This window comes from Nicotiana sylvestris, chromosome 1 (assembly GCF_000393655.2).
Source record: "Nicotiana sylvestris chromosome 1, ASM39365v2, whole genome shotgun sequence".
NCBI classification, from domain to species: Eukaryota; Viridiplantae; Streptophyta; class Magnoliopsida; order Solanales; family Solanaceae; genus Nicotiana; species Nicotiana sylvestris.
In genome coordinates, this window is record NC_091057.1 from 138,008,739 (window position 1) to 138,080,827 (window position 72,089).

At 38.1% G+C, this 72,089-nt stretch overlaps 2 protein-coding genes across 2 annotated transcripts; one reads left to right on the forward strand and one right to left on the reverse strand.

Annotated features, from left to right (window-relative positions):
* Positions 1–17,021: 17,021 nt before the first annotated feature.
* Positions 17,022–17,405, forward strand: LOC104212637 (nuclear transcription factor Y subunit B-4-like). Its single transcript, XM_009761963.2, has one exon. The coding sequence runs from the start codon at positions 17,022–17,024 to the stop codon at positions 17,403–17,405; it is 384 nt and encodes a 127-aa protein (XP_009760265.1).
* Positions 17,406–24,398: 6,993 nt separating this feature from the next.
* Positions 24,399–31,600, reverse strand: LOC104212638 (cyclin-H1-1-like). Its single transcript, XM_070160474.1, has 9 exons — positions 31,498–31,600; positions 31,347–31,419; positions 30,936–31,056; positions 30,782–30,850; positions 30,624–30,668; positions 26,025–26,102; positions 25,727–25,785; positions 25,560–25,644; positions 24,399–24,880 (listed from the first exon to the last, which is right to left on the reverse strand). The coding sequence occupies exons 2-9, from the start codon at positions 31,379–31,381 to the stop codon at positions 24,875–24,877; spliced, it is 498 nt and encodes a 165-aa protein (XP_070016575.1). The 5' UTR covers positions 31,382–31,419; positions 31,498–31,600; the 3' UTR covers positions 24,399–24,874.
* Between the last annotated feature and the right edge of the window lie 40,489 nt (positions 31,601–72,089).

A 72,089-nucleotide genomic window follows, 5' to 3' on the forward strand; every position in this document is an offset into this window, starting at 1 on the left:
ATGAAATGTGTTGGAAATTTGATGTATTGGGCCCATATTCTGGTTCCGGAGCCCGGTATAGGTCTTATATGTGATTTAAGTTGAGTTTGTGAAATTTGGTAAGACATAGACTTAAATGACGTGAATAGGACCTTATTTGAGAAATATTGGAAAATTGATGTTCTTAAGTAGTTTCATGATTTTGATGCTAACTTCATAGTTATAGATGTTATTTTGGTGATTTAAATGCACGAGCAAGTCCGTATAATGTTTTTAGGTTGGTGTACATGTTTGGTTTGGAACCCCGAAGGCTCGTGTGAGTTTTGGATAGGCCACGGAGTGGAATTTTCACTTGGGAACTGCTAGTATGTTGCAGGTCTGCAGGCTTCGCATTTGCAAAGCCTAGCTCACAAATGCGAGAAAATTGCCACAAATACGAAAGGACTTGGTCTGCCTTGGGGTCGCAAATGCAACGTAGTGATCGCAAAAGCGATCTCGCAAATGCGAAAGGCCCGTCGCATTTGCGAAGTGGCCTGGAATCCCCCTTGGTCGCAAATACGACAATCCGGTCGCAATTGCGATACTTTGTCGCAAATGCGACAACAACAGATTTTTGAGGGGTTCGCAATTGCGAACCCTGGTCACAATTGCGATATATGAGACCAGTTAATTCACACTTAGACGCATTTTCAACCATTTTTGATACCTCCTCAAAGCATAAACACTCTAGGGCGATTTTCCAAAGAATATTTCTTCTCCAAATTAATTGTAAGTTGTTTCTAACTAGTTTCCTTCAATCTTTAATATCTTTTCACGTGATTTCAACTCAAAATCAATGATTTTCATGGGGGAAATTGGGTGTTTTGAGTAGAACCTATGTTTTTCAAATTTTGGGGATTTGGACCTCGATTTGAGGTCCAATTTCAAAATAAATTATATATTGTGGTTCGTGTAAGAATGGGTAATCGGGTTTTAGTTCGAACCTCGGGTTTTGACCATGTGGGCCTGGGGGAGATTTTTGACTTTTGGGGAAAAACTTTAGAAAACTTATTTTGCATGCATTAGAATTGATTCATTTAGCATTTATTGATGTAATTAAGTAACTTGTGGCTAGAGACGAGCGAATTGGTGGTGGAATCAAGAGGTAAAGTGATAGTTGAGACTTGAATTGTGTTCGTGGCATCGAGGTAAGTGTTTGGTCTAACCTTAGCTTAAGGGATTAGGAGTCGAGTCCTATTTGCTATGTGATAATTGTTGAGTACGACGTATAGGCATGGTGATGAGTATCTATGCATTGGTGTCAAGCATGCCCATGAGTCTTATATTATGATTATTTTGACTTCGTTTATATTATTCATGCCTTTTGTGATGATTTCTATTGTTGAGTAAAGTTTGTTGAAGTAATAGTGGTATTTGAGTATTGAAGAGCGTTGGCTCAAGTGTATAACGAATTGTGGAAGTATAATTGGCAATTGAACCTTATAAAGCATTGGATCAAATTGTGAAGAGAGTTGTGAAGTAAAAGTGAAAAAGAGAGGAGAAATATTATATTGTCTCCCTTGCCGGGATGTTATTCCTTTTAATGCTATCTCCCTTGCCGGGATATTGATGCTTTTGATATTATTCCCTTGCCGGGATTTGGTTGTTGAACTATTGTTCCCTTGCCGGGATTTTATTGCAATTTTATTTATTTCCTTGCCTTATTGCTTGTGACTGTTGTTTTGGTGAGAGAGTGTTAAAGCACGAAGGGTGATGACGTGTATGATTTTGTGAGGAAGAGTGTAAAGCACGAAGGGTGATACCATGCCGCACGAAGGGTGATACAATGCCGCACGAAGGGTGATGTCATGCGGTTTATACTGTTTCTTATGGTGAGGACGAGAGTAAAAGCACAAAGGATGATGTCGTGCCCTTGTTTGATTTCTGATTCTTGCTGATAATTGAGATACAGTGTTCCTTGTATTTACATATTATCTTTCTATTCTTAATTAATGTTTTCCCGTAGCATGTTTCCCCCTCCCACGTTTAGTTTTACATTACTGTTCTTCTTTTCTGTTGTATATGATTTATCTGCACAGGTTTATTTGGTAGTATGGTCCTAGCCGCGTTACTACTTCGCCGAGGTTAGGCTAGGCACTTACCAGCACATGGGGTCAGTTGTGCTGATACTACACTCTACACTGTGTGCAGATCCCGGAGCAGCAGCTTTTGGACCTTAGCTTAGGTAGCTACCTTCAGTCCATACGGAGATCCAAGGTAGTCCTACAGGCGTCCTCAGGCCCTGGCGTCTCCCTCTATCCCTTCATCCTATTTCATTTACGTATTTTGAAAATAGTGTATTATTTATCCTTCAGACTTTGTTTGTAGTACTCCTAGATCGTCTGTGAAGCTGTGACACCAGTTCTGGGTAGTCTTGCTTGAGAAGTTGTATTGAATGTATTCACATAGTTTTGATGTTTCTTCCGCTTGTTTAAATTCCGTTGTCTATAAGCAATTATTTCATAATTGTTAAAGGATTTAAAATGGGAAAAAGGTAATTTGTTCAAACAGTTGGCTTGCCTAGCTTTCATTAGTTGGCGATATCACGACTCCTGAGAGTGGGAAATCCGGGTCGTGACAAGTTGGTATCAGAGCCTTACACGGTTTATTGTGATGCATCTCATATTGGACTTGGTGGGGTGTTGATGCAGGATGGCAAGGTCATTGCCTATGCTTCGCGGCAATTGAAGATTCATGAGAAAAACTATTCGGTTCATGATTTGGAGTTAGCAGCCATTGTTTACGCATTGAAGATTTGGAGGCATTATCTATATGGCGTGTCATGTGAGGTGTTCACGGATCACAAGAGTCTGCAATATTTGTTCAAGCAGAAGGAGCTAAATTTGAGGCAGAGAAGGTGGTTAGAGCTATTAAAGGACTATGATATCACCATCTTATATCATCCGGGAAAGGCCAATGTGGTGGTCGATGCTTTGAGTAGGAAGTCAGCCAGTATGGGCAGTCTTGCTTATATTCCGGTCGATGAGAGACCACTTGCTTTGGATGTTTAGGCTTTGGCCAATCAGTTCGTGAGGTTGGATGTTTTTGAGCCCAGACGGGTGTTAGCTTGCACAGTCGCTCGTACTTCGTTATTAGAGCGTATCCGAGATCGGCAGTATGATGATCCTCATTTGTGTGTCCTTAGAGACACAGTGCAACACGGAGGTACCAAGCAGGTTACCTTAGGAGATTATGGAGTTTTGAGGCTGCAGGGTCGAGTTTGTGTGCCAAATGTGGATGGGCTCCGGAAGTTAATTTTAGAGGAGGCCCATAGTTTCCAGTACTCTATTCACCCGGGCACCGCGAAGATGTATCAGGATTTGCAGCAGCATTATTGATGGAGGAGAATGAAGAAGGACATTATTGCATATGTGGCTCGGTGTTTGAATTGTCAGTAGGTTAAGTACGAGCATCAAAGGCCTTGTGGTTTGTTCCATAAGATTGAGATTCTTGAGTGGAAGTGGGACCGTATCACTATGGACTTCATTGTTAGAATCCCACGGACTCAGAGGAAGTTCGATGTAGTGTGGGTTATTGTTGATAGGCTGACCAAGTCAGCACATTTCATCCCTGTGGCAGTCTTCTATTCTTCCGAGAGGTTGGCTGAGATCTATATCCGCGAGATTGTTTGTCTTCATGGTGTGCCCGTGTCTATCATTTCGGACTGAGGTATGCAGTTTACCTCATATTTCTGGAGAGCAGTTCAGCGAGAGTTGGGCACACGGGTGGAGTTGAGCATAAAGTTTCATCCTCAGACAGACGGGCAGTCCGATCGGACTATTCAGATTTTGGAGGATACGCTCCGAGCTTGTGTCATTGACTTTGGAGGCTCATGAAATCAGTTTTTGCCTTATCGGAGTTTACCGATAATAACAGCTACCAGTAGAGTATCCAGATGGCTCCTTATGAGGCTTTGTATGGCAGGCGGTGTCGGTCGCCGATTGGATGGTTTGAGCTGGGTGAGGCTTGGTTGTTGGGTACGGATCTAGTATAGGATGCCTAGGACAAGGTCAGGATTCTTCAGGATAGGCTTCGTACAGCTCAGTCCAGGCAAAAGAGTTATGCCGACCGCAAGGCTCGTGACTTGGCATTCATGGTCGGTGAGCGGGTATTGCTTCGGATGTCTCCTTTAAAGGGCATGATGAGATTTGAAAAGAAGGGCAAGCTTAGCCCTAGGTTCATTGGCCCGTTTGAGATTCTTGATCGAGTGGGAGAGGTGGTTTACATACTTGCATTGCCGCCGAGCTTATCAGCCGTGCATCCAGTGTTTCATGTGTCCATGCTTCGGAAGTATCATGGCGATCCATCCCACGTGTTAGATTTCAGCACTATCCAGTTGGACAAGAACTTGTCCTATGAGGAGGAGCCGGTGGCTATTCTAGACCGCCAGGTTCGTCAGTTGAGATCGAAGAGTTTTCCTTCTGTTCGTGTTCAGTAGAGAGGTCAGTCTGCTGAGGCATCGACCTGGGAGTCCGAGTTTGATATGCAGAGCCGGTATTCCCATTTTTTCCCCAACTCACGTACTTCCTTCTTATGTCCGTTCGAGGACAAACGGTCGTTTTAAAGGTGGAGAATGTGATGACCATTTTAAAAACAAATTCTATGTTCCAAGGCCTTAAAAACTCTTTCTGTCTCACCTCTATTTGCGTGCGCAGTCCAAGGGCGTAGCCAGAAAACCATTATGCGAAAATCTGTGAAAAATGATAAAATTTCCCTTTAAATGAGTTTAAGTGACTTCGGTCAATATTTTGGGTAAACGAACCCAGACCCATAATTTGATGGTCTCGGAGGGTCCGTAGAAAACTATGGGACTTGGGCGTATGCCCGGAATCGAATTCCGAGGTCCCAAGCCCGAGAAATAAATTTTTAAAGAAAATTGTTTTCTCGAATATTTATGAGTTTTTGGAAATGAAATGTGTTGGAAATTTGATGGAATCGGGTCCGTATTCTTGTCCCAGAGTCCAGTACATGTCTTATATATGATTTAAGTTGAGTATTTAAAATTTGGTAAGAAACAAACTTGAAATGACGTGAATCGGACCTTATTTAAGAAAAATTGGAAATCGATGTTCTTAAGTGATTTTATGATTTTGATGCTAGATTCATAGTTGTTGATATTATTTTGGTGATTTGAATGTATGAGCAAGTTCGTATGATATTTTTAGGTTGGTGTGCATGTTTGGGTTGGAGCCCCGAGGGCTTGGATGAGTTTTGGATAGGCCACGGAGTGGAATTTTCACTTAGGAACTACTGGTATATTGCAGGTCTGCAGGCATCGCATTTGCGAAGCCTGGCTCGCAAATGCAAAAGGAACGGGTCTGCCTTGGGGTCGCAAATGCGACGTAGTGATCGCAAAAGCGATCTCGCAAATGCGAAAGGCCCATCGCATTTACGAAGTGGCCTGGAATCCCCCTTGGTCGCAAATGCGACAATCCGGTCGCAAAAGCGGCTTCACAATTATGATACTTTGTCGCAAATGCAACAACAACAGATTTCTGAGGGTTTCGCAATTACGAACCTTGATCGCAATTGCGATATTTAAGACCAGTTAATTCACACTTAGACGCATTTTCAGCCATTTTTCATATCTCCTCAAAGCATAAACTCTCTAGGGCGATTTTCCAAAGAAAATATGTTCTCCAAATCAATTGTAAGTCATTTCTAACTAGTTTCCTTCAATCTTTAACATCTTTTCACGTGATTTCAACTCAAAATCAATGATTTTCATTGGGGAAAATTTGGTGTTTTGGGTAGAACCTAGGTTTTTCAAATTTTGGGGAATTGGACCTCGATTTGAGGTCCGATTTCAAAACACATTATATATTGGGGTTCATGGGGGAATGGGTAATCGGGTTTTGGTTCGAACCTCGGGTTTTGACCATGTGGGCCCGGGGACAATTTTTGACTTTTGGGGAAAAACTTTAGAAAACTTATTTGCATGCATTAGAATTGATTCATTTAGAATTTATTGATATAATAAAGTAACTTGTGGCTAGATACGCGAATTGGTGGTGGAATCAAGAGGTAAAGCGATAGTTGAGACTTGAATTGTGTTCGTGGCATCGAGGTAAGTGTTTGGTCTAACCTTAGTTTGAGGGATTATGAGTCGAGTCATATTTGCTATGTGATAATTGTTGAGTACGACGTATAGGCATGGTGACAAGTATCTATGCGTTGGTGTCAAGCATGCCCGTGAGTCTTATATTATAATTATTTTGACTTCGTTTATATTATTCATGCATTTTGTGATGATTTCTATTGTTGAGTATTTGTTGAAGTAATAGTGGTATTTGAGTATTGAAGAGCGTTGGCTCAAGTGTATAACGAATTGTGGAAGTATAATTGGCAATTGAACCTTATAGAGCATTGGCTCAAATTGTGAAGTAAAAGTGAAAAAGATAGGAGAAATATTATATTGTCTCCCTTGCCGGGATGTTGTTGCTTTTAATACTATCTCCCTTGTCGGGATGTTGATGCTTTTGATATTGTTCCCTTGCCGGGATTTTTATTGAACTGTTGTGCCCTTGCCGGGATTTTATTGCAATTTTATTTATTTCCTTGCCTTATTGCTTGTAATTGTTGTTTTGGTTAGAGAGTGTTAAATCACGAAGGGTGATGGCGTGTATGATTTTGTGAGGAAGAGTGTAAAGCACGAAGGGTGATGTCGTGCCGCACGATGTACAATATTGATTCTATGGTGAGGACCAGAGTAAAGCACGAAGGATGATGTCGTGCGATTTATATTGTTTCTTATGGTGAGGACGAGAGTAAAAGAACGAAGGGTGATGTCGTGCACTTGTTTGATTTCTAATTCTTGCTGATAATTGAGATATAGTGTTCCTTGTATTTACCTGTTGTCTTTTTATTCTTAATTTATGTTTTCGTAGGCATGTTTCCCCCTCCCCTGCTTAGTTGTACATTACTGTTCTTCTTTTATGTTGTATATGATTTATCTACACAGGTTTATTTGGTAGTCTGGTCCTAGACTCGTCACTACTTCGCCGAGGTTAGGCTAGGCACTTACCAGCACATGGGGTCGGTTGTGTTGATACTACACTCTGCACTCTGTGCAGATCCCGGAGCAGCAGCTTTTGGACCTTAGCTTGAGGGGCTTCCTTCAGTCCATACGGAGATCCAAGGTAGTCCTGCAGGCGTCCGCAGGCCCTGGCGTCTCCCTATATCCCTTCATCCTGTTTCATTTACGTATTTCGAAAATAGTGTATTATTTGTCTTTCAAACTTTGTTTGTAGTACTCCTAAACCGTTTGTGAAGTTGTGACACCAGTTCTGGGTAGTCGCTGCTTGAGAAGTTGTAATGAATGTATTTACATAGTTTTAATGTTTCTTCTGTTTGTTTAAATTCTGTTGTCTATAAGTTATTGTTTCATAATTGTTAAAGGATTTAAAATGGGAAAAAGGTAATTTGTTCAAACAGTCGGCTTGCCTAAATTTCATTAGCAGGCTTCATCACGACTCCCGAGGGTAAGAATTCCAGGTCGTGACAGATATTGATGGTTGTGACCCGAGTGGCTTTGATCCATGTGGTTGTGACATGGATGGATGAGATCCATACGATGTAGATGGCTGCGATCAAAGTGGTTGTGAGGCATCTGGACTGTATGTCGGACGTATAGTCCTATGGACATGTGATGAAAGAGCTGGTGTCTGTACGAAGATATAGGGATTGTGATGTTGTGGCAGCTAAGTATAGCCCTGGGGTGGAGGATCAGACATAGGCATAGGCATCTCTGAAGAGGGTGGAGCAGATGGAGTATTATTTTCTACCCTCCTCTTTCCCTTCCTAGCTTTTTCTCGACCCCGAGAACCAGTAGGGTCATTGTTACCTTGAACCTTGCCTGCTATCTGCATAATATAATACATATTTAGATTGAAACATATAAGAAACTAGTTATAAAATGAGAGTTATTTAAAAAACCAACCTTTTAAAGCCCATCGACGTATTGTTCCTCGTCCGAGAATTCTTCGTCCTCACTTATTTGAGTTTCATCAGTTGATTCTTCGTCCTCTTTTTCTATAATTCTTACTTCATTTATATCAACTTCTTCCAATATGTATTCAGGATGTTCCAAATCATTTTCTAGCCGATCGTCCACTATTTGGTGAACACTGGAGATATCATTTGGATATGTAACATCTAGCATATTCTCGACTTCCACCCTACCTACATGCTTAGTTTTTATTACAACCCACCAATCGGACTTATTCTGCCGCAATGGATAAGGAGCATAATACACTTGCCTAACATTATGTGCAATTATGAAAGGATCATAGCGAGCATACTCCCTCGTATGATTAACCTCAATTATGTTGTATTGGTTGTGTACTCTTGTACCTCTTGTTGGATTTGGGTCAAACCACTTGCATCTAAAGAGTATTAATTTCTTATATGGCCAACCAGTATATTTTAGTTCTATTATTTCTTTGAGCACACCATAATAATCAATATCTCCAACTTGGTTGACATTACCACATTGAACCCACACCCCGTTGTTGTTGTTATTTTTACTTTTAGACCAATCCTCTGTATGGAACTTATAACCATTCACTACGTACTTAGACATTGTTGTGACCTGAAGCCCAGGTCCCCAATATATATCTATCAAAAATTGATTTACACTATTATTTGGATCATTTACCTACATAGTGTTAAAAAAAATTCATAAGTTAGCATAACTTACAAACATTATTTACCTACATAGTGTTAGAACATTATCAGGATAAACTTACAAATTGTTTGAACCACGTATCAAATCTCGTATATACAGCATCATGGCCAAATTGATCCACGAAGTGACTGTGACACATCAAATATTTTTAGTAGTTGCATCAAGATGTAATCACAGTAAATTTTATATTTTGATAACTAATAAATCAATATTTACTTGAGAAATAGTACAACTTCGGGACAATTTAGCAACACATGAAGTGTAGCTGACTTGTACTCCATATCACTCAAACTTCTCTTTCTAACGTCCTTAGAATATCGGCCTGATTGATTGAATATGGACATTGGCAGATATAATGGATCATTCACACATTTGACCTTGTGCCTATTGGGCCTATTCCTAGAACATGGCACGTTACTTTCAAAATAATAAGAACAAAAATGAGCAGTTTCCTTTGCAAGATAAGCTTCGCATATAGATCTTTCAATCATATTCCTCTGGTTAACAAATTGTTTGCCTTTGCCAATTGTCCTACACAATGTCATGTTAGCCAAGAACATTCAAAAAACAGAAAATTACATCAAACCTATAATATTACCTCTCAAAGGGATACATCCATCTGCATTGAATAGGCCTTCCAAGTCGTGCCTCGTGTACAAGGTTGATTGGAAGGTGTTCCGTCACATCAAAAAACCCACATAGAAATCTTTTCTATCTTACTAGAAGTTACACGAATGTTCTGATCCATCCGGAGTAGGTTTTCTTCCCTTAATATGGTAGAACACAAGCCTTTGAAAAACAAACTAATCTCTGTGATGGGTTTCCAGATTCTTTCAGGCAAACCACAAAATGAAATAGGCACTAAGGTCTCCATGAAAACATGGCAGTCATGACTTTTCAAATGGCTCACTTCCCTACCTCCATATCTACTTTTTTCCAAAATTCGACGCATAACCCTCAGACATCTTCAATTTCGTAACCTAATCACAAATTTGCCGTATTTCCTCTAAAGTGAATGTGTAACTTGCTTTGGGCTTGAACACCTTACCATTGTTTGTTGTTTTCAAGTATAATTTAGGCCGCCTACAATATTCTTGTAAGTCCATTCTAGCCTTAGGGTTATCCTTTGTCTTACCTTTAATATACATCACTGTGTTGAACAACAACAACCCAGTATAATCCCACAAGTGGGGTCTGGGGAGGGTAGTATGTACGCAGACCTTACCCCTACCCCGAGGGGCAGAGAGGTTGTTTCTAGGAGACCCTCAGCTCAAGAAAGCACCAAGTGACGATATATTAGTACCATCGATAGACTCATAATAAAATAACATAAAATACATAACATAACATAAAGGAGCCTAAAATAGCAAAATAACAGCAATATAAGAGAATATAGTAAATACCGGCAAGATAGAAGGTAAACTAATTGTCAAAAATAATTCTTCTCAATATGCATGACATCAAGGTTATGACGGAGAAGATTATCCTTCCAATAATACAACTCCCAAAATATACTCTGTTTCGTCCAATTATGAGTAACACCGTATCGGGGGAATTTATAAGGTGGAGCTTCAGTAACTTTACTGAAGTTTTGGACTCTCTCTCGAATTTCCTCACCTGAAAGTATCGAAGGTGGAGAATCATATTCCATTTTATTCTTTTTGAATGCATTTTTCATCCTTCTAAACTCATGATCATGAGGCAAGAATTGACGATGACAATCAAACCATGATTGCTTTCGGCCATGTTTCAAAGTGAACACTTTACTATTTTCCATGAAGTAAGGACAAGCTAGCTTCCCAGCAGTCATCCACTCAAACAACATTCCATACGCACGAAAATCGTTAATAGTCCACATTAAATTAGCACGCAAATTAAAATTCTGCTTGGTTGATATGTCATATGTTTCAACACCATCACACCACAATTGTTTTAGCTCATCAATCAAAGGTTGCAAATATACATCAATCAAACTTTTTAGATTACGTGGGCCGGGGATAATACAATTTAAGAATATATATGGACTAGTCATGCACAACTCGGGTGGTAGATTATAAGGTGTAAGAAAGACAGGACAACATGAATATGGTATCGCAGATACAGAAAAAGGCGTGAAACCATCCACATATAGACCTAACCGAATGTTCTTTGGTTCACTAGAAAAATATGGATATGTCCTATCAAAGTGCTTCCAAGCTTCTCCATTTGAAGGATGACACATAACACCAAGTGGTCTTCTATTTTCAAAGTGTCATCTCATATGAGGAGCATAACTCATCGACACATATAACCTCTTTAACCTAGGTATAAGAGGTAAATAATGCATCGCCTTGATAGCGACCATATTCCCGCTGGAAAGCCTCTTGAAACGAGGCTTTTCGCAAAATTTACAACTATCTAAAGTTGCATCATCTTTATAATATAGCATGCAACCATTTTCACAACAATCAATTCTCATTGACGAAAGTCCTAACTTAGAAACCAATCTCTTTGCCTTATAGAAATCACCAGATAAGTTGATATTAGGGTCAACTAGTTCACTCATAAGGTCAATAAAAGAGTCCATGGCTGTTTGAGAAATATTCCAATCAGATTTTATACTTAGTAATCTAACTGCAACAGACAGCTCGGAGTGCAGACTTCCTTCACGTAGTGGACGACTAGCTTCCTGTAACTGTTCATAAAAATATTTTGTGTCATCATTAGGTGTTTGTTCAACATTTTCATTGGGCTCACCCCCAAAGTGCATCCCAAAAGCATCTGCAACCATATCCTGAATTCTAGAATTAAGATTTGTATTTTCCTCCGACCTACTACTTTCACCAACAACCATGTTATGAAATATCCCACGGCTACCATCGATCTCTCCATGATTAGTCCACACAAAGTAATTCTCTATAAACCCCTTCCTATAAAGATGAAACTTACCTACCTCCGGTTTTTCAAACTTCATACAATCACACTTGACACAAGGGCACCTAATTACTCCTTCACTTTGGTATGGTGGAAGTGACATTGCATGTCTAATAAAGTCATCAACCCCTTCTACAAAATCCTCCCGCAATGCCCGCCGATTAGGATAATTCCTATTGTACATCCAAGTACGATGTTCCATCTATATAAATAAAACAAGAACATTTATAATTTATTCTACAATTATAAATTAATTAAATCTTTTTTAGTTAATTCAAGATAATTATTTTTTCCTAATTACACCAAAAATTAAATTATATTAAATATAAAGTAAAAGTTCAATTTATATCTTACGAGTTTAAACATAAACTAAAAGTTCAATTTATATCCTAAAAATTCAAATCATACCTAGAAGGTTCAATTTATATCTTAAAAGTTCAATTCACAAGAACAACACCTAAAAACTAAAAGTTCAATTCATATCCTACGAGTTTAAACATAAACTAAAAGTTCAATTTATATCTTACGAGTTTAAACATAAACTAAAATTTAGGATTATATCCTAAAAATTTAACCCATACCCTAAAAGTTCGATTCACAAGAACAAATCCTAAACCCTAGATTCTAACTAAACTATTTAAGACAATACAAAGTTAATAATTCAATTCTAACTAAACTATTCAAGACAATACAAACTCAAACATTCAATTTATACCATATGTAATCAATTCAATTAAAACAAGACCTAAACCCTAGATTTCTATAAAATAAAATATTATTTAATCAATTGAAACTAATTCATAGCTAATAAATAAAATATTAGATTTATACACAAAAGATATAAATTGTAATTCAAACCTAGAATTTTTAGGAGGTGGAGAAGGAGAGACGCAGTAGTGGTAGCAGCAGCGGTGACGGCGCGGCGACAGCTAAGCGTTGGCGACGCGGGGTGGGGAATGAGATTTGTGTGAGGGAAATAGAGAGGGAGAGGGGAAGGTACTGAGTGGGAGTTTAAGGAATTTTGAGAAGAGAGATATGAAAAAATGGGGGAAATCCCGTCTATTTCAGGTTTGTTTTCAGACTTACCGACCAACGTTGGCCGGTATTTTGGTCGGTACATTAAGTGTTGACCGTTTGACCAAATACCGACCAACTTTGGTCGGTTTTTTTTTTAAAAAAAACTAAATTCTTTTTTTTCATTTTTATTTTTTAACATATTATAAGCTATAAAAAATTATTATTAACTATAATATTTATTTTATTTAACTATAATTATTATAAATAATTATAAACTATAAGCATAATCTTTACAAAAAATTACATTAACTAGATAATTACTTTTAATTGATTATAATAGCATCTATGTAAGTAAATGTTTAAGTTATATTTAAGTAAATGAGTAATTTCACACACACACATAAACTATATTGTAATTGATGATCAAACTTATACATTACTACGTATGTACGAATAATTAATCAATTGATAAACTAATATCATATTATTCTATTTTAGGTCGAGACGTCTTGTTTTTATATTAATCGATATAGGTCAAAACATTTTGTTTTTAATATTCATCGATGCATCTAAACAAGATATAAGTCGATGAATCAATTTACAAGCCTATCAATCCCTAAAAGAACTCGACCAAGTGCTCCTAGCGTTTCATGTTCTTATATATATACGACTATCAAAGTGTGTGTGTGTGTATATATATATATATACACACATACACATAGTCACTTCATTGTAATACTTTAACTATATATATAGCTTATTATAGTATATGTTAGTGTGTGTATATATATAACACACACACTTCGTTGTGCTACTTTAACTACTTACATAGCATGTTATGGTATATGTTATTGTATTCATTATATGTAGTATAATAGAGTTAATGGATTGCATTCATTCATCATTAATAATGCATGACATAGATTAATCGATATAGGCCGAGACGTTTTATTTTTACTATTAATAGATATAGGTCAGACGTTTTGTTTTTAATATTAAACGATGCATCTAAGTAAGTTATAAGACAGATATATTTGATGATAAATTATATATACTAATTAGAATCTTCATAAGTCTATCAATCCCAAAAAAAGGGATTGATAGACTTGTGAAGATCCTAATTAATATATATAATTTATCATCAAATATATCTGTTTGGAAATTGATTCATCGACTTATAACTTACTCAGATGCATCGTTGAATATTTAAAACAAAACGTTTGACCTATATCTATATCTATATACCGAAGGGTCGGGTTATTTTAGGGATTGATAGACTTGTGAAGATCCTAATTAGTATATATAATTTATCATCAAATATATCTGTTTGAAAATTGATTCATCGACTTATAACTTACTTAGATGCATCGTTGAATATTAAACACCAAACGTCTATATATATATATATATATATATATATATATATATATATATCATGTTATAGTATATGTTAGTGTATTCATCCCTTACAAAAGTATTAACGGGTTACATTTATATTATTTAGATAGTAAATACAAAAGTGATTTTAAATTTTGACCAATGTTGACCTAATAACCGACCAACTTTGGTCGGTTATTTTCCAGAAATTAAAGTATAGCGACCAAAGTTGGTCGGTAAATGATTCCCCCAGTATTAACTAACCAACTTTGGTCGGTAATTTTAGGTGAGATTTCTTTATATTTTATAAAACATTTTAAATTAATAATATAACTATTAAAATTTTATAACTGTGTCCCACATTACCGACCAAAGTTGGTTGGTAATGTAAAATTTTCTTTGACTAAACAAGTCTAACCAGCTCGGTCAACTTGTTGACCACTTTACCGACCAACTTTGGTCGGTAATTTATTTAAAATAAATATAAAATATTTTTCTCTCAGTTACCGACCAACATCGTTGGTTGCTATTTTGGACCGATCAATTTTGGTCACAAAATATTGATCGTTAATTACTGAATTTCTAGTAGTGACTCCTGATCTTAATATAAAGGTTCCATGAAAATATCTGTCATATAAAACAACCAAAGGGATCAAATTCTAAAGAAGCATGCTGCTTATGGACTATTGAATTATATGACTTGTAGCTTCGAAGAAGATATCATTTCTTCATCGATCTTAATTAGTCCTTAAGATTGTCTTTCTTAAAATTGGAGGACATCCTATTGTTATGACCGAAATAATTAGGTGTCATGCGGAAGCTAGTAAAACAAACCTTGAACGATCATAAATCAGATAACAAAAGAGAAATCTATTAAAAGAGACACAAATATTTAACGTGATTCGGTCAACTGACCTACATCCACAACGGAGATGATTAATCCACTATAATAAAAAAAAGTACAAAATATCGAGAGAACAACCTCATGAAGAGGCAAACACAAGTGATACACTAACACTTGTCCTGTAAAGTTCTCCCCCTAAACACGACTCTCAAACCACATATGCTACATTGTGGATACTAAATGAGAACGACGGATCTTCAATTTATAGAACTCCAAACCTTTTCCTACAAGAAAAAGGACTAGCCAAATATGAGAGATTTGTAATTTGCTTCTACAAGAAGAAAAACACAATTAAGGTAAACATGTTGCCCTTTCCTTCAACAAATAGAAAAACCAAATATGGTAAGAAAATTCTGGCAAACACCTAACACTAATTATGACATTGCAATCTAACCAATTTATCCGAGGGTCAACTAAATGAGTCCCTTTTATTTGCGATAATTACATCATGATTTAATCTCATGGAGATGGTAGATCATTAATCTGTAAGTTCTGCGATTAGCGATCAATTCATATATGTTGAATGCCGAATTAACATTAATCATTCTAAAATGTACACTAGTACCACGAAAAAAAATACTTATTTGGGAATTTATGCTTATAAATTAGCATCTCTACCCATAATTAACTTTAGTGGCCTATAAAGCACGATTCCACAATATTGTTAGGCATCATTAACTGTAAAGTTATTCTTTTCGAAACAAAATAGTTGAACATTTTCATATTCCACCTTCTATCAGTATCCTTCAATAATATCACTACCACAATATAGCTAGGCCTAATCGTGTAACAGTGGTTAAATTAAGCCATAGCTTTGCCAATGGAATTGGCGATCCTCAACAAAGTTAATTTGTTAAACAAGATCAAAGTTAAGTGTTGGGTATCATTAAAATTGTAAAAATCCACAGAATCAATGCCGTTAACTTAAATCATATAAGAGGGTATCATGAGGTGCTAGGGCTTAATAAAAAGGCTTGAAAGCTTAAAAGATTCAAATGCAATAAAGGAAAAAGGGGTATGCCGCCATATAGAGTGACAAAGCTCGACAAAAACCTAAATCTTGTGAAGTAATCAAATACTAGGGTTTCGTATAGGTGATCACTCCCTCTTTTTATGCTCTTTAATTGGATTAATATAGTACATGCAAACGTGCATAATTGTCGTCCATTCATTTCGATCTGTATAGTATTAATTAATAGTTTAAACCAGTTAAAGGAATAATTAAAGATTATTTAGTAAACAGTAAACATATGTAGAGAGGGTTTGGGGGCGGGGACCATTTCTACCCTAATAGAATTAAGCTTTACAGGTTTCAACTTTTAAAAAGTGGATTTTCCCCCAATACAGCTTGTTAATATGCGAATTAGTAGTGGACTCAATTAGATTATATTCTCACTTAATATTTTTAAAACCCTAATCTTGTCACAGGTTTGACTAAGGAGTCAAGATCTGAATTTAATTTGTTTAGTTAAATACTCATGGCATAATCAAAATCTAGATAAATCCAACCTGTGAGAAATAAAATGATTAAATGATCGAAAGTAGTTCTCTCATTTCAATCTGGAGCATTTGTAACAAAAAGAGGACGATATAAACATATTGTTTTAACTCTAAAGTTTATTCTTAGTATGACCATGTCAATTGTGATTGATTCTTAACCCTCCATCCAAATCCTATGTATATATATATTATATGACCTTCATTGTGAGTAATCACTTGAAAGTCGCTAAGGTTAGACCAACATGTATGTTTCTCCCCATGTATATATGTCACGCTTCTCCATGCACATGCATGCTAACATGTACATACATACAATACTATGGGAGAAAACTACCTTATCAAGTCTTTTCTGCTTTCAACTCAAATTATATATACCGTTGAAAATTTACAACACATGCCCAAAAAAATTATACACTCCCTAAATTGACACCCTTTGTCATATAAAAGTAATCCGTATAGTGATTTTTTGCCCTCACTAACTTAAATTATATTCCTAGATCCGCCTATATACACTAGAACATGTAAACAATTTGTAGAAGCTGTTGGCCAGTAATTGGAGAAAATAGAAACGTGTCTGCATTTTAGAAGATCAACTAAATCCATAAGATGGAGGTGGATGAACATGTGAAATTGGTTCCAATAGCTAATGTAGGAAGGATAATGAAACAAATCCTACCACCAACTGCCAAAATCTCCAAAGAAGCTAAAGAGACAATTCAAGAATGTGCATCAGAGTTTATAGGTTTTGTTACTGGGGAAGCATCTGACAAGTGTCACAAGGAGAATCGAAGGACGGTTAATGGAGATGACATCTGTTGGGCTCTCAGTTCATTAGGTTTTGACAACTATGCCGAGGCCATGTTGAGGTACTTGTATAAATTAAGGGAGTTTGAAAGACAAAGGGCAAATCAGACCAAAGGTTCAAATGATGAAGATACAGACCATGAAGCTGCAAGTGAATCTGAGAATCAAGATATTACCACTACTTAAAGTATAATGGAAAGCTCTAACTGAAGGGGATGATCAATTCAGTGTTGTAGTTTCAACTGTTAAAGATTCTGACCCTTTTTTTTGGTTCATGCTAATTTTCTCTGTGTCGTTCCAAATCTGTGAAAATCGGCTATTCGGAGCTTTGTCCGACTAGAGACAATCTTCAAATTATAATCATTATTCACAAGTGTTTCTACTTCTTTATTTTTGGATCGTTCTTTTTTGTTTTCCTTACTTCAGCTGCAGATCCATGTGTATGGATCTAGGTTTGGGATTTTTGAAAAAGAAATATACTATGTTTATCCTTTAGTTCCAATTTTCAACAAGCAGCTAGAGTATATATATCAGGAAAATCGGAGCGTACTGTGTATTAATCTATGATCCAGTATGCTGTCATATTTTTACCACTTTCCATTTTTTTCCTCTTTTTTTGCTCTATCAAGAATTCCTGATTTTTGAGAAACATTCCTATAATATCTAGCTGATTGATGATCAGATGCGTAAAGCTATCATGTTATCTTCCAGAATTATAAGTACTTATTATAATTTGATGACAAAAAAGCAAGCTGATATTAAATATATGATCATTGATCAAAACCAATCCGATGAATATATCACCGGTGATCTATTCATCTAAATTCTCCATTTCTAACCTTATAGTGAAGGTTTTTTCTTACCACATCGATCTGCCCACCATGTAATTCTTTAAAATTTGTATACTTGACGACCATAGTTATTTAACGCATGCATTTTAATTTCCTTCCATTCGATAAAATGTGTACTACCTAAAAGCCACCAGCCCCAAATTCATTCAAAAATATTAGAGCATTATTTACCTCTGCAACTTTCAAATTAAAGGCTAGTTGAATTGAAAATCCTTAATGACTATATATATATAATAGAATGTACCACATAGAACTGATCTTATTAAACCGTATAGAAACAATTAGCTATCTTAGAGATCCTAAGCTGAAGCCTTTATTATCTCAAACTAGACATGCTAATTAACTCACTCAGTCACTCTATCGTGTATGACCGTGTTACTTCCTAATTATCTCTATTCAGGGTTGTGGTGGAACTGAAAATTATTTTTCAAAATGTAATTTTCTGGATATCATTTTTCATAATACCTGAACCAGGCACTAGACATTTTTCAGTAAATAATGAACGTCAAATTAAAGTACAGTAGATGCTATTATATTTGCCTTGGTGATGGATGCACCAATACACCGTATTCAAGGGGATGTGCCATGGTGTATGTTGTTCGCTGATGATATAGTTTTGATTGATGAGATGCGAGGCATCATTAACGAGAGGCTGGAGGTTTGAAGACAGACCCTGAATCTAATGGTTTCAAGTTGAGTAGGACTAAGACAGAATATCTGGAATGTATGTTCAGCGATGTGTCGGGGGAAGCAGACATGGACATGAGGCTTGACTCACAAATTATCCCTAAGAAAGGAAGTTTCAAGTACCTTGGGTCAATTATCCAGGGAGGATGAGGAGATAGACGAGGATGTCATGCATCGTATAGGACTGGGGTGGATGAAATGAAGGTTAGCATCTGGTGTCTTGTGTGACAAGTGCCACTAAAACTTAAAGGCAAGTTCTATACAGCGGTGGTTAGACTGACCATGTTGTATGGGGTTGAATGTTGGGCAGCCAAGAATTCTCATACCCAGAAGATGAAAGTGGCAGAAATGAGGATGTTGAGATGGTTGTGCGGACACACTAGGCTGGATAAGATTAGGAACAAAGATATTGGGGAGAAGGTGGTCGTGCCTCTTATGGGCGACAAGATGCAGGAAGCGACGCTTAGATGGTTCGGGTACGTGCGGAGGAGAAGCCTAGATGACCTAGTTAGGAGGTGTGAGTGGTTAATATTGGCAAGTATGGGGAGAGGTAGAGGGCGGCCTAAGAAGTATTGGGGTGAGGTGACCAGGCAGGACATGGCGCGACTTCAGATCTCCGAGGACATGGCTCATGATAGGAAGGTGTGGAGGTCGAGCATTAGGTTTGTAGGTTAGGAAAGAGCTGAGCGTTTTTCTACTTTGTACGGAGGCGTGGCTAATAATGTTTCGCCTTGGGTTGTTAGTGGTTTATGTAGTTTCCACACTATTTTCTATGGCATTATTACTGGTTATTGTTATTGCTTTTCCATCTATTTTCTGTCTCTTACGATGCTAATATTCTTTTTCTGGATTTTGTTGTTGTCACTAATCTATTGTCTATATTGTTTATTTTTTTCTTATAATTGAGTCGAAGGTCTTTCGGAAACAAGCTCTCTACCCCTTCGGGGTAAGGGTAAGGTCTCAGATCCCACTTGTGGGATTTTACCAGATTGTTGTTGTAAAGTACAGTACATGCTAATATTTTATTAGTCTGATCTCTGTATCGACAACTTGAATTTCACCATGACTTTTCGAGTACTTAGGGTTTAAGAGAGGGAACCTAGGGTTTCTGTAAAGTGATTAGGGGACCACTCCTCCAATATCTTCCTGGAAGAGGAATCCTAGCTAGTGGGGAGCGAAAACCACTGTTCCTCCATCCTCTTTTACCCACTTCTCTAAAAAGCTTATAATATTAATTATTCAATTATAAGAGCTTTGCTTTAGTGAGAAAGAATTAGAAAGCTAACCCTAGTTAGCTGTGATTCTTGAACGAAGCACATTGTAAAATGACATCATGCGTGATGTGTAACCAGTCGCAAAGTAGCTAAGAAATATACAGATAGAAGAACAGGTGATCAAAAGGTCTAAGAGATAAATTAAAAACAAGTTGAAATCCTGATATTTTGGATAAACAACTACATATATATGCAAGTGAAAAAGAGTTTGAGTCGTTAATTATAAGTACCATTAGTAAATCATGGTTGCCTTGTTATTCTATGTATACCCAATGTTAATTTACTATAGTCGCACCTTGTTGAGATATAATACAATTAAGTTAGTAAGATCATGTGTTCTTTTTGGCTAGCAGTTTAAACTTTTAGATAAAGTGGTCATACACTTCAGTACACTCGGAGCATGTAATGATGGAAGAAGGGTGCTTTGGCAGTAGTGAATACATGGTTTATAAACTGATGAAAACTGGAGTTGCACGCATTAATTTAGTGTGTTTATTTGCAAGGACAATAATGAAGAGGAGGTATGCAGATCTGAGCTTTGACAGTAACAGATTCACATTGAACAAGAATAGGTACATCTGTTTTCTGCCCTATTACGCATAAAAAGAAGCTCATCTCCTTATATTAAGCCTTAATTGCTCTCTGGAACACCAATCAACACGTGGATATGTGTTTCTACGTGTACATAGGTGAATATAAAGCGTATTTGTGAATTTAATCGAACCCATTATAATTGTTTTTCAGTCAGGATACATATGCAAATAAAGTTATGTTATATGCATATACTTTGTTAATAAGATCATACTGACTCTAAATTTTGGACTCACGGCATGTGATTTCAATTTCAAATCACCGCCGCCAACCACCAAGCATCAACCAACCGTCGCCAGTCACTATCGCTAGAACCACCGCAACTTTCCACCACCGCCACCCATGACCACCAACCACCAACATCATTGCGCTTGACTTTTGGCTAAGCATTGGCTAGCACTAGACATGGTGCAACGTGGTGCGACTTGGTGCGACGTCGTGCCATGGCCACACCCTGCCATGTCTTGCATCGTGACGTGGCCGCGTCGGATGTCATGTCATGGTCACGCCCTGCCACATCCGACGCCGTACCATAGCCACATTCTGCCTCGTGTCATGGCGGACTGCCACGTACGACATCGTGCCATGGCCAAGTCCAACGTCGTGCCATGGCCACGCCCGACGCCGTGTCATGGCCACGTCCTGCCCCGTTCCATGCATGGTCACGACCTGCCACGTCCAACGTCATGCCATGGCCACGCCCTGCCACGTCCGACGTCGTGCCATGGTCACGTCCTGCCTCGTGCCATGGCGTCCTGCCATGCCCGATGTCGTACCATGGCCATGCCTGCCACGTCCGACGTCGTGCCATGGCCACGTCGACGTCGTGCCATGGCCACGCCCTGGCATGCCCGACGTCATGCCATGGACACATCCTGTCTCGTGCCATGGCCACATCCTGCCTCATGCCATGGCGTCCTCACGTCCTGCCACGCCCGACGTCACAGATTTGGCAAAAGTTGCAAACAAACATATGGGCATATGGCTCCAGTACTGCACAGGGAGACTGAAGACCTCTCTTCAGACCTATAACTATTCAGCGGATATATCCTCCTAAGAGAGGCGAAGGAACAGAGTATCTCATGCAATATATAGTAAAAGAAGATTAATGCACTTTATCCCTTTTCCGCTTTCCTTTTTTTAGTTTCATTTAAATGTTAAAAACACTTTAGAATGGTAAGGATTCTGTAAGAATTAATGAACCGTTATTGCTCAAGATACCACATGCATAAGCTGTGAAAACTTATCATAAAACAATGGACCGAGGAAAAAAACCAATGCAATACATGGAACATTTGCATCTATATCCGTTTTTTGGGTCACGTTTTAACTTGTGTCTGCTTTACAAAAAAAATTGCAAGCGTACCCACTTTTTCGCATAACTTCAGTATACGGGGCTGAAGTAGCAAAGACAATCACGCAAAACTTCAGCATTCTAGTAGAGGCCCTGAAGTAGCAAAAATTGTTGAACCAAGTGTGCTGAAGTTTTTGTTTGTAATTGTTGAACTTAAGCATAGTAGCTGAAGTTTTGTTCTCTATTTGCTGAAGTTTTTGTTTATAATTGCTGAACTTAAACATAGTAGCTGAAGTTTTGTGATGCTGAAGTTATTTAGTTCATTTGTAAAAACTTCAACACTAAATAAGGTGAAGTTTTTTTTGTCCTGAATTCATTAGTTTTGTCATTAAGCTTTTTCAAAAACTTCAGCAGAAGATGCTGAAGTTATTTAGTTCATTTATAAAAACTTCAGCACTAAATAAGCTGAAATTTTTTTGTCATGGATTCATTAGTTTAGTCATAAAGCTTTTTCAAAAACTTCAGCAGAAGATGTTGAAGTTATTTAGTTCATTTGTAAAAACTTCAGCACTATATAAGTTGAAGTTTTTAAAAAAACTTTCTAATATACTAGATAAATAATCACCTTATTCTTTCATAGTGTATTACTACTATAAAATAATCAGATTACCAACAGTATCTAAATCATAAATTTTGGAAACAATAAACGTGAAAAGAATAGAATTATCATGAAAAGAATCACTAAGTGTGACTTTAAACTTCCCGTACATGGAAATATTCACAAACTATTGTCTACATTATTTATAATTTGTTTTTAAATAATCTGATAAATATACTTATGGCAATCATCCCATGAAAAGGAGAAGGAGGAGGAGAAGGAGAAGGGGGGCTGAAGTTGTATAAAAAGTGTGTACAAGTTAAAACTTTTAAAAAAATGGGTATAGGTTAAATGGGGAAGACCAAATTACTTATGACAACTATCCCATGAACTGAAGTTTCATAGCAGCACCAACAGCAACAGAAGAAAGAAGAAGAAGAAGAAGAAGAAGAAGAAGAAGGAGGAGGAGGAGGAGGAGGAGGAGGAGGAGGAGAAGGAGAAGGAGGAGAAAGGGGGCTGAAGTTGTTTAAAAAGTGTGTACAAGTTAAAACTTTTAAAAAAAAATGGGTATAGGTTAAATGGGGGCGACCAAATAGGGTGCCCCGTGCAATTTTTACGCTATACATACGAGTTTTGCCCTTCCCCGAGAAAATACGAAAATAAACACATATTACATCTGAGTATGTATAATTTTAATTGTTAATAAATATATATTCAGATAAAATTAAAGTAGCAATTAATATTACATCAAAAAAATACTAGAGATATCTTAATCTGAACAAAACCTTTTGTTATTATATAGGAGTAAATAGGTTCTCTATAGATGAAAATCGCTTCCAAATGCTATTATAATTAAGACGTTCCAGTGCGGCTACTCTTCGTTTTTTTTTCCAGGTAACTCATTGTTTTCTTCTTTTTGGATGATCTATCGTTGTGTACACTCTTTAATTTTTGTATTCCCCCTTTTTGTGCTAATTGATGGTCTCTTAAGATAAAAGATGAGGAAAGGAAAGGAAGAGTTTAGGCAAGAGGAGAAAGATTGGTCGTGACAGCAGTTGTGGTTGGTGGATGGAGACTTCTACCTGTGTGGTCAAGCTTTTTTTTGGCCAAAAATTGAGGTATTTGGCCAAGCTTTTGGAAGAAAAAAAATAATGCTTTTGAGGAAAAGCAGAAGCAGATTTGAAGAAACAGAAAAAAGTAGCTTCTCTCCAAAAGCACTTTTCTGATAAGCATTTTTGAGAAAAATACACTTAGAAGCAATTTTCAAAAGCTTGGTCAAACACTAATTACTGCTCAAAAGTGTTTTTCTAATTAATCGGCCAAACACAAACTACTTCTCATGAAAAACATTTTTTTTTAAAAATACTTTTGAGAAAAACACTTATCTAAATAAGCTGATTTTAGAAGTTCGGCCAAACGGGCTATTCGTTAAAGATCAAAATGAAACAAATCTATTCAAAACAAAAAGTGATTTTAAAAAAAAATGCTATTTAACGAATTTAGGTGTGAACTATTCAAATTAAGATTCCCTATATAGGAAAACAAACAGGGCCTAGCCCTGTTACCTGTTAAGGTCCTTCTAACCATAAGATTAAAGTATTTTTTTTTTATGCTCGGATAATTGGAAATAAATATGGAAAAGAGATTGGATAAAATGAAAATTAGTACTGGCTCCGATCGAGCACGTTTATTGCACTGAAAATAAAGATAGGATAACGGCTACTTTTCTTTTTTATTCAGTCCTTTGCGCCCTTATTAAGTTGGATGCTCCACGCTACAGTATTCCTAAAAAGAAGATCCTGGTGGTATGGTTTAGCCCCTGTGTGATGTTTCTCAGCAAAAGCAAAGACCAAAAGTAACAAGCTCCAAATATACAGTCAAGTAAATGGAAGAGACCAATCAGATATCAGTTTCAGGTTTATCTTACTAGTCGGGACATTTCAACTGACTATACAATGAAAGATCAATTTAGGAAACCAGTAAAGCTAAATGTGAAACGGTTGAACCATCTCCAATGAGGGCAACCACTTGTCTGTTCGCGCATACACATCTTAAGGATCATTTAGGTCCAGTCAATATCAACTTTTTCCCCATTTGCAGTGGTTAGTCTAACTTCGGGCATGGCAGTTCAAAATTCCCATCTGTAAGGATGGCTTCTGCTCTCGACCTGACGCAAAATGCAGTGGACTTGCAGTCTAACTTGATTTCTACTCTATATTAGGAAACCGATGAGCAACAATGACAAGAATTAATTCCACCAGCCAAATAACATATGCTTGAAGCTACGAACTTGAGTGAGAGCAGTTCAAGACATGTCCATAACCACTTTTGAACTATCCTTGGATCTATGCTTCCTTTTCTTACTCCTGCATTTACAAACCAGCATCATTTTCTGCCTATGTATGGGGAAACCAAAAGCTGATAAAATGACGACCAAATCAGAGTTGATAAATGTACTTGTCAGGTGCTAAGTTGGGTGGACTCTTCGATTTTGGTGCCGTCCCCGTCCCAATACAAGACGGGGACGGGAGCGGGATACGTCACGGATTCGGTCAACTGACTTCGGACACTTTGACCGGAGTCCATCGACAAATTTGGGAGAAAAATTTAGATTTTGATCTCAAAATCAAAAATAAAACAGATTTAGGAGTGAAAAATTGAATTCTACAATATTCATGTAAGTTTTTCACAGATTATCTCTCAAAATTTACAATATTTTTATAGCTCAATTTTTTATTAGCCGAATCAGATACTCGGATCCGTCCCCGTATCGGATACCCGCACCAGAGTCCGAGCAACTTAGGTCATGTGAACCAGGTTCAAGACATGATTTGAGTTTTCGATCAATGTGCTACATTAAAGATGTTCACATCTTTGGAAGTAGGAGTCACAAGTTTACCAATCTGTTCAAATGTCAGGAGTTCAGGTAGGACTACATTAAATCCAGAAGAAGATTTCGGGGAAAGGACAGTAATATTTCCCGAAAGAAGAGGAAAAAAGATAAACAATTCCAGACATACAGTAATAACAGGATTAAGTACTTGCCAAAGAATCAATGGCATTTATAGAAGCAGTAAGTTCTGAAATGGTATGAGCTGGATGATGACGTGATAGGACACTTCTAAGGTACCTGATTGAAGAACCATTATCATGTCAGTCAAAGGATTAAGGAATTATTATGGATTCTGTCCAAATGAGAAAGGGATTGAGACCTCTCAAAATCAAATATGCCATGCTCTGTGTTAGCTCTATGCAGAGCTGCTAATGCCAACTGAAATAGGTAAAAAGAACTTAAAGCAGAAAATTATCGAAGAAGATGTGCATTAAGGATTATCTATAGCACACTTTAATAGAGCAAATCATCACAGAACACAAAGCCAGAGTTTTGTGTTCAAGCATCAAAGGTATACGTATCTGTTAATATAATCCTCTATAAGTAGGGAGAGCTAGCAGTTAGATCTATACAATATAAAATCATTCCAATAGATCATGTAACTGATAAAATAATACCTGCCCGGGCGGGAATAGAAGTGGTCCATTGGTACGCATAATCTTATCTGCTTCCATCCTAGCAGTTTCAAGTGAAGCCTGTACTTCAAAAGAATATACATTAAGCTGGTAAACGATTCCATAGGTCGGAGTAATCTGAGTTGAATTATCTCCCATATATAGTGTAAGTGTAAGAACTCTACAAGGAATTACCAAATTAATCCATTATCTACAGAAGATGAACCACAGTTAGTAATGCATCTATGCATGTCCAAAATGTCACCAACTACTTATGAGGGAGTCGATTCCTTGTTCTTGTTAAGGGTGTATTGTGGACCGGGCCTAGCCTGGGGACCGGCCCGGGACCGCGTGCCAAACAGGCCAAATGGGCCGGTTCAAACGGGCCAACGGTCAGATTTTTAAAATCTAGGCGTTGGCCTTCAATTTTCAGCCGTTTGGAACTTTAAAAAATAGCCATTTGGCTCCCAAACTTTTTATAATTACACTTTTTCCTATTCTCAACTATAAATACCCCTCATTCTTTCATTTTTACTCACAAATTCATCAATCTCTCTCTAATTTTCTTCTATAATTGCTTACTTTATTATTGCAATTTCGTGAAAAATTGTGAAGTTGGTGAATTGAAGTCTTCAACGATATTCAATTTTCAAGAAGTTGTTCGTCAATTCGGTAAACTCGTTCCAACTCTTAAGTTTTAATATTATAGTTTTGTTTGTTTTATTTAGTATAATTATAATTAATATGGACTTTTCTTTGAAAAAAATATTTGGTGGTAAGGGTAAGGGAAAATCTAAAATTGGTGAATCTAGTCGCCAAGCTACTACTCTTCCCCCGGCTCTCCGACCCAGACCTGTTACCCGTCATCCTCCACCTATTATTCTTAATAGTGATAACCCTTGTTTTCAATTTTCTGATAGTCAATTTTGTCATGATGTTGCACCAGGTCAACAATTAAATGAAGAAGTTATGAATGCTCTTTATCCTAATCAAACTATCTTTGAAAATGATGAGGAAAATGATGATTTAGATGAAATGCAACCGGATTTAGATGATACACCTACTAGTCCTGTTAATAACCCAACTGATGCCTCGCCTGACCCTCCTGTAGTAACCCCTACTTTTAATAGAAAACCTTCTAAACGGCCCGAAACATCTCTTGTTTGGCACTTTTTTACTCAACTAAGAAAACAAAATAAGGCTAAGTGTAAAACTTGTGGGTGTTTGATGGCTCATAAATATACTGGAGACCGTAGCGGTACGGGTAGTTTGATTAGACACATATTGAAACACCCTAGAGATAAAGCTAGATATTTACAAATGAAAGATGCCCAAGAGGGGACAAGTGTAGATACTACGGTTAACCCTAGTACAGGTTCAAATCTAGTTCAACCGGGAATTAACACTGTTACCGGTGGCATTTTATACTATGATCCAAATAAAGATCGTGAAGAATTGGCAAAAATGATTACTGTTATGTGCTTACCCTATAGTTTTCCTTCTAGCCCTCATTTTGTGCATTATATTAGAAGAGTTTTTAATCCTACTTATAAATGATGGTCTCGCGCAACCGTAAAGAGTGATATTTATAAATATAAACATGAATATGAACAATATTTGCGCTATTTATTTACTCATATAGATTGTCGCATTGCTATTACTACTGATATTGGTAGAAGTGGTAATGACTGTGATTATCTAACTGTTACAAGTCATTGGATAGATGAGGAGTGGATAATGCAAAAGCGCATTATTGCTTATAGAATAATTAATTCACGCCACACAGGTAAGTTTATTGCTAACACAGTTGCAGATATTTGTAGATATTTTTGCATTAGAGATAAAATTATGTCGGTTTCAATGGATAATGCTTCTAGTAACACTAATACTATAGGTTTACTTACAACTACACTAAATCCTGTATTTAGTAATATTTTTCATGTTAGATGTATTTGTCATATTTACCATTTAATCGTCGGTGATGGTATGAAAGTTTTAAATGTAGAAATTGAAAAGGTTAAAATGGCTCTTAATTGGCTTTTTTATTCAAACCGTAGAAGTAGACTTAGAGATTATTTTAAAAAATGTGATGAATTTGGCCTTAGAGAAAGAAAGGTTCTTAAACTTTGTCCAACTAGATGGAATTACATGTATGAAAGTTTAGTTGTTGCATATGAATATAGAAATCCAATAAGCGCAACATATAATGCTCGTGTAGGTGATGATGATGATGATGATGATGATGAGCACCTTACAAATCAAGATTGGACTAATGTTAAAATGCTTGTAGACTTTTTAGAAGAATTTCATGTTGCTACAAATGAATTATCTGAGCAATATTATCCTACTATTTCTAACTGTTTAGTTTATATTGCAACACTTGCAGATTTATTTACTCAATTTTCAGAGAGTGGGGTAATTTATGAACAAGCTATTAATTCTATGAAAGTTAAGTTTAAAAAATATTTTTTCCCTATCCCCTATTTTTGGTGTTGTTGCAGTGTTAAATCCTACAATGAAATTAGGAGGTCCTCATTTTTGGTACTCAAAAATTTATAACGCTTTATCATTTTCAGTTGAGGAATTTGCTACACTTAGAGATGCAAAAGCCTCAATTAAAATAAATGCTCAAACAATTTATAATGCTTATCAACTTGCCTTAGATCATGCTAGATCAAATGTTCCAACTCCTACTTCGTCTAGTTCGTAATCATCTAAAAGAACTGCGGGCCTAAAAGCCCTTAGTTCTTGGACGGAGTTCCGGGGTTCTCAAGGTGATAATATTGGTGATAGTTCACAACTAAATGAGATTCAAGTTTATTTGTCGCAGGGACTTGAGTCAGAGAATCCCGACGGCTCCTTCAATGTTTTGGAATGGTGGAAGGACAAACCAAAACACTATCCGGTTCTTTCAAGGATGGCTCGAGATATTTTAAGTGTTCAAGCTTCAACAGTGGCATCGGAGAGCGCTTTCAGTCAAGCGAGACTTCAAATCGGTGATCATAGAGCGTCTATGAGGGAGAGCTTGGAAAAATCAGTACTCTTCAGAGATTGGATCAGTTCGGAAAGAAGAAATTTTGGACTTACAGAATTACAACCGGAGATAGACGAAGCTTATGAAGAAATGCTAGCGAAACTTGCGCAGGATGCTGCTTCGCCCGGAAGTGGTGATGAACAAGCTTCTTTTCCACCACCACCAACGGAAATTCCTCCGGGCCTTGAAGGATTTATGAGATTTGTTAGAGATAATACATAGACTAATATGTAACTTGTATTTTGGCACATCTTCCTTACTTTTTTTCCTTTTAATGGTGGTATTAGTACCTTGTTGTGCTCATTCCATTAGGGGGAGGAAGACTAAGAAAGATATTGTCATTTTTTGTTAATGTCGTAATAATAAAAATTATAAGACATTCCCTTGAATATTTCTTTGCAATTTATTTTGTGTTTAAATTTGATATAGTAGATATATTATATATCTAATACATATAAACTATATATACATATATATATATATATAAGGCAATATATATATTTATAAGGCACTATATATATATATATATATATATATATATATATTATAGATATAGATATAGTATATATAATATATATAAGTTATATATTATATAAGGCAATATATAATTATATATACATACTATATATACTATATATATTTATATAGCTATATATAAGCAATTTATATTAGTATATACATATATAGTTTACAAGAAATTGCCTTAGATAAAAAAAATTAAAAAAAATAGCCTGGAACGAAAAAGCCCGTTTAGGCCGCGGGCCCGGCCCATTTAGCCCGGGCCCATGTGGGCTTAGGACCGTAGTGGGCCGGTTCCACTCATTTGGCCCGTTAGGCCCGGGACCGCCTAAGCCCAGGCCCGTTTGGCCCATTTAGGCCCGGGCCCGGACCACAATACAGCCTTAGTTCTTGTCGGGAATTGCATACACAGAAATGTTTTGAACAAAAAAAATTGCAGTTCAAAAGAAGATTAGCTGGTTGGTAGCTCTATGAGCTAGATAGAGAAACTAAAATCTATGATAGGAAATTCTAAGCACTCTAAACTGAACTATCAATGATTGATCAATCTCCAAGATACTACCAACTTTAATGATGTTAAAAAAAAACTGATGATATTCTACCAAGAAGATGCATTAACCTTGATCTTTTGAGGAACCATTAGGAACAACAGCAATGGGAGGAGTGAAATCTGTATTTGTTCCATCAGAAGGAAACTGAAGAGTTTCAATATCGCATATAGAGTTCCCTGGTTAAATTGGTTTAACTGTGAACTACTTATTGAACAACAGTGAACAAAGTTCAATTGTTAGAAGCAAAGATTCTACAAGGAACAGAAATAATCAAAGAACATTTTATTTTATAAAAGGAAAATTATATGGCAACGGAAATAACTATTTTTTATATGTTAACCCACATCTACTCCACAAGCAACCCCTCCCCAGGAGTCAATAGTGGCCCATTTCCTCCACCTGATCCCCTGATAACTCAAACCCTCAACCTCAAAGTTGGAGGTGGAGGGAACTTTCCACTTGAGCTACCTTATATTGTCAAAAGGAGATAACAATTACCTTCAGTGCCACAATCTGGTCATCATCTTTAGCTCCGCAGAACTCCTAAAATTTCAATAGTAATACTCAATAATTAGAATGAAGAAAATCAGCAGTACAGGGTGTGGAAATAACTACCAATTATTTAGGGAAAATGAAACAGATCAACCGAAAAAGACCTCTAAATCACTGATAAATCCATCAAGTGTATGATATGGAGCATAAACAATAAGATCAAATCCTAGACTCTGCAAAAGAAAGGTTAGAAAAGTTGATTAGAGCAAAATATAAAGGAAAATATAGAAGGAAATGACCTTTAAATGAAATCCATGCCTGGAAAACCAGCATCTCATTATTGAGAATTACATGATGATCCTGCCCGATCCCCTTACCAAGCTCCTCAGCTGATACATGGTTTTCCTCTGCCTTGCAAGCTGCATATATGCAGGTTAACCTACAAAAAAAAAAGAAAAGGGGGGGGGGGGGGACCACTAGTAAGTTATGCCTTGCCAAGTATCAACTACTACTGTATGCATCATTATATGTAAGACTCCAGATGACTTGTTTATGTTTTTAAGATGCAGTTCAACTTGAATTTGGCAAAAGTACTTGTTGTCCAAATGACCAATCAAACAATGCAGAAAGATAGGGGGCTTCTGCTTTCTATCTTTCTCACATTCTCACCTTTTTTTGGAGTTAATTTAGGGGAGAGGAAAGCGAACAGAAGACAAATAAGAAGCTTACATAATTTTTTGGGGTGATGTTCCATCACAGACCATTGCAGATAAAACCTCTTAAAGTAAATGAGAGTTGTTGCCTGCAAACAACCATGAGAGCTGTTTAACTTTCTAGTTGATTCATTAATCGTAGCTGATCAATAATAAAAAATTTATACCTGAATTTTACGTGGGAACTTAAAAGCATCCCAGACGTCTTGAATTTTGAACTCGTAAAAAGCCCTTAGAAGTTGTTCTTCTTCAACCTTGAGCGGTTTTGGACGCTTTTCAGCTAACATGCCAACCAACCTTGTGTATATGTGTTCCTTTTCACCTAATTAGGTTTTGTTCGGCTGAAGGCAATATCAATGTGTTTTTCGACATTGTGCTATTGTTGTCAGATTGATTAGTTTTTCCATTTTAACTGCAAATGTGCATGGGTTAAAAACTTACCCCACCCAGTTTTACACTATACTATACTAATTTACCATGATTAAGTCACAAATTAAGATGAGAATGTGTATTAATTAACAATAATTTAGTGATAACAACGTATAAAGAAGATACATGTCATGTATTTATTTGGTTGATGTAAACATAGGGTGCTCGTAAACTTTTATCATGCGTATGGTGTATGAAGTTATATATGCCTGCTGTATGTTTTCTTCAAACAATTATGTTTAACTTTCTCCACGCTTTAACATTCGCCTAAATTTATAAGCAGCATTACCTGAAAGTTTTATGGTCCAGAACAGAGCTCTAATTTATAGTGCTTGTAGGCTTATTGATAATACTGATAGCTAGTTCTATTGTGAAGTATGGAACAACACGAACGGAAGTTGATATTGATGGGTCGTTCTTGTATGCTGAAACCCAAAAAAAAAAAAAAAAATTGCTAGCATACCTCTTCAAGTGCTTGTTTGGCTCTTTGATTAGCAGCATTATACTTATCATTCTGTTTATAAAGTAAACCATCCATAAACACAAAAAAAAAACTCAAATCAAACGAGAAAACGTAAAATAAAAATCCATATTCTCCAATATTTGAACTTTGCTGAATACTTCTACGAATACAAATACAGCAAAGCCACTTTACCCCAAAAAAATATATATAGGGGTGAGGAATTGTAACTCACAATATCTTGGGGAGTAAAAATCCAATTGGTTCTATGGGTGGATGTCATGGAATCAGCCATAAGTAACTCTGCCGATTCTAATTTTGGTTTGGATGTTCTCACTATAATTCAAACCTAGGTCCATTTTATACTGCACATTTTTGTTTTTTAGTTGTTCACACAAATTTGGAACAGTATAATTTGAGCCCGTTTGGACACAAGAAATTTTTTTCTTTTTCTAAAAAATTTTCACCTTTTTTCGAAATCATCGTTTGTTCGTAAAATTTTCAATTTTCACTTGAATATGTATTTTGAAAATTTTCAAAAATTTGAAAAACTCAAAAAAAATTATTTTTCAAAATTTTCACTCACATAACTTCAAAAACAATACAAAATTATATTCATGTCCAAACACGATTCTAAATTTCAAATAGTATTTTTACTTGAAAAAAAATTTCACCCTATTTTGAAATTTTACAATTCTTATGTCCAAACGCCCACTTAAACACTCTTTTGTTTGGTATTCTCGTGTCGTTTTTAATTACATATTATTATGCAAGTAATATGATACTGGTATTAGCACCCGCGTAGATGCGCGGACACTAACCATGTTAAATATTTGAGTTATTTGGATTATAACGTAAAAAATCTTAAAATTTAAACCTTCTCGATAAATATAGATAATCATTGGATATTAATTAAGACATGAAAATGATTAAACATTTCTCAAATCTCCTAGTTATAATTCTATTTTTCTTTTTTAGTACCATTCTCGCATGTGTCATTGGATCAAAAAAATAGCCAGAAAACAAAATAATAACTCATATTTATGGCAAAACAATCAAAGGTTGAGACTATCAAGGACTCTTTGGATACGACTTGATTCTTTTACTATTGCTTGAACTCTTATTTGGTGTGTTGATATATTCTAAAATTATTTCTATTTTAAATTTTCAGTTTCTAAAATTTTATTTTTCAATAATAATTATTTTTATAACAATGTAAGTGAAAATATTATCCTTAATTCAAAACTCATTTCAGTCGGCTATCTAAAATTTAAAAAGTTCTTTAGCCCGTGATTTTCTTTCTAGTATGACTCCATTTTGATATTTGACATTAACCATGTTAAATATGTGAGTTATTTGAATTATATGTAAATAACCTTAAAATTTAAATGTTCTAGGTAATTATAGATAATCGTTAGATATTGTTTATGAAACTCTACACGAAAAAAGGCTAACATTTTCTCAAATCTCGTAGTGATAATTTTATTTTTGCACCATTCTTATTGGTGTCATTAGAACCTAAAAATAGTCACGAAATAATAACTCGTATTTATGAGCTCTGGATAAGCACAAAGGTTGGCACAATATGAACGATTTTTTGGTTACGACGTGACTCTTTTACTACTACTTAAATTCTTATTTGGTATGCTATTATGTTTAAAAAAATATTTCTATTTTAAAATTTCAATTTCTACAACATTATATATATTTCAATAAAATAATTATTATTATAATGATGCAAGTGAAGATATTATCCTTAATTTAAAATTCACTTTAATCGGCTAGCTAAAAATTTAAATGATTCTTTAGTCAGTAAATTTTATTTCAGTATGACTCCATTTTGAGTTTATCGATATCTCTAGCCACAAATTTCAAATTTTTAATACCCTTACATATACAGATTTTTTGTTCTTTGAATCATTAAATGTTAGATTAATTGATTGTTATTATATAACATTGCATATATTGTCTTAAAATTGCTAAGCAATTTTTTCACCATGTTTGGCTTAACCTCAATGCAAACTACTTAAATTATAATTAAATTCAAATTCGAAAATCATATCACTTTGTTAGCAATAGTGATTTTTTTAAAAACGACACACAATGTAAATAAAAAAAAATATTCTAAGATATCCTTATCTTATAATCTATGTATTTGAGTTACAACAACAACAACAACAACAACAACAACAACAACCCAGTATAATCCCACACGTGAGGTCTGGGGAGGGTAATATGTACGCAGACCTTACCCCTACCCCGAAGGGTAGAGAGGCTGTTTCCAGGAGACCCTCGGCTCAAAAAAAACAACAGAAGCCGATATATTAGTACCACAAAAATGCATAATAAAATAACAGCGATACAATAGATATGAAATACAGAATACGAAATACGAAAAAGATGGCTGGTATAGTAAAACTAGCAGGTAAAGCCCTGCATCAATAGACGACCAATGACCTTCTTAGTCTAACTCCTAACTGGCTAGTCTCACTCTATTGTGCTGTAGAAATATTCACAACTCTCCCCTAACCTACAACCTTAATACTCGACCTCCATAATTCCCTGTCAAGGGCCATGTCCTCAGTAATCCTAAGTCGCGCCATGTCCTGTCTGATCACCTCTCCCCAATACTTCTTAGGTCGTCATCTACCTCTCCGCGTGACCACTACAGCCAGTCGCTCACACCTCCTCACCGGTGCATCAGTGCTCCTCCTCTGAATGTGCCCGAACCATCTGAGTCTTGCTTCCCGCATCTTGTCCTCCATGGGGGCCACGCCCACCTTCTCTCGAATATCTTCATTCCTAATCTTATCCATCCTTGTATGCCCGCACATCCACCTCAACATCCTCATCTCTGCTACTTTCATCTTCTGGATGTGTGAGTTCTTTACCGGCCAACATTCAGTTCCATATAACATGGCAGGCCTAACCACTGCTCTATAAAACTTACCTTTTAGTAACGGTGGCACTTTCTTGTCACACAAGACTCCCGACGCTAACCTCCACTTCATCCACCCCACCCCTATACGGTGTGTGACATCCTCGTCAATCTCCCCGATCCCCTGAATAACCGATCCAAGGTACTTGAAACTACCCCTTTTGGGAATGACTTGAGAGTCAAGCCTCACTTCAACTCCCGCTTCCGTCGGCTCAACTCCAAATTTGCACTCGAGGTATTCCGTCTTCGTCCTGCTTAACTTGAAACCTTTAGACTCAAGAGCATGTCTCCAGATCTCTAGCCTCTCGTTGACGCCGCCTCGTGTCTCGTCAATTAGAATAATGTCATCAGCAAATAGCATGCACCATGGCACCTCCCTTGAATATGATGAGTCAGTGCATCCATCACCAGGGCAAATAGGAATGGGCTGAGTGCAGACCCTTGGTGCAACCCCGTAATAACTGGAAAATGTTTAGAGTCTCCTCCTACTGTCCTAACCCGAGTCTTAGCTCCATCATACAAGTACAATGGTCCCGTTGTATAAGAACAAAGGTGATGTCCAGAGCTGTAACAACTATAGGGGCATCAAATTACTAAGTCATACCATGAAAGTTTGGGAGAGAGTGGTAGAAATGAGAGTGCGAAGGACGGTGTCTATTTCAGACAACCAGTTCGGGTTCATGCCGGGACGATCTACCACAGAAGCTATCCACCTTATTAGGAGGATGGTGGAACAGTACAGAGATAAGAAGAAGGATCTCCACATGGTGTTTATTGATCTGGAGAAAGCGTACGATAAGGTTCCTAGGAAGGTCTTATGGAGCTGCTTAGAGGATAAAGGGGTCCCGAGTAACTATATTAGGGTGATTAAAGACATGTATGATGGAGCTAAGACTCGGGTTAGGACAGTAGGAGGCGACTCTGAACACTTTCCAGTTATTACGGGGTTGCACCAAGGGTCTGCGCTCAGCCCATTCCTATTTGCCCTGGTGATGGATGCACTGACTCATCATATTCAAGGGGAGGTGCCATGGTGCATGCTATTTGCTGATGACATTATTCTAATTGACGAGACACGAGGCGGCGTCAACGAGAGGCTAGAGATTTGGAGACATGCTCTTGAGTCTAAAGGTTTCAAGTTGAGCAGGACGAAGACGGAATACCTCGAGTGCAAATTTGGAGTTGAGCCGACGGAAGCGGGAGTTGAAGTGAGGCTTGACTCTCAAGTCATTCCCAAGAGGGGTAGTTTCAAGTACCTTGGATCGGTTATTCAGGGGATCGGGGAGATTGACGAGGATGTCACACACCGTATAGGGGTGGGGTGGATGAAGTGGAGGTTAGCGTCGGGAGTCTTGTGTGACAAAAAAGTGCCACCGTTACTAAAAGGTAAGTTTTATAGAGCAGTGGTTAGGTCTGCAATGTTATATGGAACTGAATGTTGGCCGGTAAAGAACTCACACATCCAGAAGATGAAAGTAGCAGAGATGAGGATGTTGAGGTGGATGTGGGGGCATACAAGGATGGATAAGATTAGGAATGAAGATATTCGAGAGAAGGTGGGTGTGGCCCCATGGAGGACAAGATGCGGGAAGTAAGACTCAGATGGTTCGGGCACATTCAGAGGAGGAGCATTGATGCACCGGTGAGGAGGTGTGAGCGACTGGTTGTAGTGGGCACGCGGAGAGGTAGAGGGCGACCTAAGAAGTATTGGGGAGAGGTGATCAGACAGGACATGGCGCGACTTAGGATTACTGAGGATATAGCCCTTGACAGGGAATTATGGAGGTCGAGCATTAAGGTTGTAGGTTAGGGGAAAGTTGTGAATATTTCTACAGCACAATAGAGTAAGACTAGCCAGTTAGGAGTTGTGAGCACGTGATTTTTGCCCTATATGAGAATTACTCCCAAAAAATTCAAAATAAAACAATTTTCCTTTGTGTGCAATTTTTGAGTTTTCGTGGCATTTATTTGATAATTATTTGTATTTTTGTCTGTGCATTATTTGTTATATTAATAAAAAATATAAAAATATGTTGCATTTGCATTTAATATTTAATTCTACAGTTAGGAGTAATCAAGTTTGTTTTACAAAATGAAAAAATCATAAAAATATGTATTTTTGCATTTTTAGCATTTAACGTCCAAATTGTATGATTTTATCGTTAATTGTTATTTAATTGTGTGTTAATTGTTATTAGGAGCTAATTAATATTTTAGATAATTTTGGGTTTTATAATTTAATCTTAACATTTTAGTTTTATTAATTAGGAAATTGAATAAATAGAAAAGAACAAAAATAGACAAAAATCGGATTGGGCCTATTCTTCAAAATTTTAAACCACAGGCCCAAAGAACCGAACCCATGGGTCAACCCGACCCAGTCCGCCCCATAACCAAACCACCGCCCAACCCCTTTTCTGCATTTTCATTTTCATTCCCCCCTCCCCAAACCCTACACCCAAATACCCACCCCCTCGCTACGTCTTCTTCTTCCTCTACTCACCCCAAACGACCTCCGAACTCCTCAACCATGGCTTCCCTTCCCCCCGCCTCTTCTCATTCAACACACACACACACACGCACAACATGAACACCAGCTCCATCGACGACCAACAACCAGCCTCCATCGTCTTCATCGTTACCACCCTCCAGCTCCACCATCGTCCAACGACAGCCATGAACGACCTCAACAACCACTACCCGCTGCTTTTGCTCCTTCACGTCCAAACAACCCATTGTTTCTGCTCCCTCACGCCCAACGACCACCCAAGCCGCCAGCTTCGTCTTCTTCTCCGTCGTGAACCAGCGGCAACAACATACGCAGCAGCGCTCTTCACCACCAAACTCACCTGAACCAACGTCCCACTCCTCTCCAAGGCGCTGTTGTTCCTGTACAAACGACCCTCACCTCGCCGGAAACCACCCAACCAGACCAGCGACCAACCCTAACTCCATCTAGTTCCTCCATTCATGGACTCACCTTCAAAATAACAACACAACTCCTCCGCCCCTTCTTCCAAAAATCAGTCCAAAACAACACTTGAAAATGGTCTGTCCATTGATAAAATCAGAAAACAGAACAAGGTTTAGGGTCGTCGTTTGCCGTTCTGAGTTCGTCGAGTTTAAAAGAGAAGGTGGGTTGTCGTTGAAGTCGATATCTGTTAGGTCGTTGGCAGTCTTGGTTCGAGTTTGCCATTTCCGTTCGAGTTCGTCGTTGTTCATTTCCGGTTAGTTGGTTTAAGTTTCATTTCTGTCCGTATATTGTTTGATACTCTCAGATTTGAAATCAGTATATCTTTGATTCTTTTATTATTCGTTGTTATCATTTCTTGATTATTTCTTCAGTTTGTTTTATGTTCTTGTTTAGTTTTAATATAGAAGAGTGTTAGTTTAATCGCTTGAATCCGTCATCTTTGTTGCTTAATTTAGATTTAATTCGTGTTCATTTTTTGTTTGAAGTTCGTTTTTAATCCAATGATTTAATGTGAGCTTATGTTTTGGTTTTTAATTTTTTGATTTAGTTTGAATCATTCATCTTGGTTGTAATGTTGTTGGATTTAATTTGAAGATCAATTGATTATTGAGTTTAGTAATTTGAATCTGTTTGTTTGTTCTGTTTAAGTTTAATTTGAATTTGAGCTCAATGATTTGAATATACTTGTTTGTTATTTTTGTTGAATCTGAAAGTAGGTTTGTTGTTAAAAAAATATTGTTCAGTCAAAATAATTCCAGTTGTTTCTTTGTTGTTCATCATTTAGTTTGAATTTGTTGTTTGAATTTGATTAAGAATTGGTTATAGCTGATGTATTTGGTTAGAATTGATTAGGTGAATTGGTTATACCTGATTGGGTAGAATGATAAATTGCAGTATTTTCAGGGGTAAAATGGTAATTTCAGTAATTTTAGAGGTGTATTTTCGGAATTGAAAATCTGAAGAATTATTTATTTTGAGTGTTCTGTCCACTAAGCTAATAATATTAAAAATAATGTACAAAATAATATGTAGTGGAGGACAAGACATAATGGTGGGGAATAATGCATTTATTTAATCAATAATGGGAGACAAGACATAATGGTGGGGAATAATGCATTTGTTTAATCAATCATGGGGAACAAGACATAGTAGGATTACGGGGCTCAAGAAAAGTTGATTTAAAAAATAATAATTGCATTTTTTATGTAGTAGTGGGTTTGGTAAGAGAAAATGGATGGTTTTATTAATTGATTAAGGGGTCTGTTATGAGATATAAATAGAGCAGACTTGGACAGAATTAGAGAGAGGAGAATGAGCTGAAAATAAAGAGAAAAAATTCGAAAAATATTAAAAGATTTTTAGGGATTCGAATTTGAAGAGAGTTTAAAAGAAAGAATTTTCTGAACATTAAGAGAGAATTAAGGGTTAAACATTGACTGGTCTTTCAATAAAAAAAAGAAGTTCACTTTGTTATTGCCCGTTGATTATTATTGGTGTTTCTGGATTTTCATGTGGTTTGTTTCTCGAGTTTAATTGGTTATTTGCTACTACTTCACTGGTTATTACTGGATTTTATTCGGTTTTCAAATCTGTCACTAGGTGTTCCGTTTGTTGTATATTGCTGGTTATTTGTTGTTGTTGCTGTGTTACATACTACTTTGCTGACTTTCTTCTTCTTGTATTGGCAATACCAGGTACACAACTGTAATTTTGGCATTTTGTAAGCTGAAATGTGAAAGTATGAATACATATGAAGAATGGAATTTTAAAGTTTTAATTTAGCTTTTTCTTTGTTTCTTTTACTAATTGTATTTAGGCTATTTCATGTATTATTATTCTGTAAATTTCTGTCGCTCTGCATAACTAGGCATCTGGTAGTGATGTATTAAATAATACTTTGCTTTAACTTGATTATTAGGTAGTATATATTTAAGCATGCTCATTACTGTCAAACTGTTTAATAATTGGAATAAGAGGAAAATAACATAAGTCGGTCTTTACTAAATCGGCTTGGCAAAACTGATTAAGTTCACTAGTTATGAAGGTTTTAATATTGTCAACATTAAGTTAATCGAAAACATGTAGCTAAATTTAGTTAAAGCATGAATTTAAATTAATTTCGCGAATTAGGCATTATGGCATGATTTGAGTTCAAACAAGGCGAGTTAATGTTAAATTTAATAAATTTTAGAAATATGCATTAGTAATTAAGATTGATTCTAATTTTCAGTAGTTGTAAATAATTAATTTCAACAGTTCAAGTCATCTAACAATGCGAGTTTAATCTGGTTATGGGATAATTAGTTTCTTTTAAATATATATTATTTAACAATTCCATATTGTATTTATAATTACAATTTTAGTAATATTCCTTTCCGTTAACATTTGTCTTAACCTAGCATTTAATATGTTATTTTTAAATATGTAATTAATTAGGATTTTTTCTCTTTTATTTTTTAGAGACAAATTTAATAGGAAAAAATGTAGGCACTTTAGGATTATCCTTTTAAAATAAATGAGATGAGTCTCGCCCAATAAAACGCACAAATTGCGGGGCCCTCGATAAATGTTTAATTGAATATTTAGACTTCGGGATGGGCCGTTTAGCAAATTTCACGGCATTCCCCAAAGATAATAACGCGTTAGACTCTTTAGGCGCGACTTAATTAAATTACATTCTTAAATTCGGGTGCGCATTTATGTGACCCAAATTCAAATCTCAACGGAGTCGAAATGTGTTAACAACTACGGGTGCATTGATTGTGACGTGGTTCGAGATGCATTTTCACGACGTTGCAATTCTATAAAATAAATGATAATAATAAAAGCGGTTTAAACTTAATAAAAGCACATAAGTCACAACATGTATTTAAATCAGATATTTAGCCATTATAACAATTTAAGCGACCGTGCTAGAACCACGGGATTCGGGGGTGCCTAACACCTTCCCTCGGGTCAACAGAATTCCTTACTTAGAATTTCTGGTTCGCAGACTTCATTTGGAAAGTCGAATATTTTCCTCGATTCGGGATTCAATCGGTGACTTGGGACACCATAAATCTCCCAAGTGGCGACTCTGAAATAAATAAATAAATCCCGTTTCGATTGTCCTTTAATTGGAAAAACTCCCTTCCGCGCCCCTTTGCGGGTGGCGCGGGTGAAAAAGGAGGTGTGACAGCTCTGGCGACTCTGCTGGGGAACGAACCCAGAATCTATGGTTCAGGGTTCAAAAATTCGAGCTTAGAATAATTGTTATTATTTGGCTTCATTTATTATCTGATTTTATGTTTTGTCCTAATGTGCTAAAATGTTGCTTTTTACCGCTTTGATATTATCTGAACTGTATATATAAACTACTATGAAATCCCTCTCTTCTCTCTCTTGAGGAGTGCATGCTGGTCGTGACTTCTTTCTGTTAGCGTCATATCCCAAAATAGAACGAGGATTCGGAGGAGTTGCAAAATCGGATGATCTTTTGGTTACCGGTACGCAGTTCCCATCCTCGGCTCGAGTTGTCCACTCGGGTAAGCCAGGTCTAGAACAAACACCCAGGATAAACCTAGTATAACAAAACCTCATACCGGATCCCTAGTAGGAATGCTTATTTGCATCATGTTGCATTTGACTTAGGGGACTCAATACAGGGGTTGAGTCCGTCTAGGACAAGCAACCTGAAATGAAAAAGACCATCCTGCTGCATCTTGTTTGTTTTGCACATTTATTTGCTTCAGATCTGCATGCTGACCGGCTTCTAAAATCAGGAATTTTGAAGAAAAAAAAAAGAAAAAAATATAGCAGTGTAGGTAGATAACTACTAATTTTTTTTTTAGAAAAATAAAATCAATGTCCAAGTAGTGTCAAAACCCTGCCGAAATTTTGAAAAAAAAAATTTAGTTTGATTTATTGGAAAAGAAAGGAGTATTGTTTACAAAGTTTAGTTTATATGGCCCGAACTACGCCGGTTTGATTCTCACAGGATGTGAGATACGTAGGCAACCCTCATCGGGTCCAACCTCCCCTTTTGCAAAAATAGCTAAAAAAATGTCAAAATTTTTAGTTTTTCGTCGTAAATAAGTCGGGTGATTCCATTCTTGTAAAAATAACTGAATGTCCCTAAAAAGACGTCGGAAGGCTGTTTTTGCGAGAACAGCCATTGTTGGTCATTTTTAAGGTTTTGTCCGGTTGGTAAAACACAACCTTTAAATCTTTTTCGAAGTGCTGAAGGGCCGTATTGACAAGACCGGAGTTTTAAATGTGTGTCAATTCTTCCTTTGAGTCCAATGAGTCTTAATCACCCCAAACAAACATGCAGAATGAGCATGGGTCCAAGTTTATCGGTAACAGTTAGGAGCAAGATCCCTTTGGAGTTGCGCTTGTGGTGGGAGGATTTGGAAAAGTCATAGCGAGATAAGATCAAATCACATCTGGGAGGCCTCACCAGTTTGTTGAACGTCAGACCCAGATGTGACATCATAAAAGCTTTGGTTACATTTTGGGACCCGGCCCACAACGTATTCCACTTCTCGAATTTTGAACTCACCCCAACCTTAGAAGAGGTAGTAGGATATATGGACATTACTGAGGGGCTAAGGAACAAATATCTGATTACACCAAGAGCCGTCAATTCGCACAAGTTCATGGATCTGCTGAAGATAAGCAATGGAGTCTCGTACTCTGAATTGGATAACGGGTTTTCTACTTTGCAGTTCATATACCAGAGGTATGGTCATATAGGATGGTTCGACGATCTGGAAAGCGGGGTTTGCAGTACAGGGAATCGGACAAAATGGGATGAACATAGGCATTGTGGTGTTTCCTCGGAAAGACAGAAATATTGATTTAAAGGTGGCTGGAGTCGTCAAGGTCCTAATTACCAACAACAAAAGCACGTTGGTCCCTATGATAGTGTCCGAGATATACCGAGCTCTCACAACCTGTAAAGTCGGGGCAGATTTTTTCGAAGGGTGCAACTTGTTATTGCAAATGTGGATGATCGAGCACTTGTGTCATCATCCTCAGTATATTAGTTGTAGATCTACAAACGAAGGTTGCATTGAAGGATATAACACGAGGGTTTCAGGGCTCAAATTGCTAGAAGGGTCTGAAGACTGGGTATCTTGCCTTCGTGTCATCACTGCAGCACAAATAGGGTGGACATTGGGTTGGCTTCCTGTTGAAGAAATTGTGTACATGCCCGCCACGGGTCCTTATTTCCTCTTAATGGGACTCTGAGGCATTCAGCCTTATGCGCTTTACCGGGTGATGAGATAGTTAGGGAGGTGTCAGGTGGTACACCCAGATGAAGATCTCAGTGTTTATGCAATCGAGGTTAGCACCAACGACCAATTTCATGAAGAAGTCGTTCGTTCTATATGGAATGAATGCCAATATTTAATGGTAAACACTCGAGTGCGCGACCTATCCCGAGGTGAAGTCTCACCGGCTTATATCGCCTGGTATAGGAAGAGAGATGTTGTAAGAGATGAGCCAGAACGACTAGCCAAAAAATCCCACATTCAAGAGTTCATTGAGGCGTCGCAAGAATCGTGGGACTGGTTGGCCAAAGAGCAGGGATACCGGGCCGAAATAGGCAAGCTGAAACAACAGATTAAGGATCTGAAATTTGAGAACAAAGTGCAGGTTGTTGTCGACGAAGGAGAAAAGAACAAACTAGCCAGAGAAAGCGAGATCCTCAAAGCTCAGATCCGGAAGATGAAAATGGATGCCGACAACCAACGGAGAAGCCGGTCCGATAAAAGGTTGATAGCAGGGTTAAGGAATCAGGTCATTGAAAGCCGAAAAGACTTGGAAAGATCCGAGGCTAGCATAGCAAGAATACGGGCCAGATGGGCAAAAGGTACAGCAGCGCGGAAAAAGCACATATAGCAAGTGAGAAGGGATTATGAAGGGAGCGTTGCAATATTAAGAGAAATAAATTCCACTCTCAGTGATCGGGTCTTTAAACAAGCCCGAGATGCTAGAACGAATAGGGAGCGCTGCTATGACTCAATAGCCCGAATGGAAGAACAAATGGAGAGGTTCCAAGATCAGCTCGTTGACAACATTTAAGTATTGGGATTAAAGAATCAACGAATAGAACAGCTGTGTATGGAAAGGGATAGAATCAGGGGTAGGATCGATGAGATTGGGCGCTACATCACCACGAAGTGCCTAACATGTGAAGAAATGCCCCGTGATACCCTTTTTGCTTCAGTCATGGGCTATGTCCACCGGATCATGGAGGAATTAAAAAGCTTGCAAAGAGGTCTGGCGCCAAAGCCCTCGGAAAGGCCGAACGATACCTCGCGGGCACCAAAATTCAAGGCTTTAATGTATCCCTAGTTCAAAGTCTGCACTTGTTTGTTTTTTAAGAGTCTGTTGTCTACCCCTCTGTGCTCTTTTCATATCAAACAATGATAATAGTGTGGATTCTGTATTTCGTTTGTTTTTTTTTCAAATGATAGCTTGTAATAACGTTTTTTGGTAATAAAATGCAAAGTTGCGTCTTTATTTTTTGTGGCAGAACTATGCCCGGTCTGATTCATGCGGGGACATGATACGTAGGCAATCTACATAAGATTCGACCACCACTAAAAGAAAAGGCAAAGTGACTAAAGAAAGGACATAAGCCGGAATGACGCATGCAATCGAAGCAAAAACATGTTAGAAATGGTTAAACTGCCTAGGAACATTGCATTCCCCAATGTGAAATTGCAATATGTGTTAAGCCCTAACACTGACAAGTTTGTTGTTTATACCAGAGAAAGAGATTTCAAAACAGTTAGCTCGTTAGAACGGTCTGGCAGATTACCATTACCACACAAGATCAAAAGGGCCCATTCCGGAAAGTATGTCTGGTTCAGACAAAAGTGTCGTGGAGGAAAAGACGAAGATGCAAATGATGAAGGAGGAAGTAGACAGGTTGAGACAAGAGATAGCTGGGATGCACCTAGCCTGGGCTAAGGGACAAACATCACCAAAACTTCCCCCTACTCCTTCCCTTTCACCAGCTCGGACTCCGGAACACCCTTCCACTGGTCCATCAGCGAGCTTCCCCATTGTCAAATACTATTAAGGGGAAACTTCCTATAATCTCCAAGCTTCACCACCCAAACAAAACCCTCCTCCACCAGTTGCTCCTGTTTTCGTGGCACCTCCACCCGCCACATTGCAAAAATCACCTGATGAACCAGTGTTTCAGGTTCAAGACAATCAATACTATCCTCCTGAACTCACCTTTAAAGCACCCGAGCCATACACTTACACCCCTCACCTTCAATTCCCAACAGAAACTGAAAGGCCGGCTAAGAATCCGGAGCAGGATGAAGTGCTCCGTAAAGTGAAAAGCCTGGAGCAATCCTTCAGGAATTTGCATGGATTGGGCAGCCAAGTTAGTGTGGCCTACAAAGATCTGTGTCCCTTCCCCGATGTTCAATTGCCAGCAGGTTTTAGGATGCCAAAGTTTGACTTATATGAGGGACATGGTGATCCCATGGCATATCTACGAGGTTTCTACAGTAAGATGAGAGGGGCAGGTGGAAAGGATGAGTTGTTAATTGCTTATTTCGGTCAAAGTTTAAGCGGGTCCGCATTAGAATGGTACACGAGGCAGGATCCTAGCAGGTGGTATACCTGGGACGATCTAGCACAAGCATTTGCAGGTCATTTCCAGTATAACCTCGAGATCATCCCCGACCATCTCACACTGTTAAAACTTGAGAAAAAGCCTGGAGAGAGCTTCAGGGAATTCGGATTCCGTTGGAGAGAACAAGCGGCAAGAGTCGATCCGCCAATGAGAGAAGGTGAAATGGTGGACTACTTCTTACAAACTTTGGAGCCAACTTACTTTGGTCACCTGGTGACGTCGGTTGGTAAATCTTTTAATGAAGTAGTAAAAATGGGCGGCATGGTTGAAGAGGGACTCAGGTCCAACAAGATAATGAGTTATTCGGCGATCAAGGCAACAACTCAGGCTATCCAAAGTGGCACGGGAGGTACGCTCGGGAAAACGAAGAGAGAGGAGGTCGCAACAGTCGAAGCAGGTACTTGGTCCAGATCAAGAGGTCCAGCCCCTCTCTACCAAACCAGACCCCATTACCCAAATTATCCACACAATCCATACAACCCTCTACAACCATATTATCCACCACAAGAGCCCCATTTCTTCGTCCATCACGCCCAAACTTACACCCAGCCTCCGGCTCGTCCACAATGGCGTGCGCCAGCTCCCCAACATACATATCCACCTCCACAAAACACATATCCCCCTCCACAAAACACATATCCACCACCAAGGGCCTACAGGAATCCTTCAGGGCCAAGCTTCCGCGGAAATCAGGCTTTCAGAAACGAAAGGATGCAGAAGCCGAGAACATTCACTCCATTGGGAGAAACCTATACTACTCTATTTCACAAGTTGAGGCAGATAGGCTTATTAAGTCCTGTTGAACCCAAATTGCCAAATCCCCTTCCCAGAAATCTGGACCATTCAGTAAGCTGTGAATATTGTTCGGGGGCTCCCGGGTATGATACTGAGAAGTGTTGGAAGTTGAAGACTGCCATACAAGATCTTATTGACACAAATAGGCTCGAGGTTCAGGCACCAGAGGCACCCAACATCAATGAAAACCCGTTACCAGTGCACCATGAGGCCCACATGATTGAACTAGTGCACGAAGGAGGGAAACTTAAAACACCCTCACAAACGGTAATGATGATTCGTGCCAGTCCAAATGAAAATTCGACCAGTGGAAAGGCAGTGGTGCAGTTGGAAAAGGTAGATGACAAGCCATTCGTGGTAGTTGGAAAAGGTTCGTCTGTTGCTGTGAAGAAGCCAGAGTCAGCCAAGGCAGTACTGCAGGGAGTATCAAGCACACCAGTGTTGGTGGTAAAGGGGGTCCACGTAGAACCGGTTGTTATCAAACCAGTCATGATGTTGCCGGTAACAAGTGAGAAATCTGTGTCGTGGAGCTACAGTCAAGTGACAGTGATGCCTAAGGGAAAGGAGGTGGTGGAAGAAGTATGCGAAACTCAGGGACTAACTCATTCGGGAAGGTGTTTTGTTCCCGCAGAATTGAGAAGGGTCAATCCTGTAACAATAAAGAAGCCAGTAACGGAGGAAGAAGCAGAGGAGTTTTTAAAGAAGATGAAGGCACAGGACTACTCAATTATAGAGAAGTTGAGGAAGACCCCGGCCCAGATTTCGTTGCTATCTTTATTAATCTATTCAAGCGATCATTGTCAGGCCTTAATGAAGATTCTGAATGAAGCCTATGTCCCGGACAAGCTCTCAGTGAACCATTTGGAGAAAATAGCGCACAAAATCTTCGAAGTAAACCGAGTGACATTCTCTGACGATGAGTTACCGGTAGAGGGTACTGAACACAACAGAGCACTCTACCTGACGGTAAAATGCGAAGAATCGGTGGTCACTCGAGCACTAATTGATAATGGGTCAAGTGTCAATATATGTTCTTTGGCCACTCTGAACAAACTAAAGGTTGTTGATGATAGAATCCACAAGAAAAGCTTCTGCGTCCGAGGTTTTGATGGGGGCGGTACTGACACAGTGGGTGATATCGTACTGGAATTAACCATTGGTCCAGTCGAGTTCACCATGGAATTTCAAGTGATAGATGTGGCGGTGTCATACAATCTTTTGTTGGGACGACCCTGGATCCACGCAGCTAAAGCAGTGCCTTCTACACTGCATCAAATGGTCAAATTTGAATAGGATAGACAAGAGATTATGGTACACGGGGATGACGGCACACATGCCGTCAGTGATGTTATTGTGCCCTTCATAGAAACCGACGATGACAAGGGCCCATGGGTTTATCAGGTTTTCGACACAGTCTCAGTAGACAAAATTCCTGAGGGTGGGGGGCCTTCCACTTCCCATAATCACAGCTGCAACCTTCATGATAGCCTCAGAGATGTTGAACAGCGGGTTTGTACTAGGGAAAGGTCTAGGGATTGATCTGCAGGGAATGATCCAGCCAGTTTCCTTGCCTAAGAACTTGGATACTTTTGGGTTGGGATTCAAACCTACCGCAACGGATGTAAAGCGGGCCCGCAAGTTGAAGAAAAGAGTCTGGGTCCTTCCTAAGCCAATCCCACGCCTGTCTAGATTATTTGTCAAAGCAGGGTGCAGAAAGTTGCCAGTCCTGAAAGTTCTTGGACCCTTGATCGGGCCAGATGGAGATTTGAATGAGGGCTTTGAAAGAATGTTCGCAGATGTCAACATGATAGAAGCTGGATAGGGTTCCAGTAAGGCAGACATACAGTTTGTGGGTCCTAAGGCCAAGGTCAACAATTGGATAGCTACTCTTATTCCTATTCGGAGGGAGTCGTGGTAGTTGGCTCTGATTTTCCTTCTTGTTTTCTGGATTATTCCAGGGTTGTAATCCAGATCCCTTTTTATTGTGTTCAATAAAGTGTGAAACCTTGTTATCCCATAATTCAATAAAATGAAAAAGTTTCTTTATTATTTCTTATTTTATATGTTATATTTAATTTTGTTTCCTTCGTTTCTTTTTCTGAACAGTTCTTTTCATACTGGTTCTAACGACATGGCATGCACAACGGATCTTCAACCTAGTCTAAAAGATCAATCTGATTCCGAACTAACTATACAAGAGGTCGATTATGATAATGAATCGGAATACGATGAGGATGAAGCCTTCGAGGAAATAAACAGGTGTCACACCTCCTTTTTACCTACACCCGCAAGGGCGTAAAGGAGTTTTTCCATTTAAAGGACAATCGGAACGGGATTTAATTATTAATTATTCAGAGTCGCCACTTGGGAGATTAATGGTGTCCCAAGTCACCGATTGAATCCCGAACCGAGGAAATTTATGACTCTGTTATAGTCTGCGAACCAGAAATCCGAGTAAGGAATTCTGTTAACTCGGGAGAAGGTGTTAGGCATTCCCGGGCTCCGTGGTTCTAGCACGGTCGCTTAACTGTTGTATTTGATTTTATCTGATTTTAATACATGCTAGCTTATGTACCTTTTATTCATAAACTGCCTTTTATCATTATTTATTTTAAAAGAATTGCAACGTTGTGAAAACGCGTTTCGAACCACGTCGCAATCAATGCACCCATAGTTGTCAACACATTTCGACTCCGTTGAGATTTGGATTTGGGTCGCATCAATGCGCACCCGAGTTTAGGAATTACGTATCGTAACCATGCCACGGGAAACGTACCCATGGCCACGGTAATTTATTATTAACATCGCGACCCAGGCCTCTCATTAATAATTACTCTACTTCTACCTACATAATTAAATGAACAGATCCAAAGTTAAATTCAATCCTGAGCCTTATCAGCTTCAAACAATTCCAAACATGATCAATTAACTCTTAAAATACAAATGGCCAAATAAACTTACTGTCATGTTTTATATTAAAAAAAATAACAAACCAATACATCAATCTAATAAATATATCAAGCATATGACTTGATTCAAAGCAGCAAAAATTAGCATGAATTCATCTAAAAAAAATCAAGAAGGAAGTACCTATCTTTACAAAACAGACAAATGAACGAAGACGACGAACAAAGATAAAATAACATCGAAGAGCGACAATAGCCAATATCATTCACTATGCTAGCAAAGTCAAATTGAGATAATATAAGTGCAAAGAGTGGACCTTACAGTTGAGAACTTCCTTTTATATTGAAGAACCTTCGGTGAAGCCAAAAATACAAGGAAATCGGCAACTACAATTTTGACCCAAGCAAAATCAAAACAGGGACCTTCCAACGGAACAGAACCAAACGGCCAAAACCTCAATGACGAGCTCGAAACAAAACTCGGGCGCAATCTATACAAGTAATCATTTCGAGTGCAAAAGGGCTCTCGTTTTAGATTGAAAATAGTAGCCGGTGGTCGTTGTTGGTTGTTCGGAATGAGGGGGAGGGGGTTCGCTTTGAGAAGACGATGCGCGAGGGGTGAGGTCATTTGTGTATGGTTGCGCTGCTTCTTTTTCGTTTTTTTTTCTCTTTTTTTTTTCGTTTTTCATGCACAGCTTTGCATGTTCTTAGCCCTCTGCGTTCCCTTCTTGTTGGTTCAACAAAGTCAGGAGGGGTCGTTTTTAGAGATAAGGTCGTTTGGGTCGGGGAGGAAGATGAGAACGTGAGGGGAATTATTTGAAGAAGACAACGTCTGGGGGTGTGGGGGTCTTCTGAAAGGCTTTTTCCTTCAGCCTCTTTTCATGCGCAGCTTTCTGCTTTTCCTTTAACCCCCCCCCCCTATTTGTGCTGATTCCCCCTGCTTGTAAAAGAATAGAATAGGATATATATATAAAGAAAAAGAAAGGTCCTTCCCCCTCTCCAAAACGTTATCCGATGAGAGAGGAAAAGGGGATTCTTGTGTATGTGAGGATGGGTCCCATAACCAAAGTGCATGTGATTTTTGAATTGCCAAAACCAAAATCTGTTATGCCATGTGCTAGTTTGTTAAGTAAGATAGAGAGGAATCTTTGCCAAATGACAATTTTTTATTATTCTTTCTTTCTTTTTCTTTTTTTTTGTAGTATTTTGTTTATAACAAATAAACAAAAATAAAATTTACTCCTACTAAATTAAAAATAGCAAGATAAAATGACTATACACTCAATCTTCATTCATTGAAAGTGTCTAGTTTTTTTTTTTTAAAAAAAGTTGCACTAAACTAATAAAACTAATTTTTGACACTTTTTTTCTTCTTCTTCTTTTTTTTTCAAAACAAAAATAAAACTAATACTCTGGAAATATGTAACTCTTTTTTTTTTGTAATTTCCCATTTTTATGACGAAAATAAAGTAAAGAAGGTAAAAATAGTTGAAATAACTATATTAGGCCTAAATTAAATATTTATATGCAAAAATAAGAAAAATCTTGGGGAGGGTCAAAAATCACATATCTACAGCTGCCCCTCTTTGACTGGAAAGACGTAGTATTTTCAGACAAAGACTGACTAGACAGGTTTTTGACCCGACCCTTATTTGGAGAGACTAAGACTAAGAGAGAAGGGAGTGTGACCGAGCTCTGGCATTTGAGCTGCCTACATATCCTTGGCTATAAAGGAATCAGGCCACGTGTAGTTCAGAAATGAGTGAGGTGATGGAGTATGCCGAGGTAGAGATCCGGTCGAGGTACCGTTCCGTCGAGGTTCCGGTCTGTGATCTCTGTTATTACATCAAAAATCAAAAGATGAAAAAGACTAGCTAAGCCTATCGACTACAAGCTACAAGATTCCTATCTATAAGTCTTCTGAAGCTTGATCTTGAGTCTTGAATGGTTCTTCATACAGACTTTAGATTTGAACCTTGACACTTGTTAGCTGCAGGTGCTAGCTCGTTCTTCTACAGCTTCTGGGTTAGGACCGGACATGTAGTGCTTGTGACCTCGGCCATGTCTTAAGCAGCTCACATCCTTCATCATCTTCTGAATTGCCTTTTGAATTGAATTCCTTTTTTTCCAGGTGGGCGCCTGATTGCTGAACCTAAACTATCCTCCCTTGTTACTTGACACTATTTTCCCTTACACTTTGAACCATTTTCCCTGAAATTCGAACTGTCTTCCTTCGAAACTGTTTTCCCTAGAAACTTGAGTTGTTTTCCCTTGTTCTCCAGGTGGGCGCCTGACTGCTGAACTTGAAATTGAATGTATTCCTCCGTTATCCAGTCGGGCTCCTGACTCTGTTATACAGGTGGGCTCCTGATTTCCGAAACTTGAATTGTATGTCTCTATTTTCCAGGCGGACTCCTGACTTCTGAAATTTGAAATGTATTCCTCTATTATTCAGGCGGGCTCCTGATTTCCGAAACTTGAATTGTATGTCTCTATTCTCCAGGCGGACTCCTGACTTCTGAAATTTGAAATGTATTCCTCTATTATTCAAGCGGGCTCCTGATTTCCGAAACTTGAATTGTATGTCTCTATTCTCCAGGCGGACTCCTGACTTCTGAAATTTGAAATGTATTCCTCTATTATCCAGGCGGGCTCCTGACTGTTGCGCTTGAAAGTATTCCTCTGTTCTTCAGGCGGGCTCCTGACTTCTGAAACTTGAAATGTATGCCTCTGTTCTCCAGGCGGGCTCCTGAGTTCAAAACAGACAAAGAAATTAATGGAAAACTAAAACTTGAATTGTAATACCTCTGTTCTTCAGGCGGGCTCCTGACTGCTGACTTTTGAACTTGGATGTATTCCTCTATTATCCAGGCGGGCTCCTGACTTCACAAAAATAGACAAAACAAAGAAAACTTTCTGCCCCAGTTTGGAAAACTGGGTGTTTGTTACCACATACTAATAAGAACTAAAACTTGAATTGTGATAAGACTGAAATGCAACTTTTAAAAATTTAAAGACTGAAATGTATCTTAAAATTTAAAATTTATCTTAGGTGAAAAATTCATCAGAGTAAGATTTTCATCTTAGGAGAAAGATTCAACAGACTAAGATTTTTATCTTTATCTTAGGTGAAAAATTCATCAGACTAAGATTTTCATCTTAGGAGAAAGATTCAACAGACTAAGATTTTTATCTTTATCTTAGGTGAAAAATTCATCAGACTAAGATTTTCATCTTAGGAGAAAGATTCAACAGACTAAGATTGTGACTCTAGGAGATAATTCATCAGACTAGGTCCATTTTTGTGTGATCTCAGGAGGAAGATTCATCAGACTGAGATTTTGACTCTAGGAGATAATTCATCAGACTAGGTCCATTTTTGAGTGATCCTGACTTTCTTAATTTTCCAAATTCCAACTTCCTTTCTTTTCAAATTCTGCCTTCCTTTCTTTTCTTTTTTTTGACTTCTGCCTTCCCCTTCTTTAAATTATGTCTTCCTTTCTTTCTCCTCAAATTCTGCCTTCATTTTTTCCCAAATTATGCCTTCCTTTCATTTTTCCAACTTCTGCCTTTATCTTAGGTGAAAGATTCATCGGACTAAGATTTCTATCTTAGGTGAAAAATTCAACAGACTAAGATTTCTTTATCTTAGGTGAAAGATTCAACAGACTAAGATTTCTTTATCTTAGGTGAAAAATTCATTAGACTAAGATTTCTTTTAACCATTTTCCTTCAAAGTTTGTTTTATCTACCCACTAACTTGAATTATCTTCTTTCAGAACTGCTTCCCTAAAACTGGTGTTGTCCTCCTTCAAAAAACCACTTCCCTAAAAACTAGTGTTTCATTCCTCCAAAAATTACTTTTCTTAGAACTGGTGTTTTTTCCTGAAAACTACTTCTCTCTCTTTTTCTCTTTTTTTTTTAAAACACTTGTATTGACCTTCATGTTCTTCAGATAGGTACCCGAAAAAAAATTTCAACACGACGGAAAATTTTCTGCCCCAGTTTGATAATCCTCCTGTAGCATATCTTTCTGTCATCAATATCATTTCCATGCCCCTGTTTCAAATCAAAGAAAATTCTGCCAGTTTAAAAGTGTGGTGGTTGGTTGTGGTACTCCCGCTGGGATGGATTTCCTTTTCTCCTTTCCATGCTTTGCGTTCTCCGACCATCTTTGAAACTTGGCTGATAACTTCCGCCCTTCTTGACGACTATCTCTCAATTATTACTTCTAGTCTTCTTATCTGACCCCATATGTTTTGTGACAACTGATTCTTCTTGAAGGTCTTACATGTTTACTGATTAACCGCTTTCCCCGTCATCTGTGTCACTGAAATACCCTTTTCCCCCGTTCAATCCCAATACCCTCTATCTGTTGCATTATTCCTGAACCGACATCTACCAAACTTTGTGTTTCATAAGGATCCCAAAGTATGTTGATTATCACCAGCTCAGTGCTCTTGTTATTTTTCCTGACTTGTGACCCCATTTTGTGCAATTGGAAAGCTGGTGGAAAATTTTGAAGTCATTCCTCACTTGTTACGACCAAAAGACTCAAAAAGGGGAAATAAACAAAACAAAAGGAACAGAGTAAAAGACAATAGAAAGAGATGATTCCTAACAAGAAAATTACACAGTAGAAACCTATCGGATGTGGATACCGACTCTAATGACCTTGACATGCACCTGCTACCTATTCTGTTAAGCAAACCTGATGGTCAGCTCTTGTTGTTCCTTTTTGCCGTGAAACTGGGCTTCAGTGCTCCGCTTATCCAATTTGATTCGCATTCCTTATTCGGCTTGTAGTGCCCAAAGAGTTTTCACCATCAAACCTCTCTCATTTCGTTCTTTCTCTCAACTTACTGTCGTCTCAAGGTGCCCGTGAAGGTTTTCACCAATAAAACTCTCGGTTTTTATTTCTCTCAGCTTTCATCACCTTGCGATACCCATGAGGATTTTTATCAATAAGATTCTCTCATTTTCATTTTTCTTGTTTGGACCGGAGTGTTGCCCCTAACATGAATTACCTTACCTGCTTGACTTGGCATTTCTCAAAGACTGATCAGAAGGTCTTTCTTTGGACCGTAATGTAGGCTTTTGGATGGGTTAGAAAGAAAGGGTATAAAAGGCTCAAAACAATTTCAAAATGGGTTAAAATTACAACTTTCGGAATCCAACTTCTCACAACAACCACAATTTCTGCCCCAGTTTCTTGCTTGGGGACTTTTGGATTTTTTGTTTTGGTATGACTGAACCTCAGAGAGGCTACCTACGTACCCTTTCGGGATCAAGTCAAACGTAGTTCACGTCGTAGAAACTACGTTGTTGCGATTTTCTTTCTCTCTTTTTCTTTTTTTTTTGTTTTTTTTTGTTTGTTTGTTTTTTCTTTTTCCTTTCTTTTCTTCATTTTTCTTTTTCTTTCTTCTCTTTCTTTCTTCTCTTTCTTTCTTCTCTTTCCTTTTCTTTTTTTTCTTCTTTTCCTTTCTTCCTTTATTTCTTTCTTTCTCATTTTCCTTTCTTCCTTTTCCTTTTTTTTTTCTTTCCTTTTCTTTTTCCTTCTTTTTTTCCATTTGCGTATCTCCGGCACTTGCATTTCTTTAATTGTGTCGTTGATTCCGAAAGAGGGGTATGAAAGAAAACAAATAAGGCTCAAAGAGGTTAACAAAAGGGTAAAGTGTTTAGATAGCAGAACAAAACGCCTTCGTCATTTCAAACTTCAAAATATGCCTAATACAAACAAGTATAATCAGAATAAAGAAACCATACACATCATCTCTTGACCGCATCGGAATTGACGGCCATTTCCACACATTTTCCTTCTACATCTGTCAGATATAATGTGCCATTCGACAACACTCTTACTCTTATTGCCACGACCGGCCCCTTGTCAATTTGGCCAACTTGCTTTTACGGGGATTTTTATATTTTACTTGCCCCAGTTTCACATGGTTCGGGCGTCAAACAATCTCAAAACGTCCCAATCTGTTCTCATTTCCTCAAGTGTCCTTATCGTTTTCAAAATGGTCTCATTGCTTCGCAACTTTTGAAGATCAGACTGAGAATTATTCGTGCATGTCATGTCACTAGAACCGGCAAAAGGCAAAACAAAAAGTTAGAAAAGAACTAAACAAAGAAAATGATTGGGAGTAACAATAGATCGGAATTTGCATTGGACAAACGATGAAACAGTTCGAATAACAAAACAAAAACAAAACAAACTGGATTGCAACCCTAGAATGAACTGAAACAAACCTTGACAACCCTAGACAAACCACTACGACTAAACAAGCTAGATAAAAATGAAAGGATATGAGGGTTTAAACACAAGACCATATCCGGATTACAACCCTGCAAATAATCCGGACAACAAAAATGACAGCCAAATGGACTACCAAAGCTCCTCCCCAGCTGACTTAGGAATGGAGCGTCTTTCCAATTACAAGCACGGCATCTTAGCCACTAAGCTTCGCATCCATATTGCCATGACCACTATCTGCTTCAGTATCTTCAACTTCAGTCAACAAGTTCCCAAGAGTATTCTCATACCCCATGTCACCGGGCATCATCCCCACCAAGTGTGCCTCCTCGTGTAAGGGATGCAGCGTGATATTCTGGGTGTCACTGTCTTGAATCAATTTTTCATGGGTCATCCTTTCTATTTCTCTTTTCAAATCCCGACAATTTTCCACATTGTGCCCCAGAGCATTGGAGTGGTATTCACACCTTTTAGATGAGTCAAAGCTTCTCGCACGTCGGTCCACCTGATTTGGAGGAATGGGTGCAATCATGTCATGTTGTTTTAACTTCTCAAATAAGCTTGCATAGGACTCTCCTATTGGTGTAAAACTATCTTTCAACTTTTGTTCCCTTCTATACCCCTGGCTTGGATGTGGGTTACAAGGTAATTGAAAATTTTGCGGAGGCTGGTGGAGATTTTGTGATACTCGTGCTCGCTTTCTTGGGTGATTTGGTGGCGAGTATGGGGGGTTCGGAGGTGGATAGTAATGCTTAGGGTGGTCATGGAAAACCTGATGAGGCTGCACATACCTTCGAGATGTTCTCCTAGGACCTCTTCTCGACCCTGATATCACCATGATTTCTTCATCCCTCTCATTCGTGTTACCAGATTCAATTTGGACAGCTTGAGCTACAGCTTTGAGACCTGTTTGACTTATAATTCTGCCTGTCTTAAGACCGTTCTCCACCATTTCTCCCATTTTGATTGCTTCCGGGAAGGATTTACCCGCTGCGGACGTCATGTATTGAAAATAATCTGGCTCTTGAGCCTGTAGAAAGACAGTGATTAACTCGTGGTCATCCATGGGTGGCTTAGCTCTAGCCGCCTGCTCTCTCCATTTGATGGCATATTCCCTGAAACTTTCAGTTGGTTTCTTTTTAGGTTAGAAAGGGAAATGCGGTCTGGGGCGATGTCGATGTTGTATTGAAACTGTTTGACAAAGGCTCGTGCCATGTCATCCCAGACGTACCAGTAAGATGTTTCCTGATCCAAAACCATTCAGATGCTACTCCCGTGAGGCTTTCCCCAAAATAAGCTATAAGCAATTCCTCATTTCTTCCTACACCTCTCAATTGGTTGCAATACCTTTTAAGGTGGGCTATGGGGTCTCCATGTCCATTGTACTTTTCAAATTTGGGAACCTTGAAACCAGGCGGCAAGTGGACATCGGGGAACATGCATAGATCTCTGAAGGCAACGCTCTTTTGACCTGCCATTGCTTGCGTGTTTTTCAACCGTTGTTCTAATCTTTTCACTATTTGGGTTATTTCTTCCTGTACTCTCTTTCGGGAAGGCTTCTCGATGTTTACAGGAAGCTCAAACGAGTACGAGTGGTACTCGGGATAGTGGTATTGTTCTTGCTGTGTTGCAAATTGTGACTCGTGACAAGGCTGTCCTTGGCCATTGGCCCAGCCTTGACGCATTTTGGTCATTTGTTGTTTTAGTGTTTTATTTTCCTCAACCACAGTAGACCCTTGTTGAACCCTCTGACCCTGAGTCTTTTGAGCACTCGTAACAGCTTCGATGTCAGTTATCATTTTCCTTGGATCTTGTGTCTCCAGCTTACCACAACCGACCACCTCAACTTTCTTCACAATTCAAAACAAAACATGTTAGAATGGATTGGGTCGGTCCTCATTATTCACAACATCTTTTCCCATTTTTCTTCAATTCTTCCTTTCCATTTTTCATTTTTCAATTTTTTTTGGTTGCGGTCGAATCTTATGGAGATTGCCTACGTATCATGACCCCGCATGAATCAGACCGTGCGTAGTTCTTGCAAATAAAAGGTAAACGACAATAAAATATTTTTGGAATTTTCCATTTTCATAATAACGACAAAACTGACCAACTTAACGATGCAATACAGACTCAAAAATCAAACGACCCATTTACTCTAATCAAAAGAAATACAAACCCAAAAACGAAATGACAGATTCCTTCCCCTATATGCCAACTTTGACCCCAAAATCCGAACGGTATTCACTTGACCACTGACTCTTTTCTTGTTTTTTTTTCAAAATTAAAATAAATGACCCGGTATTGCAATCACGGCCTTCCTGCACCTCGGGGGCGAAGATTTTAAGGCTGTGAGGGTCAAAAATCAAAATACGACCAAAAATGGTTGTTTATGCAAAGTCAACCTTCTGGTGCCCCGTTTGGGAACATTTGGCTATTTTTGGCAAAAACGGCATCACCTGGTTTATTTATGACAAAAATTAAAATTTTGATATTTTTTGGTTATTTTTTGCAAAGGGGAGGTTGGACCCGATGAGGGTTGCCTACGTATCTCATGCCCTGTGAGAATCAAACCATGCGTAGTTCGGGCAAATTAACCGAACTATTTTAAAACATGATTCTTTTCCATTTTCATTTTTGGCATTTCTTAAGCGAATAAAAACTATTTTTAGAAACAAGACTTTTTTTTTTATTTTTTCTTTTCAACAAATAAAACAACCTATTTTTCCAAGCTAAAAATAACAGACTCTTTTTTCTTTTTTCATTATCCACGGACAATAAAACAACCTATTTTCCCAAACTAAAAATAAAAGACTCTTTTTCCCTTTCCTTTTTCAACAAATAATGAAACAACTTATGTTTTTTCAAACTAAAACAAAGACTCTTTTTATCCCTTTCTTTTTCAACAACCAACTTTCCAAAAATAAAAGACTCTTTTTTTCTATTTTTCTTTGCCCTTTTTTTTTAGTAAAATAAAATAAAACATTTTCCCTTTTTTATTTTCTCAAAATTTCGGCAGAGTTTCACCAGTAATTGGTCATTGATTTTTATTTCTAAAATAATCAATTAACTCCCTAACTGATATTTCTTTTTTTTTCTTATCTCTTTTTTTTTCTCGATTTTCCAACATTCCCGAGATTCAGAAATCGGTCAACATGCAGGTTCGAAACAAATATATGTACAGAGCAAGTAGGATGCATCAGGATGGTCTTTTCATTTCAGGTTGCTAGTTCTAGACGGACCCAACCCCTGTGTTGAGTCCCCTAAGTCAAATGCAACGTGATGCAAATAAGCGTTCCTACTAGGGACCCGGCATGAAGTCATGTTATTCTATGTTCAAAACCCGGGTCGGTGTTCTAGACTGTGTACCCGAGCGGACAACTCGAGTCGAGGAGGGGGCAACTTACCGAGAACCAAAAGGCCATCCGGCTTCGTAACTTGTCCGGCCTCTTTCTTATTTCAAGGTATGACACTAACAGAATAGGGAGTCTCAACCAGTAAGCACATCCCCGGAGGTGAAGAGAGAAGGGTGTCGACACAGTTTATATACAGTTCAGATAATATCAAAGCGGTAACATTTAGCACATTAAGCATGAGACATGTAGGAAAATCAGATATAGCAAAATACAACAATTTATCTACGCTCGAATTCTGAACCCTGAACAACTAGAGATTCTGGGTTCTTATCCCCCGCAGAGTCGCCAGAGCTGTCACACCTCCTTTTTACCTACACCAGCAATGGCGTAAAGGAGTTTTTCCATTTAAAGGACAATCGGAACGGGATTTAATTATTAATTATTCAGAGTCGCCACTTTGGAGATTAATGGTGTCCCAAGTCACCGGTTGAATCCCGAACCGAGGAAATTTATGACTCTGTTACAGTCTGCGAACCAGAAATCCGAGTAAGGAATTCTGTTAACCCGGGAGAAGGTGTTAGGCATTCCCGGGCTCCGTGGTTCTAGCACGGTCACTTAACTATTGTATTTGATTTTATCTGATTTTAATACATGCTAGCTTATGTGCCTTTTATTCATAAACCGCTTTTTATCATTATTTATTTTAAAAGAATTGCAACGCTGTGAAAATGCGTTTCGAACCACGTCGCAATCAATGCACCCGTAGTTGTCAACACATTTCGACTCCGTTGAGATTTGGATTTGGGTCGCATCAATGCGCACCCGAGTTTAGGAATTACGTATCGTAACCATGCCACGGGAACGTACACATGGCCACGGTAATTTATTATTAACATCGCGACCCAGGCCTCTCATTAATAATTACTCTACTTCTACCTACATAATTAAATGAACAGATCCAAAGTTAAATTCAATCCTGAGCCTTATCAGCTTCAAACAATTCCAAACATGATCAATTAACTCTTAAAATACAAATGGCCAAATAAACTTACTGTCATGTTTTATATTAAAAAAAATAACAAACCAATACATCAATCTAATAAATATATCAAGCATATGACTTGATTCAAAGCAACAAAAATTAGCATGAATTCATCCAAAAAAATTCAAGAAGGAAGTACCTATCTTTACAAAACAGACAAATGAACGAAGACGACGAACAAAGATAAAATAACATCGAAGAGCGACAATAGCCAATATCATTCACTATGCTAGCAAAGTCAAATTGAGATAAAATAAGTGCAAAGAGTGGACCTTACAGCTGAGAACTTCCTTTTATATTGAAGAACCTTCGGTGAAGCCAAAAATACAAGGAAATCGGTAACTACAATTTTGACCCAAGCAAAAGCAAAACAGGGACCTTCCAACGGAACAGAACCAAACGGCCAAAACCTCAATGACGAGCTCGAAACAAAACCCGGGCGCAATCTATACAAGTAATCATTTCGAGTGCAAAAGGGCTCTCGTTTTGGATTGAAAATAGTAGCCGGTGGTCGCTGTTGGTTGTTCGGAATGAGGGGGAGGGGGTTTGCTTTGAGAAGACGATGCGCGAGGGGTGAGGTCGTTTGTGTATGGTTGCGCTGCTTCTTTTTCGTTTTTTTTTTCTCTTTTTTTTCGTTTTTCATGCACAGCTTTGCATGTTCTTAACCCTCTGCATTCCCTTCTTGTTGGTTCAACAAAGTCAGGAGGGGTCGTTTTTAGAGATAGGGTCGTTTGGGTCGGGGAGGAAGATGAGAACGTGAGGGGAATTATTTGAAGAAGACAACGTCTGGGGGTGTGGGGGTCTTCTGAAAGGCTTTTTCCTTCAGCCTCTTTTCATGCGTAGCTTTCTGCTTTTCCTTTAGCCCCCCCCCCCTATTTGTGTTGATTCCCCCTGATTGTAAAAGAATAGAATAGGATATATATATAAAGAAAAAGAAAGGTCCTTCCCCCTCTCCAAAACGTTATCCGATGAGAGAGGAAAAGGGGATTCTTGTGCATGTGAGGATGGGTCCCATAACCAAAGTGCATGTGATTTTTGAATTGCCAAAACCAAAATCTGTTATGCTATGTGCTAGTTTGTTAAGTGAGATAGAGAGGAATCTTTGCCAAATGACAATTTTTTATTATTCTTTCTTTCTTTCTTTCTTTTTTGTAGTATTTTGTTTATAACAAATAAACAAAAATAAAATTTACTCCTACTAAATTAAAAATAGCAAGATAAAATGACTATACACTCAATCTTCATTCATTGAAAGTGTCTAGTTTTTTTAAAAAAAAAAGTTGCACTAAACTAATAAAACTAATTTTTGACACTTTTTTTCTTCTTCTTTTTTTTCTCAAAACAAAAATAAAACTAATACTCTGGAAATATGTAACTCTTTTTTTTTTTTGTAATTTCCCATTTTTATGACGAAAATAAAGTAAAGAAGTTAAAAATAGTTGAAATAACTATATTAGGCCTAAATTAAATATTTATATGCAAAAATAAGAAAAATCTTGGGGATGGTCAAAAATCACATATCTACAACAGGGAGTTAAGCCAGTTAGAAGAAAAATCCAAGCCCAACTTAAATGACACAGAAGCCATCAATTTAGGGGATGCCGACGATATCAGAGAAACTAAAATAAGCATCCACATTGCACCAAATATCAGGGAGGAATTGATCAAAACACTTATTGAGTTCAAAGATGTTTTTGCATGGTCATATGATGGCATGCCGGGGTTAAGCATAGATTTAGTGGTTCATAAATTGCCCACTGACCCGGCATGCCCTCCCGTCAAGCAGAAATTGAGGAAGTTCAAAACGGATATGAGTGTGAAGATTAAAGAGGAAGTAACCAAGCAGCTTCAAGCAAAGGTTATTCGTGTCACTCGATATCCTGATTGGTTGGCTAATGTGGTGTCGATGCCAAAGAAAGATGGGAAGATCAGGGTGTGTGTCGATTACCGCAATCTGAACAGGGCAAGCCCAAAGGACAACTTTCCTTTACCCAACATTCATATCTTGATCGACAATTGCGCCGGATGTGAGATTGGATCTTTTGTAGATTGCTATGTTGGGTATCATCAGATTCTGATGGATGAAGAAGATGCGGAAAAGACGGCATTCATCACACCATGGGGGACTTATTGCTACCGGGTAATGCCATTTGGTTTGAAGAATGCTGGGGAAATATACATGAGAGCAATGACCACTGTGTTTCATGACATGATCCACAAAGAGATTGAGGTGTACGTGGACGATGTGATCATAAAGTCCAAGCATCAGGAAGACCACGTAGCAGACTTAAGGAAGTGTTTCCAAAGACTTCGAAGGTATGATATTAAGCTCAACCCGGCTAAATGTGCATTTGGTGTTCCATCTGGAAAGCTGTTAAGATTCATCGTCAGTCGGCGAGGTATTGAACTGGATCCGTCAAAGATCAAATATATCCAAGATTTGCCACCGCCGAAGAACAAGACAGAAGTAATGAGTCTATTGGGAAGGTTGAATTACATCAGCAGGTTTATTGCACAACTCACAGCAACCTGTGAACCCATCTTCCGGCTACTGAAGAAAGATGTTGTGATAGAATGGATGGCGGAATGTCAAGAGGCATTTGACCAAATCAAAGGATATTTATCAAATCCACCTGTGTTGGTTCCACCTGAGCCAGGGAGACCGTTAATGCTTTATCTAATGGTCTTGGTGAATTCGTTTGGCTGCGTGTTGGGGCAACACGATATTACAGGAAGGAAGGAGCAAGCCATATATTATCTCAGCAAGAAGTTTATAGTATATGAGGTTAAGTACACTCAACTCGAGAAGACATGTTACGCCCTAACTTGGGTGGCCCAGAAATTGAAGCATTATTTGTCCTCATATACTACTTATCTCATTTCCCGCTTGGATCGGCTAAAGTATATTTTTCAGAAGCCTATGCCCATAGGGAGGTTAGCGAAATGGCAAACATTACTAACAGAGTTTGACATCGTCTATGTGACGAGGACGGCTATGAAGGCCCAAGCGCTGGTAGATCACTTGGCTGAGAATCCTGTTGATGAAGAATACGATCCATTGAGGACGTATTTTCCTGACGAGGAAGTAATGAATATAGATGAGTTGGAACCAGGTTGGAAGCTTTTCTTTGATGGAGACGCAAATGCGAAGGGTGTTGGAATAGGAGCGGTACTTCTTTCTGAAACAGGACGACATTATCCTATTACAGCTCAGCTACGTTTCTATTGTACCAAAAATATGGCTGAGTATGAGGCATGCATTTTGGGTCTGCGATTAGCTGCAGACGTGGATGTCCAGGACGTTTTGGTCTTGGGAGACTCGGACCTCATGGTGCATCAGATTCAGGGTGAATGGGAAACACGGGATTTGAAACTCATACCATATCGACAATGTTTGCACGATCTGAGCAAGCGATTTCGATCAGTAGAATTCAGACACATCCGAAGAGTTCATAATGAGGTTGCCGATGCATTGGCCACTTTAGCATAGATGTTACACCACCCAGACAAAATTCATGTTGACCCGTTACACATCCAGGTTCGTGATCAGCATGCCTATTGCAACATGATAGAGGAAGAAGTAGATGGCGAGCCATGGTTTTATGATGTCAAGGAGTACCTCAGGATGGGGATATACCCGGAGCAGGCCACCGGAGATCAAAAAAGAGTCATTCGGCGATTGTCAAATGGTTTCTTCCTCAGTGGAGGAGTGTTGTACAAAAGAACCCCGGATTTGGGATTGCTGAGATGTATAGACGCCAGTCAAGCCACGACAGTTATGACAGAGGTACATGCTGGAGTTTGTGGGCCACATATGAGCGGATATGTATTGGCGACGAAGATTCTTCGAGCATGGTGTTATTGGCTCACTATGGAGCGTGATTGTATCAATTTTGTGCGGAAATGCCATCAATGTCAGATACACGGAGATTTGATTCATTCTCCGCCGACAGAATTGCATACAATGTCAGCGCCATGGCCATTTGTTGCATGGGGCATGGATGTCATTGGACCTATTGAGCCGGCAGCTACCAACAGTCATAGGTTCATTCTGGTGGCCATCGACTATTTTACTAAGTGGGTTGAAGCTAAAACTTTCAAATCAGTAACCAAGAAGGCAGTGGTGGATTTTGTTCACTCCCATATCATCTGTAGATTTGGGGTCCCAATAGTGATCATCACGGATAATGGTGCTAATCTTAACAACAATTTGATGAAAGAAGTATGTCAACAGTTTAAAATTACACACCGTAATTCCACACCATATCGTCCTAAGGCGAATGGAGCAGTTGAAGCAGCCAACAAGAACATCAAGAAGATACTAAGGAAGATGGTAGAAGGATCCAGACAATGGCATGAAAAATTACCATTTGCGTTGTTGGGTTATTGCACTACCGTCCGGACTTAAGTAGGTGCAACCCCTTATTTGTTGGTATATGAAACCGAAGCAGTAATACCTGCGGAAGTTGAAATTCCATCCCTTCGGATTGTCGCTGAGGCTGAGATTGATGATGACGAGTGGATCAAAACCCGATTGGAGCAGTTGAACCTGATTGATGAAAAAAGATTGGCAGCTGTGTGTCATGGCCAGTTATATCAAAGGAGAATGGCGAGAGCCTACAACAAGAAGGTGCACCCTAGAAATTTTGAGGTGGGACAACAGGTGTTGAAACGAATCATGCCACATCAGGCCGAAGCAAAAGGCAAGTTCGCCCCGAATTGGCAAGGATCGTTCATTATAACCAGAGTATTGTCCAATGGCGCTTTATGTTTAACAGATATCGACGGAAAATGCGTCGACATGGCTATCAATTCCGACGCAGTTAAGAGATATTATGTATAATTTCTTTTGATTGTAATTGTTGTTTGTTTGTGGTTGGCATTTATCGGAGAATGAAATGACGGAGGCAATTCTTTCTTATATCCAAACACTTTATCCTTTGCTTCCCCTTTTGAGCCTTATTTATTCTTTCATATCCCTCTTTTGGAATCAGTAAATTAAAATGAAAAAAGGGAGAAAAATAATGATAATTGTAAGCACGTGATTTTTGCCCTATATGAGAATTACTCCCAAAAAATTCAAAAATAAAATGATTTTCCTTGGTGTGCAATTTTGTGATATTTTTGGACAATTATTTGTATTTGTCTGTGCATGTTTATTTGGTAAATTAATAAAAATACAAAAATATGTCGCATTTTGCATGTAGGATTTAATTCTATAATTGTTACTAATTAAGTTTGTTTTACAAAAATTAAAAATTACAAAAATAGGCATCTTTTGCATTTTTAGCATTTAATGTCCAATTATACAATTTTATGCTTAATTATTACTTAATTGTGTGTTAATTGTTATTGGGAGTTAATTTGCGCTTTTATAATATAATTTAGTTCTTAATAATAATTTAAGTATTTTTATAATTTAGTTTTAGAAAAATAAAAGAAGAAAGAGAGCAAAAACATAAAGAAAATCGGAATTGGGCCTCTTCTTCAATTTCAAACCACGAGCCCAAAAAGTTGTCCAACCTTTCCCGATGACCCGGTCCATCTCTACGCGGGTCGACCCGGTCCGCCTCATTAACCCAAATACCCAACACCCCTATCTTCATTTTTTCATTTTTGGTCCAACACAAAACAAAACAAAAAAAAGAAACCCAAACCCTAAGAACCTAAACCATCTGCCCCCCCTCCCTATCTTCTTCTTCCCCAAACTCAAAAACACACAACCATGGCAGCCTTTCCACCTCCTCACGCCCAGAACAAGCTCCAACACCATCGTCGAACGAGCTCCAAACGACCATCGTTGCTGCCTCGTCGAGCTCGAGCATGAGCTCGCATGGTCGTTGGTCGCCATGTCTTCATCTTCTTCGTCGAAGGCAACACCTCGCCATGGACGACCCCTCAAGCTCTAGCTTCAAACAACGACTGCCCCCCTTCCTCGACGTTGTTGCTGCCCGTGTCCACCATTTAAACAACCAAACGACCTGCTGCGTCTGCTTCTGCCTTCTGCTTCATTCTTCTCTGCCAAAACGATCAGTTGCGCCATGGACGACCACTTCGCCATGGATGCTACGTCCATGGAGTCTGATGCATCTTCCTCGACGTTCCTTCTTCTTCCAGCTTCGTCAGCATCCGAGGGGAGTTCGTTGATGCTGCTGCTCACGTTTCTGCTTCTGCTTCCCGCCGCTTTTGCTTACTCCTTCATCTTCTCCGTTTCGTCAAAGTTCGAGGGTTTTTCGTTGAGTCGAGGTCCGGTACGTCGAGTTTTCTGTCCGAGTTTTCCATTTCCGTTCATCGTTTCGATCCGGTTAGTGTTTTTTTTGAATTTCACTTTTGTCCGTATTTTATTTTGATGTTATCAAATCTAAAATCGGTAAATATTTGATTTTTGTTTTGTTCGTGTTCATTGTTTTGTTAATTTTTCAGTTTGTTCATGTGAAATGGTTAGTTTAATGTTCGTTAGATTCAAATTAAAGTTTAATTAATTATTTTCAGTTTGTTTCATGTGTTATGTATTTTTTCAGAAATTGTTAATGTTTGTTAGATTCAAGTTTAAATTCATAATTGTTTCTTCTTCGATTTTGTTTGTTATTTGTCTAAAAGAATTTAGTTGTAATAGGGAAATATGTTGGTTTAGTCATTTGAATCCGTCATGTTTTGTTGTTTAAAATAGATTTAATTCATGTTCATCTTTGTTTGAAGTTCATTTTTAATCCAGTGATTTAATGTGAGTTTATGTTTTGGTTTTTGATTTGTTAATTTAGTATGAATCATGTATTGTGTTGTTAATATTGTTGTTTCCTTGCTCATCAATTTTTGGCCTAAGTTAACCAGGATTGGTTTCCAATATGGTTAATTTATGCACATTAATTTGATGTTGTTCAATTTGTGTTCATGTGATTTGTTGTTGAATTGGTTCAGAAATCGTGTTCATGTGATTTGTTGTTTGAATTTGTGTAGAAATTGGTCATATTGGCTATATTTTGGTTGAGTTTGATTAATTGATTGGTTATAGCTGATGAGGGTAGTTTGGTAAACTGCAGTACGTTCAGGGGTAAAATGGTAATTACAATAAGGTCGGAGGGGTAATTTGGGAATTGAACATTTTGAATAAATCTTTATGTTAAGCATGGGGGACAAAATGTAATGGGGTGTGAGTGATATAATTGTTTAATATAAATGGGGGACAAGACAAATTGTAGTGGAAGGGAATATGGTAATTGTTTATATTAGGCATGGGGGACAAGATGTAATGGGTTGGTTTGATATGTTAGTTTAATGTAGTGGGGGATGAGTGGGAAGATAATGGGTTTGGTAGGAGAAAGTGTGGTTTTATTAATTGATTAAAGGGTCTGGGATGGGATATAAATAAAGGAACTTGATCAGATTTTAAAAAAAAAAGACAGAGAATAAGGGAGAGAATACAGAATAAAATTTTAAGAGAGGAAATTCCGAAAAATACTAAGACTTCAGAAGATAAAAAGAAAAACATTCTGGAAATTCAAAAGAAGAATAGTATACACCTGATATATAATCCAAATATTCTGATATACGGATTCAGAAATTAAGGGTTAAACACTAACTAGTCTTTCAAAAATCTGAAAAGATTCCCTTTTGCTTCTGTCCGTTGATTGTTGTTGGTGTTTCTGGATTTTTGTCTTGATTTTAAAAATCTGTCAATAAGTTTCTCGTTGCTGGTTGTTACTGGTTGCTGGGGTTGCTGTTGTTGTATGCTACTGAATTTCTGTTGATCTCCCTTTTCTTTTGCTTCCAATATCAGGTACACAACTGACACGATGGTTATTGTAAACCGAAATATGAAGCATGAATACGAAAATGAAGAGTTGAAGTTCTAAATTTAATTTAATTATATTCTGAATTTTATTTGTATATATAAATTATTTAGCTTGCAAAAATCAGAATCATGTAGCTATTTAATATATATAGTGGAACATCCGACGATAGCTTAACGGATGAACTATCTATATATTGCCTAAAAATAAATAAATGGTGTAGTAACTCCGTCTAGTCAAAAAATCAAATGAATAGGTCATTTAGGAACTTGGTAGGAATATTTGTTTAGTTAAATAATATTGGTTAATTTCAGCATGTAATTGGTTTAGGATTAAAATTAGATTGCTAATTTTTTTTTAATTTGACAAACTGAGAACATGCCTAGTATAATGTAACTAGGTAGCAATATGTGAATAAGACGGCTCATGTCTAGTTTTATGCCATACACGTTGGGCCTGGGCCCGTATTGGCAATGGACTGCCTTGCTTGCATCATTTTCAGAATTTATGAATCATATCCGAAACTCAACTATAACAACTCAAGCATGTAAATAAATTAAGACCTTTTTTTTTCTTTCATTTCGTAGAGACAATTTTAATAGAAATGTAGACACTTTAGGATTATCCTGATAAAATAAATGAGATGAGTCTCGCCCAATAAAACGCACCAATTGCGGGGCCCTCGATAAATGTTTAATTAAAATTCCTTAGACTTCGGGATGAGCCGTATAGCAAAATTCCATGGCCTTACCCAGAAATAATAATAATACGATAATTGCTTCAGGCGCACATTTTAATAATCTTACCTTCTTAAATTCGGGTGCGCATTTATGTGACCTAAATCCAAATCTCAACGGAGTCGGAATGTATTAACAACCACGGGCGCATTGATTGTGACGTGGTTCGAAATGCATTTTCACGACGTTGCAATTCCATAAAAAATAAATAATAATAAAAGCGGTTTAAACTTAATGAAAGCACATAAGTAATAACATGTATTAAATCAGATATCTAGCCATTATAACAATTTAAGCGACCGTGCTAGAACCACGGGATTCGAGGGTGCCTAACACCTTCCCTCGGGTCAACAGAATTCCTTACTTAGAATTTCTGGTTCGCAGACTTCATTTGGAAAGTCGAATATTTTCCTCGATTTGGGATTCAAGATAAACCGGTGACTTGGGACACCAAAAGCCAAACCTTTCCCAAGTGGCGACTCTGAATTAAATAAATAATCCCATTTCGAATATTGTCACTTAAATTGGAAAAACTCCCTCGCGCATTCAACCCTTCGGGGCGGGCGCGCAAAAAGGAGGTGTGACAGCTCTGGCGACTCTGCTGGGGAAATTAACCCAGAACCACTGGTTCAGGGTTCAAGAATTCAAGCTTAGAATAATTGTTATATTTGGCTTTATTATCTGATCTTTATTACATGTTTTGGCATAACGTGCTAAATATTGTCTTTTACCGCTTTGATATTATCTGAACTGTATATAAACTGTGCCGAAACCCTTCTCTTCTTACCTCCGGGGAAAAGCTCGTTGGTCGAGACTCCCCATTCTATTAGTGTCAATACCCTGAAATAAAAAAAAAAGAGGCTCGGACAAGTTACGAAGCCGGATGGCCTTTTGGTTCCCGGTAAGTTGCCCCCTCCTCGACTCGAGTTGTCCGCTCGGGTACACAGTCTAGAACATATACCCAGGTTATAAACCTAGTATAACGAAACCTCATACCGAATCCCTAGTAGGAACGCTTATTTGCATCATGTTGCATTTGACATAGGGGACTCAACACAGGGGTTGGGTCCGTCTAGGACAGGCAACCTGAAATGAAAAGACCATCCTGCTGCATCCCGTTTGTTTGGCGCATTTATTTGCTTTAGATCTGCATGCAGACCGATTTAAAAAAAATCAAAAAAAATTGGAAAAATAGTACCAGCGTAGGGAGATAATCACTTATTTTTGGAAATATCCAAGTAGTGTCAAAACCTCGCCGGAATTTTCTAAAAAAAAAAAAAGAGAAAAGAAAAAAATGAAAACAAAATTTGTCTTTTAGTTTGATTTATTAAAAAAACATATAAAAAAATTTTCTTTTAATCACTTTCAAAATCAAAAAAAAAATATCAAAATATATCAAAATCCAAAAAATATATATATATTTATTTAAAAGTAAAAAAAAAGAAGAAGGGAAAATTCAAAATTCAAAAAAAAATGTTGTTTCTTTTGTAGTATCTCTTTTATAAATTAAAACTAATAGTCCAAATACTTCCTTAAAAAGATTTTCTTTGGTCTTTATCTCTTTTCAAAAATAAAACAAAATATAAAAATCCAAAAAAAAGAATATAAATATATTTTTTCCTTTTCTTTAAAAGATTGTATTCAGAGGGGGTTTAGTTTATTTCCTCTATTCCTGATCAGACCGAACTACGCCGGTTTGATTCTCACAGGGTGTGAGATACATAGGCAACCCTCATCGGGTCCAACCTCCCCTTTTCCAAAAATAGCCAAAATGTCAGAATTTTAACTTCATCATAAATGAGTAGGGTGATGCCGTTTTGTCAAGAATAGCCAAATATTCCCGAAAGGGACGCCGGAAGGCTGACTTTGCACAAACAGCCATTTTTGGTCATTTTGAACTTTGACCAATTTGCCCGACAACCTTGGAATCCTCGTCCCCGAGTCTCTGTGAGGCCATGTTCCCAATGTCGGGTCACCATTCTAAAAAAAAAATAAAAAAAATCAAGTGATGTTTTTGTTGTCAAAAACAGCCGAACGTTCCCGAAAGGGACGACGGAAGGCTGACATTGCATAAACGGTCATCTTTGGTCATCGTTTTTGATTTTTGACCGGTTGATCCTCGCAGCCTTAAAATCTTCGTTCCCGAAGTGCTAAAAGGCCGCATTTGAAAACCGAGTCCATTATTTTGAAAACAAAATCTTTTAAAAAAAAAACATAGATAGTTTTTTTTTTTGAGTCTAATAAAAGTTTTTTGTTGGCATAATCACCTTAATAAATGTGCAGGATGAGCACGATACAAAACAAACCCTTTTCGATAATGACCAAGATCCCTTTTGAGTTGCGATTATGGTGGAATGACCTAGGCAAGGAAGGGCAAGGCAAAGTAAAGAAATATCTGAAAAATCTCCCGGATTTACTAGACATCCAGCCTCGGGGTGATATTATCAGATCATTGGTCACTTGCTGGGATTTAGCACACAATGTATTTCATTTCTCGGACTTTGAGCTCACCCCAACATTGGAAGAAATAGCAGGATACATCGGAAGTGATGAAGCTCCGTTAAGGTTCGAGTACTTGATTGCTCCTAGGGCCGTCACGGTACACCGGTTTCTGGATTTCCTAAAAATACCCCGAACATTTCACCATCCAGATCTCGCCAAAGGTTTCTGCAGTCTCCACCTCATATATGCTAGATACGGCCATGTGGGCAGGTTCAATAAGCCAGACTTCAAACTATGCAGTAGATGTAACCGACAAAAGTGGGATGAACACAGGCTGGTAGCTTTTATGATAAATTTTTTGGGCCTTATAGTATTCCCAAGGAAAGAGGGAAACATCGATCTAAAAGTAGTTGGGGTCGTCAGTACCTTGCTCACCCATGATAAGAGTACTCTGGCGCCTATGATTATGGCTGACATCTTCCGGGCTCTCACTATTTGCCGAGCCGGGGTGACTTTTTCGAATGATGTAACCTATTGTTGCAAATGTGGATGACCGATCATTTGTGCCACCGCTCCCCGCTCTTGGGTTACGGTTCGCCCGAGAAGACTTGTATTGGAGAATTCTACACAAGAATCGAAGGGGTTAGTCTACCCGAGGGAGTCACAGCTTGGACGTCATTCTTCCGAACTCTCACTGCCGACCAAATTCAGTGGACGCTCGGATGGCTGCCTATTGAGGAAATCATATACATGCCGGCAACCAGGCCCCACTTTCTGTTGATGGGACTTAAAAGCATCCAACCCTATGCATTGTATCGGGTTTTGAGGCAACTTGGGAGGTATCAAGTAGTGCCAAAAGATGAAGATTTGAGTACCCAAGTGGTTGAAATCAGTCCGGACGGTCGATTCCCCGAAGAAGAAGTTTGCCAGATCTGGAGTGAGTGTCAACATCTGACGGCAAACACTTATGTGTTGGATACAGCTAAAGG

Bases quoted from the DNA above. Each gene is read 5' to 3' on its own strand.
- LOC104212637 (XM_009761963.2), top strand. From the start codon at position 17,022: ATGGAGGTGGATGAACATGTGAAATTGGTTCCAATAGCTAATGTAGGA.
- LOC104212638 (XM_070160474.1), bottom strand. From the start codon at position 31,381: ATGGTCTGTGATGGAACATCACCCCAAAAAATTAT. The intron at 31,057-31,346 runs GTAAGCTTCTTA...TTTTTTTTGTAG, and splicing joins ACATCACCCCAAAAAATTAT to GTTAACCTGCATATATGCAG. The intron at 30,669-30,781 runs GTCTTTTTCGGT...TTGAAATTTTAG, and splicing joins GATTTATCAGTGATTTAGAG to GAGTTCTGCGGAGCTAAAGA.